The sequence below is a fragment of the Buteo buteo genome, chromosome 13, assembly GCF_964188355.1.
Source record: "Buteo buteo chromosome 13, bButBut1.hap1.1, whole genome shotgun sequence".
In the NCBI taxonomy this organism is placed as follows: Eukaryota; Metazoa; Chordata; class Aves; order Accipitriformes; family Accipitridae; genus Buteo; species Buteo buteo.
Window position 1 is genome coordinate 34819137 of NC_134183.1, and position 67061 is coordinate 34886197.

The window sequence follows — 67061 nt, forward strand, 5'->3', positions numbered from 1 at the left end:
GCGTTTAGCAGCAGGCTTATTTCGTTTGATCCTGCAATTGTTTGCTGTGGAGTGCAGTTAAGATCAGAAATTACGTCATGGCTTGAGGTATCCTTCCTCTTCTCTCCATCCTTTTCTTACACATCAGTGCAATGAAAGCGTTGGTTAAAACCCGCTTATTCCGCCAGAGCCGCCCGCGTTGGTGCCGGCAGGAGTCAGAAACTTGCGTCCACTGGGAGAAGGGGCCAGCAGTGGCGCCAGTTACCCGCCAGAGAGGAACCGTGCTTTAAATAATCTTTCTTTTTTCTTTTCAAGGATTCGGGAAGGGTTCAGGGAGGTTTGACTCACATTGCCAAATGCAGCCCGTAACTGCATTCGGACACGCGGGTGGCTTTCGGTGGTTAAATAAGCAAACCGGCCGTAAATCGCCTTCGCCAGCCGGCCCTCAGGAGACCCGGGGAAGCGGCCCGGGGGCCGCCGGCCCCGCGTCCTTCGAGGGGGGCCCGCCAGGCCCGGGGAGGAGCGCAGGTCACGGCACCGGCTGGCGGCTCGTCGGACCGGGCCCGTTTTTAACCGGCGGGTAATGCGGCCTGCGGACGAGCGAGCTGCGCCGTCCTCCTCGCCGCCGCTTTCCCCTCGCTTCCCGACACCGCGGCGTGCCGGGAGGGACCCTCTCCCTCGGGCGAGGCCCTGCGGGGCGCCGGGAAGTGCAGCCGGCGCGGCACTGCCGGGCCCTGCCCGTCCCTGCCGAGGCTGCGTTCGCCCCGAGCGGCCCCGGCCTCGCCGCCAGCGGGCGCGGAGCCGCGCTGCGCCCTGAGACGGGCGTCTGCCCTGGCTCGATGCGCTCGGAGCTCGGCCCGAGCGAGGGCTCGGGAGCGGCTGGAGGTGCCTGTCAGACACCCGGCGAGGCGGTGGCGAGGAGGGGCGGTGGCGAGGAGGCGCGGCGCGGCCATGTACGGCTTGGGCAGGGCCCTGCGGCGGGCGGCGGCCGCCGGGCAGGCCGGGCGGCCCCCGGCGCACCGGCGAGGGGGCGGCGGTGCCGGGGCGCGGCCCTGGGGCTGGGGGCTGGCGCTGGGGCTGGCGCTGGGGGTCAAGGCGCCGACGGCGGCGGGCTGCGAGGCTGACGGCGGGCAGGAGACGGAGGGGAAGGCGAATCCGCTGCCGCCCCCTCGGGGCTTCGGCGCGGCCGTCGAGAGGAGCAGGGACCTGCTGCGGAGGATTAAGGTGCTGAGCGAGCGGGGCTGGAGGGGGGCCGGGGGCTTTCCCCCCGCGTCTGGCGCTGTGCGAGCCGGCCCTCACCTCCGTGAGGGGGGAGGCGGGCTGGCGCCTCGTTCCCGTGGGCTTCGCCATCGCTGGCGAGGGATTTTCGGTCAAGTGTTGGGGGGTCGGGGGGTGCCGTGCTGTGAGGAGCCGACCTGCGCCCGGAGGAGGAGGAGGAGGAGGTGGAAGAAGATGGCGAACCCCGCCGAGCTGCCGGGTGCTCGTTGGGTTCCCGCTCAGCTACCGCAAACGGGAGGCTTAGGCCAGGCAGAGCTTGGTGTGGGGAGCCGGTGGAAGTACGGTACGGTATGGCGTGTCTGAGAACCCGCTTGGGTTTGGGAGAAGGTGGGGTTTTTTTAATTGTAAAGATCCTTCTTAATGTCTCCTGTCCATTTTTTTTTTTTTTTTTTTTTTTGACAGGATGAAGCAGGAATCCCAGGTATACTAGTTGGAGTTTCTGTAGATGGAAAGGAAGTCTGGTCAGAAGGTTAGTATGTGGGAGTAGTAGTTGTGCGTGCTGTTGGGAAGCTATCAGAACGTTTTAAAGATGAACAATTCTGACACGCTGATCAGGCTGGGATTTCATCCACTTGATGGACAGTGGCCAGAAACAGGTGCCTAGGGAGTATGAAGTGATGCTTTCCTTGGTAAAGTTCAATAATTTCCAGGAATCAATAACTTATTAACTTCCTGAATGTGCTAGTATATCTCAACAGTTATGTTTAAGAACCTTTCTTCCATTAATTTGTCAGATCAGTCTTTGAATATACTTATACTCTAGGCATACAGCTCTACAGTAGTCTGGTAGAATTGCATGTAGGAGGTAAAGAACTGTTCTCCTCACAGGAACTTACTTGATAGTCAAAGTAGTAACGGCTCAAATTTGGTGATCCGTCTCCCGTTTGTGGGCTGAGGTGTAGATTTTTACTGGGAAAGTACTGAGATTTAACAGGTGTCATCCTTCCAGAAATAGCAACTGCTTTTTCTGGTTACACAGTTTAGTTTTAAATGGAGTCTGTAAGTACTGCTCGTATCTTGTAGACATTTGATGTTTATTTAAAAAACCCACCAAACTGTGTGTCTCTTCAGGAACATTTTCATAATGTGTTTTGGGTTTTTTGGACAACTGAAATGGTAGTAGTAAATGGCAACACATTTCACTAATGTGTTATAGAATTTAAAAAAAAAATAAGATTGTTACTAACTTTCTTCTAACAGTCTGTTGTTGCATTAACTTTTATACACATATAAAGCTGATTATAGGTTTTCATTTGTCTTTCATCATGACAGAAGTGAGTCGGACAGCCTCTGGTACCTTTTGTAATGTGGCCTAATAAGAAAATTGCGCTAGAAACTTAATCACAAACTTTCTCAAATCAGATAGCTTTTTCTGGTCTCAAATTACCTAGCAATGAAAGCAGAAGTTTTTATAAGACTTCTGCAGAATCCCTTCCTTGATGTGCAGGAAAGTGCCTGAGGGAACTAGTGCCAGGGTTATGGTTTGTCACCAAGACTGCCAGATCCAGTAGCAAGACAACTACATGCGGGAGCATAAGCCATGGCAGAGCTTTCTGTACCCTGCTGCATATGGATATAGAGAACAACACTGGCTTGAATAAGGCAGCTGGGAGGTGGGTAACATCGCTCTGGCAGACTTCTGGCTCATTTTGTTGCCCTCCTCCCTTCGTCACAGGGAGAAAAAATAGGAACAGATGTAAGATGCGTGTATTCTGTGACAACGGTACTAAACCTGCTTTCTTGCTAGACTGATGGGAGCGATTAGAGATTTGGAAGGTGGTATTTTCACTGAAGGGTACAGCATCTGTGTTCACAAGCACCATGCAAGCACTTGAGTAGCAATTTTACGTAAAAGAAAGGTCCTTGGGCAACTGATGTAATCTGTTTTATATCTTGTATTTTGGCAAGGGTCCGTCCCCGTCCCCCCGAGTAGTTCATTATTTAGACTACAGTTTTATATAGACAGACGTGCATTGCTTGCAGGCCTTGCTTGTACTGAAAACTGCAAATATGTCATTACTGCATTTCATTGCATTTTATGCTGCAACATCACTTGCACAGTTTCTTCAAACCTAGCTCAAACTGAAGACTAGTATGGGAGCTTGATAATGGCTTATTAATTCCAGTTCTTGCTACCAGACTTGTGGGTTGGTTACATAGGAAAACACTGGTATGGAGGCTATTAAGCTGTTTTTTAACTGAAGTCATGCTGAGTGATGTTGAAACATAGTGTGTAACACCACTGTTTTCTGAAGCTTTACCGCTTAGGTAATTGCTATGAGTTTGTGAGTGATTTCCTTTCTCAATTTATGTATTGATAAAATAAGACCCTTTACTGTTTCAACCATTAATTCGGAACAATAGAAGGAGTATTTATGACTGTTGGTCAGTTATTTTACGGTCTAGATTTTGGTCTCTTTATATTTGACCTCAGGAGTGTAAATTTTGGTTTAATCTTCAATCTCATTTATCATTAGATTTGTTTTGTAGTCTTAATCCCAATTAACTTGGGATGCCATTGGCCAATACAATGGGCTTTGATTAACGGTTCCTACTACATTAAAATGTTATTAACTTAATTGAAGCAGGAAGAGGGATAGTCCAGTGCTTCATGTCACTGTTTAGCTAGAGGAAAAACATTTTGTGGAGCCAGTAAATCTAATTCATTGCAAATAATTAATTCAGCATGTTTCTGTGCAAAGTATTTACCACAGTGCTTTTATTTTTCTTAAAGGTTTGGGTTATGCTGATGTAGAGAATCGTGTAGTATGTAAGCCAGAGACCATCATGCGAATTGCTAGTATTAGCAAGTGTCTTACGATGATGGCTGTTGCTAAATTGTGGGAAGAGGGGAAACTGGATTTAGATGCTCCAGTGCAGAAATATGTCCCTGAATTTCCAGAAAAAGTCTACGAGGGTGAAAAGGTATGTAACTGTTTATTGGTAACACTTTTTTGGGGTTTTTGTTCCTGTCATTGCCATATGTGTACAGGTGTCTGTATCTGGACCTATTCCTGTAAAACACCAAAAATTATTTAGACAAGTACTGGTTTTTGCTGCTTGAAAAAGCAATGCTGGAAATTTGGATCTTCAGTTTTATATCAAGTGTGTAGTGTGCACATATATATATATTTTAACTGGGTTTAATACATGATACTTAAAAGGTCTTATATCTTTGTTCCTTGTCTTGTTGAATTTTACTTTTCTGGTGATTTAGTGTGCATCATATCTTTAATGAAGAGAACTCACATTTAAATATTGTCCTTTCTATCTAGGTCGCTATTACTACAAGACTGTTAGTTTCACACTTGAGTGGGATTCGTCACTATGAAAAAGATATTACAAAAGTAAAGGAAGAAAAGGAAAAGGCAAACAGAGCATTGAAACTAACAAAACCCTATCAGGATAAAGAACAAAAAGAAAAAGAAGGCAAAGGAATTGAAAAGACTGATTCTGTCAAACCAAGGAAAGAACATGAAGGTGAGGTAAAAAGCCGAAATTCAAAACCTGGCAGGAGAGACAAGGAATTTGAGCAAGAAGAGTATTATTTGAAGGAAAAATTTGAAAGCGTGATTGAATCACTGAAGATATTTAAAAATGATCCTTTATTCTTTAAACCAGGTGAGTTTCTATTCATTTAGACCAAAATGTGCTGCTCTTGTGAAACTTTGTTTCAAAGTGTTTTATATGTGGTGAAGATAGTTGAGTCCAGTAAAGTGTGATTATGTGGGGTTTTTGTTTTGTTCTGCTTCCCCACCCCCCCACCCCCCGTTTTTTTTCCTTCTTGTGCCCCATTAAAAGCTCAATGGAGAAGTATTTAGGCTGTTCTGCACAAACCATCTGGTCGTGTAATTGTTTTAAAACTGACATAACTTTTGAAGACTGAACTGATAAGGATTTTATCAGTTCAATTTTAGATAACAGTATAGATATCTTTACCACTCTACTGACTTAAAGAATTATTCTTACACAGATACCTTCTAGTGGTGTATCTGCACCATAATCCAGCAGATTCAAAAAGTGGTGTAGCCAAGACTTAAAAGGTAATACAAAGAGTCCCAGATAATGCAGGGGAGAAGAGAAAGTGGGACCTCAGGTAGAAATAAGACTTTTCTCTTAGGAGCTCCAAGTAATGCAGTAAGTGCTATGAAACGTACTAGTTGCTGAATTTATAAACACTAAAGCAGATTATAATTTTGGTAGCAAACTTGTATCTATAAAGTATTTTGTAAGCAGATACCAACTTGCTGTATTCATGCTCTGCGCCTTCTAGATATGAACCAAAAGCAAAAAATTTTAGTAAGGCACTAAATCAGAGCTAAAAAATTTCTACAGAAAGACCATAGAATCACAGAACTGTTGAGGTTATTTATTGTTGGAATTATTTAACTTAATTCTAGAGAGGACTTTGAGGAACTTCAGGTGTAAGTTTTAAATGAGTTAGGTTAACAGGCAAATGATAAGCATTGCTGATAAACAGTAAATAATGTGCATTAAGGGGAGAGGGGTGTAGGAAGGGGGAGAAGTTAACCACTTACTATCTTGGAGAGTTCTAGGAACATTTCAAGTAGAGATCTATCTTGACTGTAGGCAGTTTGGCAGTCGCTTGCTATGTAAATGTTTCATGAAAGGCATTAGCACAAGAACGAGATTTTTAAAAAATGAAAAATTGTTTTGTAAAAAAATTATAGTGTCTTAAATAATATGCATGTTAGTGTCTATATAATCTTTCAGGATGTTCTATAACTAGAACTAGAAACACTGTAATAAAAGTGATGAAGACCTTTGAAAACCTTGAGCGAGTACTACCCTTGTCTATCTCTAGGGTATAGACACACAAACAAACAAGTCACAGTAGGTGAGCGTCTTTTAAGAAGTAATTTTGTGGTTTGCTTCAGCTTTCCAAATCCAGATATCCTTGCTAGAACCGGTATGGTAAATCTGGTGGAAAGGATGTTAAATGTTAGTCTTCACATCATGCCACGAAACCTGGCTGTACATGGCAGATCCCTGAAAATTTTTTAGTGCTGTTCTCAGAGCAGCGGGCACTTAGCAAGCATCTGTGTCTGCTGCAGTACAGAAGTTCCTAGGGGTCAGTATCATAAGCTTGTGATTCACATCATATTAAAATGGGGGTGGAAGGGGAGTCCTTCTAATTAATTATTTATTGCTATATATAGTTTCATTTGCACATGTGATTACTTAAAATTTATCCTTGAGGTTCCTTTTAAGCATCATGTGGCTAACTTCCTCCCCCCCCCTTTTCTCATTGTGTTTCTTCAAGGTAGTCAGTTCTTGTATTCAACGTATGGCTTTACGCTCTTAAGCGCTGTTGTGGAGAGAGTTTCAGGACAAAAATTTACAGACTATATGCTAAAAATGTTTCGTGATTTGGATATGCTGTCAACTGTACTAGATGACAATGAAGCAATGATATATAACAGAGCAAGGTAAACAAGGATGAAACTTTTTTTTCCCTCCACAACAATTGTTGCTCTTTCTGTCTTTATTAAGACAATTGAATTAAGAATGTGTGATTTTTTTATTTTTTTTTTTTTACTTTTAGGGTTTTTTTCCCAGGCTTTTAAATGGAGTGGCTTATTTTATTTCAAAATTAGTAATGTAACTGATTTTATGTCAGTTATGGTATTTGTTCTGTAATTAGCATGTAAAATTACAGAATAGGAAATAAGTATTTCCTGTTATAAGTATATATGGGGGGGAGTGGCAAGCGTGACCTTGAAATTTGCATTTATTTTGGGTGCACATAAGCAGATAAGTGTAAACAGAGTAAAATAAAGGACTAACTAGGAGATTATGCTAGAATATATAGTTATCCTTGGTTTGCTTAATATACTGACTTTTTAAAAAGTTCCGTAGAATTGTAATAGTCTCACAGTAACACAAGGTTTTCATAAATTAAATTGTAGTATCGATTTTAACCAGAATTAAAATTCTGTTTAACGCAGAATATGCTTTACCAATTGATTTATTTTTATTAACTTAAAAAAACCCCAAAACCAAAAAAACCAAAACCACAGACACACACACACAGAAAAAAAAACAGAGAAATTTATGTAACTGGGTGTAATCCATTCCAATATAGTGGATAAAGGTAGAGTTTCTTGTCTTTCTCTCCCATCTTATTTTATGGACCTACCTGTCTGGGCTCTGAAATTGATTTATTGACTTGCCTGTTAAATTTTGGTGCAGGAGAAGAATTGTAACTGAATCACAAAAGCAGGTTATGGAAAAAGTCTCATGAGAATGAGACTCAAACTTTTTACAAGTTTGGCTTCTAAAATGCTCTCCAAAGAATGAAAATAATGTGGAATCCAAGGTTTATAGTACTTATATATAAGTGTATATTTAGAGTGCTGTGTACAAACACAGCAGTTTGTAACATTTTAGGGATAGCTTTACTGCTATATTCTAAAATGCTTTATGCTGGTATTTATTTTGCTTGCAAATTTTCAGTCTCATGCAGCAGTAGATCTGGATGCTAGTGATGTTCACATAAATTATCAAGTTTGTACAGTTAGGTTCTTTTAAATGTATGTGTGTATATTAAGCCTTGTATAAACTGAAATATGGTAGGGATGAAGGAATTGGGACAGATGCTGTTTTGGGGGTCTTTTTATGGGTTACTTATTGTTAAGCAAAACCGAGATGCTAATGTGATGGGTTTGCTTCCACAAATAGCTTGCTTGGTGCCTATATTGACGTGTTGTGGTTTGTTTAATGGTTTGGTTATGCTACATTTCACTGACGTGAAAATGTTTAAAAATTCATGTTCTAGATCTTTTAGAGGTGTAACTCAGACATTTCAGCATCTTTGTAACAGGTTTTATTGTGATCAAAATAAAATGACTATAGGGACACCAAGATAATCGAGTCACTGGTAGAGCTGATGGTAGTCTTGGACCATTCGTCTCTCTTCCTTTGCTTCAACCTCTGATTTTCAGTATTATGGCTTTCAGAAGTTCCCTAAAAGTTTTCCAGTATAAGTGCAGACTAGGTAGGGAATGTATCTCTGTACCATTCAATAGTAGGCTTGCCCTGCCCACTACCACTCCCCCTGTACGCCTTTTTTTTTTTTTTTTTTTTTTTGTGTGTGGTTCCTTTTCATACCTCTCCAAGTAGTACATGGACCTCTTGTGGTCTAAAGGCCAAAGGCTGAAATTCATCAGATTATATAGTTATTCAACATTCCTTCTCATATGTTGTATGAAGTGAATCCAGTCATGATTGGACTGTTTCTTTCAAAAGCTTAATTCAGTTTGCACTCCTGTTGTGTTGTTCCCGATAGTTCATTCTGCAATTCTGGTTGGTAGTTTCTAATTTGTATTTTAGTGACAGGTTTTGCAAGACTCCACGCTTCTTACTTTTAGTAGTTCCAAAATATTCAGTTGTAGTACATGGCAACTGTAATGGGGCAGTGGTGGTGGTGGGGAAATCAATCATAAATGAAAACTACTGTCTCATAGGAGTCACCTAAGACTTCAGTGAAATTTCAGCTCAGTGTCTGATAATCATGGGATAGTTGTAGGATTCCTCTTTCTTAAAACACCTTAAATGTAGTACAGGAATTTAAGAAAAATCCTTTGCTGGCCGATCTATAGATTTCTGTCACATCTCTTATTTGCATATTGTCTTTACTCTTAGTATATCCTAAGGGTAAGTAGAAGGATTAGGACTTTCATTGAAACTAAGCTTCTAACTGAAGAAGTCACCTTAATTTTTGTTTTCCTGTCTGAGTTTATTGATTTTTCTGCAAGAAATATATTTAAGAAAAATATAGCTAAAAAAATTTCTAAAGTTTCATGAGAACAAGCTAATATGTGCTCAGTTTGCTCTTTTAATATAGGACAGCTTAAAATAGTTGTGCATAGTATCTGAGAATGACAAGTTGAATTTTCTTGAATTCTAGGTGTTACGTTTACAACAAAAAGGGACGGCTGGTAAATGCACCGTATGTGGACAACTCTTACAAGTGGGCTGGTGGTGGCTTTCTGTCATCAGTAGGTGACCTTCTGAAATTTGGAAATGCCTTGTTGTACAGTTATCAAGCCGGACAGTTTAAAAACACTAATGGCAAACTTCTTCCTGGGTACCTCAAACCAGACACAGTCGCAATGATGTGGACCCCAGTGCCAAAAACGGAAGTATCATGGGACAGGGATGGTAAATATGCAATGGCTTGGGCTGTCGTAGAGAAAAAACAACAGTATGGCTGTTGCAGACAGCAGAGACACTATGCATCTCATACGGGTGGTGCAGTGGGGGCAAGTAGTGTCCTCCTAATTCTTCCTGAAGAGCTGGACTCTGAAGCTATAGATGCTGGGCTAGTGGCACCACCTAGAGGAGTAGTTGTTAGTATTATCTGTAATATGCAATCGGTTTCACTCAACAGCACTGCCTTAAAGATTGCAAGGGAATTTGATAAAGAAAAATGGGCACAATATGTAGATTAAAAAAAGAGATATGCGTAACTGAACTCACTGTACTGAAACATGAAAAACAAATGGAGAAGGGTGTAAGTGGACTCCGAGATCACTAAAAATATGTGAAGAAAAAGCATCAAAATTTCACTTAATTAACTTCTGCTAGTGGTGCTAAACTTATGTGTAACTGGAATTAACCTCTCAGGGAAGTTCGTAACTTACAGAAAAGGAGAATGTAACAGTCAAATTTGACTTCCTGTAGTACCTGTGTAAATTATCATTACAGTAGCAGGTTTTTTTCTCATCCAGTCAAGCACTTGACCAAGATTAAAAAAACTAGCATTGGTTTCTTGCACTGAGAAGTACAACAACAAATTATCTACCTTAAATGTTAAACTTTTGAAAAATTTCACATCTTGATTTGAGCACACGAAGACATAATTCATTATTCTCACAGTTCCAGTCTGCCAAAACTGTTCAGTATTATTTTTTAAAGAAGAATGGTTTTACTGTTGATTTTTGTATTTTCACATAGCGCTTTTCTTATTTGCTTAAAAAGTAAAAAACCCAACAAAACCCAAATCTTGAAGCTACCTCCAGAATGCAGATTTATACCAGAAGTACGTTTTTGTCAGAGCTGTGGATTGTTAAGAATTAGAAAAGAATGAAGCTAGACTAATGTAAGTAAGAATCATTTTGTTATTTAGATGTCCTCTCTTCCATTTTTATTGGACACTGAGAATGTGTGAAACTAGTTTACTGTGAAATAAGGGTACTATTTCCACAGTTGAATATGCCTGAATAGTGCACCATGGTGAGCTGTCAAACTGTCTCATTGTTTTTGAATGATACACGTTAACTTTGGTAGCCAGAAATGACACTGTATTCTGTAATGTAGATACTCCTTTAGATATAGGAATCAGGAACTCAAGTAAATTAGTAAAATTTAAAGCCCATTCTTGAAGCCAGTAGTAGAAGTCTTACAGACTTTGAGAGGTTTTTTTGAAAACCATCCTTTTTTTCCATTTGGAGACCTGCCTCAAGGAGTTGCTTTTGCACAAGGTTGAACAAGAAATTGTGATAGAGTTCCAAAGAAGCATTTTCTAATCTTCAGTTTTACTATAGCAATACAGTAACATGTGAATATGTTAATTTTATATATTCCGTAATGGCATGGAAGATCTCCATGATCTCCCAAGATTTACCCCCACCCCGCTTCCCCTGCAGTTACATCAGACAGTATTTCCAGGCTGAGACAAAACAAAATATCCTTCAGGAAAGGTTTGAATACTTACATCCCTGCACTGTTTAGCAGCTCTGCTTCTCTGAATTTAAGGAGCAAGATGTCTTAGATAATAGCTAGCAGAAGATAGCCTTACCTGCCTCTTTCCCTAGTTAGTGCTTTTAGTATTAAAACTTCATAGTTATTACCTGTCCTGTGATGAAACATGCTGTCATCTCTGTTCCCAGTATGCCTATGATAACATTTATTACCTAAGACTGACAAACCAGGAAATTTACTATTTTGAGGTGTTGATGTTTTACCTACATTTTTAATTGAAGCTAGTAGGGCTGGTTTAGTGCTCTTCATAATTACAACCATTCTTGTGCCTTGAAACAGTAAAAGCTTACACCTAAACTATTCGCTTGGGTTTTCTGGTCTACTCACCAAAATTTCACTTTTTTATTCATTAATAATGGGTTGTCTTTATCTCAAGAATATCCAATCAGTAGAGACAACAGAGAGAACCTTTCTGAACAAACTTTCATTTGGTCAGGCAATAAATTATCTTCTCTTCCACTGAAGTCTTTGATATTGTTTGACAGTTCCAATACAGAAGTACTGGAGGTGAGTGTCTTCTACAACAGCAACATTTTTTTTTCCCAGTCTTGAGCACCTACTTGTTGGGTAAACATGCAGCAGAAGTTATTGCACAGGGAACAACAGTAAGTAGTTCCAAGTAGTTTTCATGTTGAAGAATACATTAATAGAAACAGACCAAATACAGTGTTTTAAATATAGAAAATCTCAGAAGTAACACTGTTATTTTAGGATTTATAACACATTTTTCTTTTATGAGGCATCTGTTTTGCAAACAGTATTTATTCTTGAAAACCATTTTGCCTACTTGAGACAAAATGAGTTTCACTCACTGACCATTGTGTTTGGATTTAGACAAAGATTCAGAATGTAGAAGGTGTAGGTTTACCATTATGCCTGTCTGCATATGACCAAACACTAATAAATGTAAATATTTGAAGTATGTATGAAAGCAAATAATGGTAAGAAGTGTCTAAGGCATTTCTAACCCCAAGATATTAATGACAGTGTCTCACTCCCCCTACAGACTATGTTCAGCCACCAACTCTTTTATATGCATACCATGTTCTTAATACTGTATCATCTCCTGTAACTTAAGGCTTTTAAAAAAACCTCTGTTGTCACATGTACGGTACTGGAGATGCTATGATGTCTGAATTTTATCTTCCAGTACCTGGAACAAAATGGGTCACTGACTTTCTCTGATTTGGTATTTACTTAATCATGAGTTCTTATCTTTTAGGGTGGAAGAAGAGAAGGCAGAGATATGGGAGACTAGGAATCAATCTGCCCTTAGCACATATATTCAGGTCACAAGTGCATTAATACTGCTACTTTGACCTTTGTTCTGAAACCAGTTATTTCATGGACTGGCATGAAGTGTGGGAAACTGTCTGGTCAAGTAAGAGCAGCTTTCATGATAAACTTGCTCTTAAATTAACCTTTATTGTGAAAACACAGTATGGGACTGACATAAAACTGTACTTTTCTTAAAAGGCATGTATACTAAATTGGTGCATCTATTTCTGTATCAAACACCTACTTTTTGCATCTGGTAATTATAACTGTTCACTGTTTGAATTAACTGAAATAAAACTTATCTCACAAATGCAACAAATTGTAATATCAGGTTTGGGTTTGTTTGGGTTTTTTTATTGACTAGAAATGTACAAGTTTTAAAAGTCATAAAAAGAATACAGGCTAAACAGACATTCCCAACAATAATTAGCTCACCAAGACAACCAATACTCTGAAAGAGATGTTGATACATAACTTGATATATTATTTATTAAAATAAGATACATGTAAGATTTTGTTTGAATGTTTTCTCATGGTTTAAAAAAAAAACCCACTTTTTAACAGCCATTTAGAAAGGGATGGCTTTTAAAAACTAACCGAAAACATGTTTCCTCATTGCAAAAAGGTAATTGTTTCACTTCAGTATTTGATACTGAAAATATGCATGTTTTTGCTGTACTAGTTTTTTTAATGACTGGATACCATTCACAGTTGTTCATGTAGTTTGCTGACTTACTGTTGCTTATATACCATATGCCTTCTCTATACTGAATGTTTTCAGTGTTTTGCAAAAGACTCCTTTTTTTGGTTTTTTTGGTATAGAAATCTTAGTATAGAATACCAAATGCAGCTTTGAGACCAGATTAGAGCAAGGGAAAAACCATGCATTCCAGAAAAACAGCTGAATATAAGCGAGTAACTTTTATATTTTTATTTATCACCACATTACTCAACACCATAAAGGGACTAAAGCAATTGATTTTGAAAGCAAATGAGCCATTTTAAATCTGTCTAGCCTTTGCAACCCTTACAGTTAGGGTAACCACAGTAATAAAGTATACAAAATGCATTCTTACAGCAGTTTCTGTCACCATATGCCTTACGCTGCTGTAGTTGATGATTAACGAGGGGAAAGATACAGCAAGTCCAAGGTTTTTATTATTAAGTGACACTACCCAATTAACAATACACTGCTTAAAAATAAAATTATAAAAATAGAGCTCAGTTGTCTGCAAACTTGCAGGAAAAACTTCCACTTCAGATCATTTATTGAAAAAGAGATTCCAGCTCATTAGTCACCAGTAGCATGTAACTTTTACAAAATCAATCATAATTACATTGCTGTATTAACAGGCATTTTTAAACTGGTAAGGCTTTCAGGAACACAGATCCAAAACCACATGCTGAAGTGTTCAGTGTTGCTTTCTTCTAAATGAACAGCCTGTAAAGAAATCACATGATATGGGCAGTCTTCAAACTGTTAAGACTGCCTTGGAAAATTGCCCACCCAACTTAAGTAGGAAAACTCATGCAATAAATTTAAATTTAATGTACTACAAGGTGAAGACTTAGCGCTTTGAGTCTTCTCTAACTCAACCAGAACAACATGGCTGTGATGTAATTCATCTTAAAATAAGGCTAAGTTGTACTATTTCTTTTCTTCCAGATGCCTTTTAAAATTTCAGTCTACTGTTCCATCCCTTAGTGATACAAACCCCAAACTGAAACAGCTGCTAGGAGTGTTGATACCTTTTCAACTGCTGAACAGCCTTACTTCAGGTATTCTGTCCTCATATAAACTACATCTGTATAGCAGCACATGGTATAAGCACTACTATATGCAATTTGCATAAATATTTACCTTTTATCCTTTAAACAAAACATGAATAAAATCTGGACTTATTCTTTAATATTTTTTTTAAACCCTCAAGTGTTTCCAGTGTTTTTCATATACCCCAGAGACTGGATTGCATTTCAAGATACTGGTGCTATACCAGTTAGCTGTAGATAATTACCAGTGGTTATTTGTTCCCTTATAATTTATACAAAACAAATTTTGATTAAGTAACATGAGCCAGGGAACTGCCTTACGGTACTACTGTTTAAAAACAAACAGGCAAGCCACCAATGACTGGCAGTGGCACAGAATTGCTTTAGCCTGGCAAAAGTACCCTGCTCCTTTAATGGTGCTTTTTAACATTCTAAACTTAGCTCAGAACTAAATAAGCAGTATTTATTACAGATAGGCTAAAGGAGATGACCAATCAAAGCACCTAAAATCCAAGTGTGTTTGATCACAATGTAGCTGTTTAACTGCCTGGCATATCTGTATAGCCATTTAAAAACAAGAATCTGAAGAAAAATTTGCAATTCAGGGCCCATTAACATTTTTACTAGCCAATGGTAAGCAATTTGCAAAATAAGCATTCCAATATAAGTTTTCAAAATCAAAGCTAAAATGTTTGCAGGCTCTAAATACATAAATGCATTTATGTAAGTGGAATATTTAGGCTGCTAAATGTTGCCCCTTACCTTCAGTAAGCCTGGCTTTCCCCCCAGTAGGCTGACACAGGACAGTTGAGCAACCTACACACAGAACTACTGTCTGAGCATGGCTGAATACGGTGGTGATCTTGTAGCATCCTGGAAAACAGCATTATTAAACTTTCCATTGAGTATTTCTAGCATGACTTTTTTTATTGTATGTGTAATTGAGTCAGATGCTCTAAATACACTTGTCCAAAAATGGATCTATATTTCATTACACAGCACACCAAGTAAAACAGAACATTGTTACCGTGGTCTGAAGTACTTGCTTTTACTAACATGCATATGAAAGCAAGTTAGTTAGCTGAAACTGTTATGACTCCCCATATGAAAATCAACACAGCCTGATGGCTGACAGGCCCTGATTTGCCTGTAGTATGTCTCTTGCAAAAAAGTCCAGGAGTTCTAGACTAGCCGCCTCTGCTGAATAGAAGAGCCCATCTAGCTAGGGAAATATTTAACTTGTAATAGTAGAACATTGCTGTTGACAAAGTCTGGCAGCTGTGAATATAAACACTGCTGTTCAAATCTGTGTTTGCTTTCTGTTTAATAATTGGTACACATAAGGCATGTACTTGGCTGCATTCTACAAAGCTAGCATCATATTTAAAGGAGAAGACTTGCACATGATAACTTGACTAATTCCAGATGCAAGCAGAGGCATCAGCCACATTTTGTCTACAACTTTGAAATTCTATGATTTAAGAAAGAACGAAATCACTTTTATGCATGGCTTAGACAAAGGGGTTTTCACTGCTTTCATTTTTTTCTCTGTAGAGTATTTTTAATTAGCCAAGAGGAATTTTTGGAGAGAGAAAAGTTGTAAAGGATTTAATCTAGATGTGGATATAGAAAATAGACCAATAGATAAAAGTGAGCATAGATTCCATTTTCAGCAAGTGTGGACCAGAAAGGTAAGACAGAATATATGTTAGTGAGGAAGGTTCTCAGAAAGCTGTCTGACAAGAGAACTGGTTGGTAGAGAGAACTCCTATTAGGCAGAATAACAGATTTCTGCTTTGTTTAAATCACAAATAGTAACTGCACAAATCTTTGTCTGCAAAAAACTGCCAGCAGCTAAAATTTAACCATAGCAAATGTTGGGTTTGCCCCGTGAATGTGAACTTCCATGTTGATAAGTTTTTAACTGTGGATTTTGCAGGGGAACAAACCCAATCTGTTTCAGTAACTAGGTAGCAACATCCAACACCACTGAATGATGCATAAGCCCTCTGGTATTTTCGGTGCCTCGTGCTTAGTACTTTGTTACTATTGAAGCATTCCTGCTTTGGTCTATATATCCCTCAAATTCAATAACCAATTAATCCAACAATAATGAAGATAACCAATGACCTATGGGCTTATGTTGACACTAACTTTATCTTTGTATATGCATGCATGTACACTGGTTTGAAGAAAGTTTTTTAAAAAAAAGTGGCTTAGCCTTCAACCATGTATTTTTTAAAAGTAACTACATTTTACTTTCAAACAGTTTTAATTAATTTACTTCACTTTTAGATGGAAAACAATATCTCAGAGCTTGTTAGGAATCTAAGCTACTAAGAAAGAATAAGATAAGAAAACCTGAATACACCAACAATTCCCTGCTTCTAGTCAGGATGATCATAATTGTAAGTAAGTCTATTTGTTTTCTTACTGCTATAATCTTCTTATACTGCAGTCGTTTCTAGGAGGTAAGTTACCACACTTGACAGTTTCTGTGCCTCGATATGGATGTACTTGTGCTGATCAAAGAAGCTGTTCAGTGGTAGAGCATACTCCTGTAATTGTGCTAGAAAATCCCATGGTTTAGTTTATAAAAGAGAAGTTTAGTTATACAGATGTTTCTAAGCCAAAGTAATGAAGATGTGTGAAAAGCGGACACAGGCAACACCTTAAATACAACCCCTGTATATGTGAGCTGGATGGCAGCTTACTTCTTAACAGCGACATATGAAAAAGGCAGTTGTGTATGTTTTACTTTCTATGTAAAGTCCCAGTATGTCTGCATATATCCTTGTGACGTTTTTCTCGTTGCTCTTCCAGAGTCAATCAACTTACAAAAGGAGAAAAACAATGTTGTCTTCTATTTTAAACTTGTGCCACGGATGCTTTAACGCATCCATTTCATCTTGCTTCTTATACAAGAATATCTGGGGGTTTTGGTTTTTTCCCTACTTGCCAGAATTTCATAAAGAAAAAAAAACAAAAAAAAAATCTCATGCCAGACCTTCAGAAAAGAAAATAGAAAGCTGACTGTTTAAATTAACTTTTGAAAAAGGTTGAAAACACTTTTATTGTTAAAAAAAAAAAGCAATATACAGACTTTTTTTTTTCCACAGAACAGATAAACCACATTTAGATTTAAAAAAAATTAAAAAAAAATCAGACCTTTTATGAAGATGAACCGCATACAAGATTAGTTTCGTTCCTTCTGCAAGACACACACATTTTAAATACTTACCTGGACACTTTACATCCATGAAGTAGGAGTTTGGGCTCTGCACAAGACGCTTCTTTTTGTGCTTTCTCTTCTCATCCTCCAAGGAGGGATGCACTAGATCTTTAGCCAGCTGGGTAAGAGGGCAAGAGGGAAACGCACTGCATGTTAAACACCCCTCGGGCTACCGGGACAGACCGGGCGCCGGCTTCAGCCTGGTCCCGAGCAGCCCCGCAGCCTCCGCTCCCCCCGCGCCGCCCCCGCAGGCCGCGGTAGCGGGGTGTCTCCTCACACGCCCGCGCTCCGTCCCGAGGAGGTCCTCGGGCCAAGGTGTCACCCGGGAGCGGCCCGACGGGGACAGACCCTCGGCCGCCGGCCCGGTCTCTGCCCCGCGGAAAGGCGCGGCCGGCGCTGGTAAACAACTCACGGGCATGTCTGCCTCCGAGCGGCACCCTGCGGCGGCGGCTCCTGCTGCGACTGCGGCTGCCACCGGCGGCCCGGCCCGGCCCGCCCCTTCCCCGCGCGCTTCCGGCGGGTGCGAAGGCAGCGGCGCGGAGCCGGAGCCGCTCTGGGCTGCCCGGCGGACTCGGGTCTATGGGGCGGGGCGGGGCGGGGCCTTGCAAAAAAACCTGCTCGTGTTTCCCCGTGACAGATGAAGAGATGGCGCCGGGGGCTTTAGGCCGTGAGGGGGATCCAGGAGTCCCGTCTACTTTTACTTTAGATGCTGACTAAATCGGCCCTCCTGCGTCGTTTCATGCTAAACGGCACATTGCATGAAATTGTACCTGTGTGCGTGTTCTTTTGCAGTTTCCCACCCCGGTCAAAATGGGGAAAAATGCAAAAGAATTTCTCTTAGTCATCATTTATGCGTTTAAACCGATTCAGAGAACCTATAAGAAATAAAAATATTGCAGATAGCGGGAATGAAAAAAGAAAAAAATTTTCATGAACCTTTTTAGCAAGAGGTTGAGTCGTTTTTTTCTGTAAGTCAATGAAAATAGTCACAAATATAATCTCTAAAAACTCGGATTTAATTTAATCAAGCCCAGAACATTTAAAAGTGTAATTCACTAGAAGTCCAGTAAGTGGCACAAATAGACCTTATGAAAATTGCTTAGTGTGAAAGGTCTTCCAAAATGTACAACGGGCAGCGTGTTGAGCCACATCCTTTTTGAAAAGAGAACTGAGGCATTAAGCAGAAATTATTTTTAAAGTTTGCCACGAGCACAAGCGAAGACCTAAGTTTTATAGAGGCATATCTATCTTTGACAACAATATTCTCAAAGCTGGGATGGCCTCTCCAGTGCTGACTATGTACACAACTTTCAAAATACTTTCTTCCCACTCCAAAGCCCTACGTTATTCTGCAAGAATAGACCCATGTACTGTAGCACTCCAAGCCATTATATTGGTTTTCCTCTTCTCAGCATCACAACTATTGTGTTGTAACATTGTAATGCTATGTTAGCCATTTTTCCTTATGCACTGGAGTGGTGATGACACACAGATAGAGGTATTTTGGAAGTATGTGTTGTTATATCAGAAGGAATTTAATACGAAAGGCTCTGACTGATACTTTCCTCTGCATGCTGTCCTGTGAAGCTAGGAACATAAACCAGTTATCAGTGCAGTCAGTTCTTGAGTCTTAGCTGTTCCTACTGCCTTTCAGTCTTTTTCAAATGTATGTTATTTACCTGCAAGCAGAAGGGAAAGGGGAGAATCTGTTAAGCCTGTTGATTCAGAATCTGAAGGAGAATTGCTTTTTTCTCTGTTTAAGAAAATACCTTCACAATGTGTAAAGCACCACCGACAAAAAAAACAGAACTTTGTGCCATCCTCCTTCACCTCTTCCTCCTAGCTTTCCCTTCTTAAATGTCTTTCCTGCAAGGAGCCTCTGGTGCTCGAGGAAGACTTTAGAGCCAGAGTTTACATTAAAAATTGGTTTCTGTGGAAAGAGGGGCACACAGGATGATCTGAAAACAGGATGTATTTTGGACACATTCCTCTGGTTCTCTATTTTGGTTTTACTTGGAGATTCATTTCCTTTTCATAACTGCTTGTAGTTCAGTGACCTGCTGAATGAGTCAATTCTAATGCATTACCTTCAATCTTATGATTGAAGCTTTTTTTGAAGTATACTCTTTAGGAAGCAGAAACACAGCACTGATTTTAAGTTGTGAGTAAACGAGGAGAGAAATACAGTCTGTACCACAGTGGCGTGGCTTACAGAGACAGAGAGAGATTCAGGTCTAAGAGAATTACTTCCCCTTTCTAGCCTTCTCCCAGCAAACAAAGACTTTGATGTCATTTTAAAGAAAAGAACAAGAAACATTATCTGTGTGCTAAAATGACAACAGAAAATTTCCAAAAGCTGATCTGAAGATGTTTAAAAACAACATAATGACAGTTGGGTTTTTTTTCGGCATTGCGACTGGCAGTCTCTTGCTGTTTAAAAGCTGAATCTACGTCTCTGATGACATGCATTGTGGTGGTCTCCTGTCAGGCTGGTACAGCAAGGAGGAAGGCAGAGCTACTCTGTTCTGCTCCATTTGTGGCCTTCTGCAGCTGAGTTTGGGTGGGTCCTTAGGATTTGCTATCTGATGTTGTGAGAATACAGGCTTTTGGGGGAGGGAGGGTACTACAAAACCTTGTTTAAACTGACTGTGGTCACTGAGGAAGTGAGTATTGACTGATTTAAAAAAAACCAAATTCACCCTAATAATGCTTATAGTGGTTTGTCTAGAATACTAAGATGTGGATGGGTGTCTCTGTAGTACAATCATCAAGACCATTTGTATTTCCACACACTAACCAGCTCTAAGCTGCACTCAAAATAAGTAGGTTCACTTCAAGTGGTATGTTTGATCTGGAATGCAGTCCGCCTGTGGTTTTGACTGTATTGCAGAATTAAGTATTACAATTATAATTGATTATAAACTAATGGTATAAACCATGGTGTGTAGTCATATGGTTTAAATACGCTTATGCTGAGATAGTTCAGATTAGCACTGGAACTTGAAGAAGGTCCGCTTTTAGCACTACTGTAATAGCAAACCTTGAAATTAATGGAACTTACAGATAAGAGTCTTACAGGGCTTTTCCCTTCTGGAATTGAACTGTACATAAAGTCATTTTTTTCCAATAATGGCTTGATTTAAACTCTTCTATATAAAGTTCTGCATCATAGACATATGGAAAATTCATACATTTAGATCACTAGAGTAAAGGAGAGTACTGTTCTTTGTAAAGACCAAAAAAAATTAAACCTATGTATTGATCTTCTTAAAACTAGGACTTAAAAGCAGGACGTACTGACGTATCGAATGCAGTAAGACAAAGTGTAGAATGAGCATAGAAGTATCTACCTGCAGTGAAAGACTTATTTACTGGAACTGGGGAGTAAGTGACATTTTTTTAAAGGGGTGTCACATGATGGTCATCAAACAGTAATAAATTGCAGAGGCATCTGCCAAAACCAGAGTGGTTAAAGATACACATCAAAAATATTATCATATTAGCTAGCAGAGTCCAAAAGCTAAGGGGCAAAGCTCATCTTAGTGATTTTCGGTTAGGTGGCATTCGGGGCAAGTCTGCCTCATAAGATTATCTTTTGTAGGACTTGGACCTGTGGATTCCAATTAGTGCCAAAATAACAGGATCCTGGTTCTACCAACATGTTTTAAACTCTACTGGTTTTTTGAAATGTTGTACTCAAACAATTAAGATGTAGAATTTCCTACAATTTTGTATGCATTGAACAGAAGAGCTTAATTAAAGACAGATTTTTACACAGTTTTCTTTTTGCTTAACCAGTCTCACCCTTGAACTGAAGGGAAAAAAGGATTTTTGAAAGCTAGAAGTAATGATGATGTCTATCATTTGAGAAAGTAAAAATGAGAATGGGAATGAAATAGCAATGTAATCTGTTTTTTTCTTAAAAATGTAGGTGCTGGTAAATGAGTCACAAGTATTTGCTTTTTTTTTTAATGTGTATGTAAAGATTGTTGAATTTATTGCATATGAATAGAGGGAGTAATTGCGTTTTGCTATGCGTATTAGTGCCTTTCTTAAACTGAGTGCTTTAACAGATGTACTTTACATACACCTTAGTGACTAATGGAATTCTGCCGTATCTTGGTTGGGACTCAACAGCTGTTTATTGGATGAGCTTCAACTGTGGTATTCAGACAAAACTGTTAGGGCAGTCATTTAGTGGTTGTAAAAGGTTTTAAAGTTCTGCTTTTTTGAAATGTACAAATCAGCATCACGCTGTTATGGTGCGATCTGCTTTTATATAGTGACAAAAGGTAACCCATAGTATCAAACATTTTCTATTTCCTATATGTTCAGTGTTCCCCTCAGTGGTTCTCCCATGTCAGAAAAAAATGAAATGTTTAATTGATCTATTTGACTGTAATGCAATATAAACCAAATGTTGCCTTTTCCAATTTAGTGCAATAACAAAGACTGGGCTTCAAAGTATTTTCATGGAACAGGTATCGTAGTGGCTTGGTTATTGAGCCTTAACAGCTTTAATAGTGCTCCTTAAAGTTTTACTAACATATTGCAAGGTATGCAATTGTACAATTACACTTTTTCCATGTTCTAGAGAATTAAAAAATGTAACTCTTAATTTTTATATCTTGTTTTTAAAGTTCATGGTTAAGTAAACATCTGTCCCATGAATCTGGCAAACTGGCACTTTTCCAAATCAGAACAGAACGCAATATTGCAAAGCACTAGTGTAATTAAAGAGACAAGTAATTTGTATTATTTTTCTATAAAACTACTCTTGAGTAACAGATGGCGATCACAAACATATTGCTCCAGAGACATATGGAAGCCTATTTGTTCCATAAAACTGAAGAGTGAATATTAACCCCCAAATTACTCTCCTCAATGCTGAAATACGATTGTGTAGTAATCTTGTGTAGTATGGCCGTAATTACAGTACATAGCAACTCATGTCTCTGAAAATACAGGTGCAGGGAAATGTTTCAGAGATTAGTTTTTCATTTGCAGTTTCCTATAATCTGATTATTCATGCTAGTCTGAAATAATTAACCAATTTGGCTTGACTGCTTCAGTGCCAGGTTGCCATTATCATTTATAAACTTAAATCTTGTAATAAGTATCATAACAACCCCTCTTAACATCTAAACCGCCCAAGTGCTAATTATACAGTACAAAAATGAACCAAGCAGCCGTGTTTCCAAATTCCACCCTGAACTGGGCAGAGGTCTCCAAGTGTGTAAAAAAAAAAAAAAAAAAAAAAAAGGAGAGAACTGGCAATTCCCCCCACCCTTGTTTTGCTGCCTTGACTCTGCTCTGTCAGATGATATCCTGGCCTCCCAGAGGTCTCAATGAAACAAACAATGACACTTTTTACTTGAATCACAACACAGCATCTATGATATAAAATCAGAGTTTAATACAATTCGCTGGAAGTTAGATTAGCATTCATGACAGGCTCTTACTGAATTCACCTTGTACAGAGATTTACAGCAGATCTGTCATTGGATTTTTGATGGTTTGTTGTCATGAACATATATTGGCCAGGAACACCACCAAACTGAGACCCTTAACAAGGAAGATTTGGAATAACTACGAGCAGAATAGCTTTTGCTTTTTCAAGGTTTATAATGGCTGAAGGTAATTGTTTGGAGTGATTCCTCAGAGTAGTTTGCACAAATACAGCAGTAGCCAGGCATTAGACCAGTTTAGCCCTATTTCACCCCATCCAATTGTAGGTTAATGTCATGGAGTGATTTTTTTGTGTGCTTGGAGTATGGAGGCTCACCATATATGACGGAGCTTTAATATTCAAAACTAATTTTGTTTGATTCTGTATAGAACTCAGCATATATATTTGCCAAATTAACACCCCAAAAAAGTGAGAAAGGACCTTTTATTGTTGTAGGCTGCGTTATAACTAGCAGATCTGGCTGCAGATGGGAGACACTTACGAGCAGGTAGCTCTGGACTGCCGTTAGGCGGTTGAATCACATTGGCACCCCTCAATCCCATTTAGAGAGTGCTTGAAACACTTGCAGCTAAGGAGGAATCACAGGGGCCATCAGGGCCTCCTAACGCTGCACCTCACTCCTGCCTTACCCCAGGCAGCCGTTGAGCACGATGCCCTGCTGGGTGACTAGCAGGAGCGGTGCCCTGGCCAGTGGGTGCCAAAGGGCCATTCCTGCACGGAGGTGAGGGGAAGCCTGGAGGGACCTGAAAAGGAAGCTGGTGGCTCAGGATGACAATCCCTTAATGGACAATTTGGGGAAAACGGCTCTTTGTTTTCCTAAGAGGGAAGTGAGAACTGCTGTAGTGATTTATAGTGTTAGATTTCTGTTTATAGCTTGTCTGAAGGCTACTGTTTTTAAATTAAATTAAAGCAATAGCTCTTCACTGTCATTTTAAAGTGTTTCAGTAATGCTATTTATTTTTATAGTGCCTTGTGGCATCCTGTGGGGGACCCAGTATAATGAATCCATAATGAGGCAGCCTCACACCAAGAGATAATTATCAGTGGAAAACGATGGGGAAAAGTGTTTATCGAAGTACTCTAGAATAGCCACATGCTGTTCTAGGATACCCACGTTTTTAGTGCTGCTTGAGACTGCGTGAAAATAGTTCTTCTGTTGTGCGAACAACAGTTTCTTCTTTATTTGACGCTCCCAAAGCCACATGTAAACATTTGAGGCCACACGCACACATTTCACCTGTGCTTATTGGTGACAGGCAGCATGATGCTGTTATTTATTGTGTTGCTTGAGCAGATAAAATACACGACTCCCGTTACAAATCTAGCTAGTTTCCAAGAATCTAGGCCAGTCCCTTGTAGAATGAGGCCATCCGATTTCTCCGCGACAGCAGTTCTCCAAGCGTCGTTAAATTCCAGACGCACGCGTGTCTATGTGGAGAACTCACGCACCCGCTGCCGTTTGAGCACCACGAATGCAAAGTCTCGGACCTCACGGCTTGAGCGCCGACATCCATGGTGTCAGCACGCGTGGGTTTTTAAAACTCAACCTCAAGGATTACACCGACGTTTCGCGTGGAAACGCGCAGAGAAGCGTCTGGCGGAGTGCCTGCAGGGAAAGGGAAGGCGGACGCGGGGCTGGCCGCTCTCGCCCGTGGGGGCCGGAGCGGCGGCGGCGGCGGCGGCTGCCAGAGCCTTCCCGATAAAGGCTCCGAGCTGGAAGAGACTGCGGCCCTGCCGCCGGCAGGAGCGGAGCGAACACAGGGGCCGCTGCGGGACTACATCTCCCGTCGGCCCCGGGGCGCTTCCGTCGCGCCGTGAGGCAGGCGGTGCTGCGTCCCCTCCGTGGGCGCCGGGCTGGGGCGGTGCTTTGCTCCCTCCCGCCCGCGGCCGCCCCCCCCGCCTCTTGCTGCTGCTGCGGCGGCGAGCCCGAGGCCGAGGGAAGATGGCGAAGACCTACGACTATCTCTTCAAGCTGCTGCTGATCGGAGACTCGGGCGTGGGCAAGACCTGCCTGCTCTTCCGCTTCAGCGAGGACGCCTTCAACACCACCTTCATCTCCACTATCGGTGAGGGGACGCGGACGCGGCCGGCCGCCGCCCTCCCGGGGCGGGGGGCGAGAGGTATCCTGGCCGGGGCCCTGCCGCCGGGAGCGGAGCCGCCGGGCGGGAGGGAGGGACGCCGCCCGTCTCGCCGCCCGGGGTTGGGGCCGCGCTGGGCGGCCTGTGCGTGGCCGCTGCGCGGGAGTGGGCGGGAGCCCCGCAGTCGTTACGGGCCCCGCGCGGGAGGAGGCGCCGCCGCTGCCGTGCCCCGGCCGCCGCGGGGGGGGGAGCCGGAGCGGGAGCCCAGCCCGCCCGGGGGGGTGGGTCGTCGGGGGCCCCGTGGCGGAGGGCGGCTGGGTGCCGCGGCCCCTGCCAGGGAGCCGCAGGGTGCGAGGCCGTCGTCCAGAGGCCCCGGCGCCTCCCTGTGCCCCGGCGGCAGCAACAGTTGGCTCGGCCTCGGCCCTCGGGCCGCTCGGCTGTTTTGTTTCTGCTGGTCGCGGAAAGGATGTTTCCGTGGGGCTGCGTCAGTACCGAGTCCTGAGCAAAATCCAGAACGGCGGCGCTGGCCGAGTTACAGGACCATCTTTCTGTCGTTTGTTTTTTTGTTTTTTTTTTTTTTTCCGTTATGGTTCGGTTCATGTTTAGATGTAAATTTTCGGAAAATGGAAGGGGGCTTGGGCTGCTGAAGCTAACCGTGGCTCTTGCTGGGCTGCGTAGTGACAGTGACCAAACCGCTCTCGGCAGGTAGTTTTAACTCTCTTCTCAACTCCTCAGAACGCGTGTGCGTGTTGGTGTACATATAGCTCACGCTTTTGAGATTTGGAGTTCTGTTCAAGCTCCTTCATCGACTGGAGTTAGAAGCCCCCTTAATGACTAGATAGAGGAACCTGCTTGACAACAGTTGGGTTTGGTTATAGATTTGGGGGTGAAAAGGGGTTTCTAAAGCTCAAGGAATATCTTTTAATGATAATGAGATGTGATATATCAAAACAGACTGCTGTGATGTACGTTTCTGTAAGATTTGTCGATCTTAAAATAACTTTCTGCTGAACTAAACGTAAGCAGAATTTTCACGTTCTTCACTGAGGTATTGCTGAACTGAAATCTCAGTCTGATGAGACTTGAGATTTATGGTTAGCTACTCGTAGTTGAGGTCACTTTTAAAATACAATGAAGCGCACTTCGGGATGAAGGGGTAAACTGCAGTGGAGGTTGCTAGTATTTAGGAGGGCAAAACTAATGCAGGCCTTGAAAAATAAGACTAAGAGAATGAATAGACTCTTTATTGGAAATAAATTGATTTAAAGATGAGGTGGAGTAATGTGCGGCTTGTTCTATGTTACCCAAGTGCAGTATCCTCTTCAGACGTTTTATTGTGCTGAACTTGGTGCACAGGGAAGAAACAAATTTTTATTTAGGCAGATGCGATTGACTAAATGAGGTATGGCTGGCATTTCTAACGCTTTAAGAACAGATTTTGTGCATTTCAAGAAATATTTCTGCAGAATTAAAATGGCACATTTCTTTTCTCTCTGCAACCATTTTCAAAATGCTGTATCAGTAACACCAGCTGATCAAGGCCCAAGCAGCATTTTACCTAAAAAGGTATTTTGCTGTATCTCTGGTAGAATAAAAGGCTTAATAAACAATAATAAATGTTGTATAGTTAAAAAAAAAGTCTACATTCGTATTGTGTTAAATAGAAAATATTTCTTTATACTTTTAAAGAGATAGCTAACATAAATGGGTGCGTCTGTCTGCCAACCATTTTCTTGATGTTTCTTGAGCTGCTTAGCCCCTTGATATTTCTTTTTCTCACTGATTTACTTTGAAGTCTTGAGGATTGTGAATGTGATGCTGTTTTTTCTTACCTTATTCAGTAAATATAGTATTTGCTTTCACAAGGGTCTTATTTTCAGCACTATTCAGCTTGAAGAAACTTACTAATAATTGAGGCATACTTCTGATTCCATGGGTATTATTTGTGATTTCGCAGTTATGTTTTCCTTCTTGTAATTTGTTTCTTCCAGTCCTTTTTATTTTTTAGCAAAGGACCTACAAACAGGAAAGTTGACAATGCAGGAAACAGTGAAACTGTTCATAAAGTGCTGACATCTGCTTAAATAAAAATACTTGGGGTTCTTTCAGTCTTCCTCATGTATTGCTTGTATTACTTTCAGGTCAATCGCGTAGATCTAATCTATTTGTTCTTGAAGAGGCGCGTGCTCTGGCTCGCTCTCTGTGAGTGCATGGTGGCTGCTCAGTACTAGTCGATTTTACAATCATAACTAATACATCTGATGAGCTAAGGGGCATTCCACTTTTAACATTCTGATTAATTTTTTTTTCCTTGACTGGTAAAGCATAGCCAACCTGTGCTGCAGAGGGACATGCAGGGATGCAGTGCTTTTCCCAAACAGGCCCCCCTGCCAGTTGAAGTTCTAAGGTCTCCAGGTTAGCATTCCTAATTGAGTACACTGAGTCTTCCTGAAGTATCAGCTGCCAGGCTGTTTTGTTTATATGTTCTCCAAAAAGTGGATTCTGCAATATGATGGTACTTGCTGTTACAATGTGTGTTCAATTCACAATGATTTTAATTAGCACCCACAATATTATGTGCCCTTAGTGTGCCCTAGTTCTCTTCTGGTCTGTCTCTCTCCAGACAAGATCACAGTTGGTTTAACTGTAGAAGTCTGAGAAGGCATATGCTTGACGTCTTGACATCAAATTTTATAGTTTAATCTTATGTATGCAAATGCTATTTGTGAATGAGGTGAGTCATTTAGAGGTTTTTCTTAACTATATGGGGTTAAACTTTTAACTGTTTCAACTTTTTTTTCTTAGATTCTACGTCCAGAAATTAAAGCAAACTTTGTTCCTGTGATGAAAGGACCCACATCATGCCTAACCACAAAATACCTTTCTTACAATTTCCCACTCCTCTGGTTGTTTAGTAGTTTAACCAGGGTTAAACCACAACACTTCAGTTACCAGAGCAATGGAAACACTTTCCAAAAGGAAAAAAAGAAAGTAGGAGGGGGATATGGAAATACTGCTTTATTAGAGAATATTTGTTTTACTTAGCCTCAATGTTCGCATTATAGAAATGAGTCAATAATGATTTGTAGTTACTTTGTCATTTTGCATGATATACTTGTGTTGTACTTTGCAGATTCTCTGCTCTTCTGCTGTCATGCAAAACATGCCTGTAAGGCTACCTCCTTGTAGGTTGCTTGGAGGGTTGCAAAGGGTCCTTCAACTTTTCTCCTCAAGACTTTGGTCGTGCTATAATGATGGCTGTACTGATTCAGACAGTAAGGTCTTCCAGCGTGGTGTCCTCTGGCGGACGGTTGCATCAGAAGTAGGGTAATAGTGCAGTGCCTGTGTATTTATAATTTATCAGACCTTTTTATTCTTTCTTGGGCGATTCTTGGCGCAAGAGTCTTTCTGTCTTTGTCTTGACTACCTGGCACAACTAGTATGTTCAGCAAACTTTGCTACCCATTATAAGAAGTGAACCATCTATCTTTCTCTCAGATGATCCTTTCGGTTATTCTGAGTGATGTGGTTTCAATGTGTAAAAACACAGACGGGCCTTCAGCAGCTTTAGGCAAAGCAGGTTCTTGGCCTTTAGCAACTTCGAATTTTTCATATAGGGCTCTGGAAAATTTCTAAAAGGGTTGACAAGTCATAATACTGCTGTGAGGATCAGCTTTTCACTGTCAAAATGGGATAAAACTTTTTTTACAGCGGGAATGTGTTATATAAGGTTGTTTAGTTTGTTTCCTGAGTGGAAACTTCTGCTTTTGCACAGTTCTACAGGCAAAGTAAAATGCAGTTGAGTCAGCTCATTTTCACACTTCAACAGCTCCTAAAGCAAAACTTGGAGTATCTCATGTGCATTTTGCTAGTAGTTTCAGTGTGGTGTACAAGAATAAGAAGCATTAATTTAGCAGTCTCTAAGTATCTTAACTTGCTGTTCAAGTAGTGCTGTCTGGTAAAACTGGATTGGGTTTATCATTCCAAATAATAAGGTTTATTCTTTGCATTCCTTTCAACTTTTTGTTTAAACTGGTTTCTATGAGAGTAAACTCATATCTTTTAGCATTTCTGACTTAGTACAAAGGCTTGCTGTCTCTGAAACAAAATTTGTCTTACTTATTTTTTTTAATCCAAGACGATACTAGCATTTGGCAGGAAGTTGCCCACATGAGATAGTACTGTATCTGAGAGTTGAAACAATCTGTTGACTTTACAGAAGTAACTTTTCCTTAGTCTACATCTTGCAAAATAGGACACTACTCTGGCAATCAAGCACGTGTATGCTGACCTTTGAACACTTTGATGAAAATCCTTTGACAAGCAAAATTATCAACTTCCTTTTTGCAGTGAGATTTCCATGTCTATAATGTGTAATGGAAATTGTTTTAGTGTAGTCATGTCAAATTATGCCTCACTGAATATCTCTACTCTTCTTCCCCACGGTTACTTGTATGATAGACAAAAGATTGGTTGTTGGTTTGTTGGGTTTTTTCCCCCTCCCATTAAGCTTCAGCATTCCCTATCCTCATTCAATCAGTTTCTTTTGGGCTTCTCCAGATGGTAGGCGCTGTAGAAGAAAACACACATCAGTGATAGATGAGCAAAGGGAGGGAAGAGTCAGGAAGGTGTTGTCGGTAGTACCTTATTAGTGGTCATCATAATAAATGAATTGTAAGACTGAAGTGACTGAGTCTAGTATAAGTGTCTTGGATGGCACCATTATTCATGTCTACAGAATGGGAGTGCATGTTAAAGGTTCATAGGATCTGGGACTTGGGTATCTCTTCAGTACAGTGCGAGAAGGAAGTCAAGGGTTTTCATTGGAATAGGGACAGACAGCATTATGGAGGTAAACATGAAACTGGAGGAATTACTCCGCTTTCAAGGTGTGTGATGTGTGGTCAGCAAGATATTATCCTGATGTTGATCAGAAGGTGTTGTAGTTGGAGGCGTCGTAGGTTAAAAGCATTAAGGTTTGTGTCTCCTGTGAGCTTAAATTTGATACTAACACCTAGCTGGTAACAAAAGACATCTTGGACTTTGATTTTCATCTGCTGATGAGATTGTGTTACCCTCACAATGTAAGTGAAATTGTTTGGCTTTTATTAAAAAAAGCTGTTGCAGCTTTCTTGCTGCATGTTGCTCTGAAACAATGTGACAGATGTCTAACTGTTTTATGCCTATTCCTAATTGGCAGGTGGAATTCTATCTTGGTTATGTGTTATCTGGTTATGTGAGTGACAGGAGGGCAGCTTAGAGCTGCTTTTGTGACTTGGTTTGAATGCAAAGTTAAGAACACAGACTAACGTTGAATGAAGGTAGGAACAAATGTATTGATTGATTGATACAGGCTTTGAGAGAGGTATTGAAGATGTACAGCTTTTGTTTGGGAATTTTTTATTTACTTTTTTTGGAAGGCTTTCCTAGTCCTCCTGAAATAGGGCATCCTTTTAGTAGCAATACATCTTGAACTGACTTATTTCAGAGTTTACCTGAAATTTGTAATAGGTGATGAAGAATACATGCAATATTTATAGTGATGCTTGATTTCACGTTTTGTGATAGAAATAAGGCGTCTGTTTGTAATTCAGAGGGTATTATATTGCTTTTTGTCTTTAACCGGATGTTATGGTAGCTTAAGTGCCTAGTCCATCAAGCTGGCTGTAGATATATAAAATAGATCTGATTCTTTTCTAATGTGAATAAACTATGAATAATACTAACTTCAATGGAGTTGCACTGTGTTAGACTCTTGTACAAGCAGAGTTGATCCAGAGGCACATAGTTGCTGGATTTGCAACTCAAAACCTGAGTCAGTCTCCTGGGACAGAGTTAATTTTCTTTCTAGTAGCTGGTATACTGTTATGTCCTGGATTCAGTATGAGAAGGATGTTGATAACACACTGATGTTTTCAGTTGTTGCTAAGTAATGTTTAGTCTAAAGTCAAGGATTTTTCGGCTTCTCATGCCCAGCCAACGAGAAGGCTGGAGGGGCACAAGCAGTTGGGAGGGGACACAGCCAGGGCAGCTGACCCAAAGTGGCCAAAGGGATATTCCATACCATGTGACATCATGTCCAGTATATAAACTGGGGGGAGTTGGCCTGGGTGGGAGGCAGATCGCTGCTCAGGAACTAACTGGCATCGGTAGGCGAGTGGTGAGCAATTGCATTGTGTGTCACTTGTTTTGTATATTTCAATTCTTCTATTATTATTATTTTCTTCCTTTCTATCCTATTAAACTGTCTTTATAGCAACACTGAGTTTTACTTTTTTTTCCCATTATTTTCTCCCCCATCCCACTGTGAGGGAGGTGAGCAAGTGGCTGCATGGTGCTCAGTTGCTGGCTGGGGTTAAAGCATGACAGTCAGCAACTTCCTGTCCCAACAGGGGTTGCAGTGGGATGTAATTTAGTGCCTCTTAAAGGGTTTTTGACCAATAATTGCATGTAGTATCAGTTTAATCTTGTGGTTTGCAGTAAGCTTTCCTCTTCAATGTAAGCTATGACACTTCTGATTAGATTGTATGTAGTTTTAAATGCAAGTAAAGTACTGCATGTTTCAGAAGACTTCTCTTCTGCTAGGGAGAGCAAACAGTTGACCAAGTTTAAGATGATCTGTACCTGTTTTGCTGTTGCTGTGCAGGCTCTACTGCTTTGGGTACCAAAGAAAAAACCTGATGCTGAATGTCAGTGGCATTTTCTTATATGTATGGCAACATCTAAGAACATGTAAAGCAGACTGGTCACTAATAGGAGTCTGGCACCAAATCTGGAACTTGGGAAGAAAAGGTTGAGTTTAAGAAATTGGGCAAAGCTAAAGTGGCTGCCAGCCAGGGAATACATACACTGCTCCCTGCCCGCTCTCCCCCTCCCCCAAATCCTCCTTTCTTTCATCTGCCAGAGAGAAATAGATTTCCTTTACTGAAAAAAAAAAAAAAATAATCTTGTCTGTGTGGTGTGACTTTTGATGGGATTAAAGATGAAGTAAGGTATCTGTGTCAACCCAAGCATGGAAGCAAGGCGGAAGATACAGTAAGTCAGAGTAGCTGCTGGCTGGGAGAACTTCTCTGGCTTAGCAGAAGTGACTAGAGAGCAGTACTTTGAATATGCAACACAGGAAAAGGACATGGAAGAGGCCATTCAAAGAACCTTGCATAATGTAGGAAAAGAAAACTGTTATGTGCCATAAAGACAAGTATGGCTTTCATTAATAAGTTATGTGGTTTTGCCTGTTAATGTAGGTAGTAAAAGCCTTTCAAAAAAGCCCTATTTCTTCATTCGCATAAGAAGTGAAATAAAGCAGCCCTTCCTCCCTCATGTCCTTCACTTGCAAAAAAAAAAAACAAACCACATACTTACTGCCATGTAAAAACATGGGTTTAAAAAAAGCCTCCGATAAAAATGATGTTCCCAAAGTCTGAGAGTGCCATCTTTAAAAATAACTTCAGTAACTTTAAACCTTCTGCTTTGACTTTTGGCCTGATTTTGCTGCCTCACTAGGTACTTCACACATGTGCTTCTAAAACATGACCATATTTCAGCCTCTAACTGAAATTCCTAGATTAGATGATTTATCTTAACAAAGATAATTCTTACTGGGTGAGACATTTTGATCTTCATTGATAACCAAGATCCTTTTGGCCAGAGTATCAGTTACAAAGCTAAGAACTGTATTACTACCATTGTTGACATGTGCTTTTTTTTTGGTGTTTTTATCTGTGTTTATGTTGCTGGCAGTACCCATATTCTATGTACTTTTCCTTCCAGTTTTAGCAGGTCTGTGCCCTCTGAAGTCTCATCTCTTTAATGAGTGGTGTCTTCCTGCATTCTTATAAAACTTTCAAAAACTTCATCACTGCTCATCTTTTTTAATCACTTCTATCTTGATAGTGGTCATGTGTAATTTATACCTGCTCTGTCTAACATTATCCAATTCAGCTTTTTTTTCCTCTACCTCTGACCCTATCTTGATATACCTGAATCTCTGGAGGTGCTTGGCAGCCCAAGTAGTTGGGCTATAGCAGTATTTAACTGTACATACTAACTTCTCATCAAGCCTTCCATACCTGTCTTAAGTCTGCAGCTGATGGGATATGTATGCAGTACCTATCATAGGTACTGCTGGAATAGAAGATACAAAGTGCATTTTTTTTGTACCATGCAAGGTTTTTTTTTTTATTTCTAAGTGATCAATGACTTACCAATTCTTCCTTTGCTTTGTGAATTCTGGGACACTGTATGCTTGCTTTTCATGTAGTAGCTCTTCTGTTGTAAACAGACAATGGAATGGTGTGGCCCCCAAAAGTCTTTATTTCTTCAGTCTGAATAACCAGTTCAGAATAGACATGCAGATCAAGTGGGAGCCCGAAAACTTTAAGAGACCTTTTTGAAAAAGAAGTGGCATCTCCATTTCACACTGGACAGTCATATAGGTTCATCTGGACCAAAATTACTGAACAAAACCAAACCTAACCTTGTTGGCCTGTTCTCATCATCATAACTGAAGTAAATGAATAGTGAACAATGAACTGTAAATCATGGTGGCAAGGTAGCATTGGTTACATAGGATTTTTTTAATAAGGCATTTTTTCGACCTTTTGGATGCTTAAGGTGCTAACTTTTTTGGATGAAGCAAGCTTTCCCCCTTCTTATCCATTAAAACGTGGCAAAGTTGTTTTTTCTTGTGCAGTAGAAAGCCATGTGCTGCACATCCCAGAGACCTGAGGGAAAGAAGAGCTTCAAAGTAAAGGACAGATGCACAAATCTCCCATTGCTGCATTACAGGTTAAGTGAGTATGGGGCTGGGTCCTTGAGAAACTGTTGCAGCCGTTTCTGTTCCGTATCTAGTCACAGCTGGAGTGTGAAATACAGAGCAATTCCTGTACTAGCATAGAGCTGCAGCTGGTCAGGTGATGTCCTGGTGTAGGGTCCACACTGGAGCTGCTTTCAAGCTATTTGTGGGCCACCTTTTGCTCTGTATTCACTAGGGCTTTAATTTAATGATTGGCTCAACAGAGTCTGTGGTCTGCTACTCAAAGGAGGAGGGCTGTGACTGTGTGTACCTGTTCTCTAAGTTACGCCATCAGTTGTCATTACAGATGATGGTAAACTGAATTATGGAACTCACCCAGATGAAAACTAACCTGATCAAAAGAGAAAAGGATTTGGTCATGACTCTTCAGTGGCAGCACCTATCCTAGTTTCAGCTAGCTGTGAAACTGTAGCCTCAACTCAAGTATGTTGGCTGATTTTAATGTTTGCTGCTCTCCAGTTGCACATTGGCATGAAAGGAGTAAGTTCTCAAAGCAGCTAAGTTAGTGCCTTCCTCTTGGAGGCAGTCAGTCTATAAATAATCCTTAAAATAAACAAAATTTGTTGTCTATCAGTAGTGCAATTTTAATCTATTTCAAAATTATTTTAGATGAAACTGAGTTACCACCAAGTGTAGCTTATTTTACATTCAAAATAGAACAAGAGTTAGACATAGGTTAATTTCTGTGCACTTTCATAGCGCTGTAGTACCTAGGTTGTAAACTCTAAAAGACATTCTGCAGGGACCCGTCCCTTTTAAAGTTGGGCTGTTGTGACAATTGGTAATTTTACTCATGTCAAGCAGTAATAAGTTTCTACTATTGTGTTATTCTATAGTCTTTAAATTTGGATTGAGTATTTTGGGTGTTTAAAATCATGCAATTCAAAGGCTGCTCAAAGCAATCTGTAAATTCTGGATTCAAAATGCTGAAAAGAGAATTTCACTTTGCAGGATCTTCTAGTGTTCACACTGAAGCACTGCAATGCATGGTTGTGGTGGCAGAACTCATACGAGCACTGTTACAAACAAGTGAAGATCACTGGATTTGAATCTTATATGATAATCAGATTACAGTGCAGGTTACTGAGCTGTCAAACCTGGATGTTTAAAGTGTTGGTTGGTTTAATTCTGATGATTGTGAATTGTATTCTGAATCCCTTGTTCTCTTTTAAGTAGAAAGTAGTTTATCTTAAGAAAGGAAGCTTGGAGTGGTAGCTGTTCTGTAGCTGAGGAGACACATGCTGAAGGAAGTGGCAGTTTGCTTAGCATTATGAGCGTTGATCTGATCTTGTTAGTAAGTTTCAAGGTTTTATGAGCAGGAAACTGCCTTATGTTATATATACACATGGCACCTGCATTCTTTATTGCCTTACCTACTTTAGCCTTTTGTATATATTTATTTTGCCAGTGTAGTGTGTTTAATGTTAAGAACATTACTGTATTCATATCTTTCAAGGTGCAAGACACTGCTCTATGTATCATTGTATAGGACACTGGTATTAGAATCTCTGTATGTGTGAATAGTAAGATGAAGAAAGGCCAGTTAACCTGAAGGAGCCTGTTCAGCCCACTCTGAATTTAGTAGTGTTTTATGGATTCTTGTGGGCTGTCCAGAAGGAATAGAATACAGCTTTGTCCCTTTAAGCTGTGAAAGGATGAATAAAACTGGTTGCATTTGTGTATAATTCTCAAATAAATTTATCTTACAGCTTTTAAATGTTGACCTTCACCCTGGTGTGTTGCTTCATGTTAATCTGTATTTTTGAATGGTCGCAATAAAAGACTACTGCGTCTTTAATTTACACAGTGATATAAGACATTGCTGAGATAATCTGAAAATGCCTTGCAGATGTTACTAGGGACTAAAGCCAAACATTCAAGTTCAAAATGATTAGACTTCGTTCTTTTGCATGAGGCTGTATGACACACTGGTGTGTTGCAAGTGTTCCCCACCCTGCCTTTTACACTGATCTTGTTTCCTACTTGGTCATTTCATATGTTTACTGAAATCCTTCAAGAAAGATCTCACATAAAAGCACATTTCTGAGGCTTCATTTATCTGCCTTTATAGATTGAGACAGTATACTGATGTAGCGCAGGAAAATATTCCTTTTTAAAAAAATTGAAAAAAAAATAGTTGTATATTTAATCCAAACCCTGCAATTCCTACTGCTGAGAACAACAAAAATAGTAATCCCTGGGTAAGCTATGGGAACAAACTGATGTCCTTCAGCTGTTGGATGCATATGGAAAAAAACAGGTTTCTGGAAGAGTGTTGTCCTGTAGGTATGTCCATACTTGGAATCTGCATGGAAGATGTTGAAACTCTAGCTCTGTTCACGTGTCCACAAAAAGCTCGTGTGTGTGATCAGTGCTGATAGCTGCACATCTGTCATCTTGTGATGGGCAAGGTGTGTAAATGAGCGCTTCAGTGTCCTTCAGTACCAATCACAACTCTTCGAAGTACAATGAAAAGCATGTGCGCTGGCAGCAGTTGATTCTGAAACACTTACTGCTGCAGTATGTTGGAGATAACAGGTTTGTGACGGCTCTCAAATTCAAACCCATCCTTTGGAGAATCAGCAGAACAATACCAGCTGTTACAGCTATGCTGTAAAAATACTACTGCTTACTAGTTCTGATGTTCATCTATGCAACTTAGTGGTTTGCTGTTCACAAGAAGCAAAGCCTATAGGGAGAAGTATTTTCCAAGTAATTCTCTCCCAGAATTCAAGAAACCAAAGGTCAAGTATATTGATTTTCAGTCATGTGCCTCTTCTCACTTCCTTTCTTTGAAGGTAGGTTACAAATGTGCTTGCTCATTTCTAAGTTGCTTTTAATTCAGCCTTAACTCGCAGTGACTGCAGGAAAATGTTTCCCTTTCCTTTTGTATATCTTGAAGACTCTTGTGTCTTGCAGTAAAGAAGTTGTAAATTTTTCTCCCTCTCAGCTCTGCCCATTGAAAAAAATCAAAACCCCACATATAAACACAGTAGGCAAGGAAGAACCAATGCTGGGAAGTTGGGAGCAAGCCCAGCTTAAAAGTTGATGCATAAATTCCAGTTGTTCTGATGCTGTATTGTTCAAAAGGGTAACGAGACTTTATCTTGACTCCTTTCGCCATCTTGGAATGAATTCCTTTTTATTGTGATCTATGTCCAATGGTGGTAAGTGCCACAAAGTTTCTGTTTATCAGGGAATCCCACTGGAAAAATCTTTTATTTTAATTTAATTTTACTTCTTCCATTCTTACTTCAAAAGAGTAAGGTAAGATTTAGATAACTTCCTTAAGAGCATGGGTTTTTTATTATGTGCAGGTCATGCAAAAGAGATCTCTTAATTTTTAGTTTGATAAACAAGATCTGATGCTGTGGTGCTTCTTTTATATTCTTTGATAGATGGGTCTAAAATGAGACTCTTTCTAGCAAGCAAATCGGGTGTTAATTTTTTCACAGCTTCTTTGCCAATTTTTGGTGTTTAATCACTTTTTTAAATTCACTTGGCTTGTATATTTAAAAAAATCAAAACACCCACAAACAAAAGACAACTAAACCATTTAAAATGCCAGTACATCGAGTACTAATTTTTTTTTTTTAAATAAAGTATTGCTTTGCCAGAGATGGAGGAATACTCTACTGTGGTAGATATACAGGCTAGTATACACCATCAGAGATTAACCTTTATTTGCATCTTGAAAGGGCCTGATTTCCTGGCGGATTTCTTGCTACATCTGCACCAGAAAAATATTATTAAATACACAGACTCCATGAACTTAGTGAAATGGGAACTGTATTGAATCAACTTGAGTTAAAAATCAACAGAAATTGTTACATGATCATACAGATTTCTTATATGTAAGGTCCAGCTGCTGCAAACTAATGTTGAGCCACATGAAAAATTAACTTAAAATACTGTGGTTAACTATGTAATACAGGTAAATGTTAAGAATTCTAATACTTGCTTGCCACTGGCTACTAAGTGATTTTTTTTTTAATTTTTTTTTTTACATTCATTTATGTGTGTTTCTTTTCTGTCTGTCTTTCACTACTTGTATTCTTCCAGAACATGACCTTTCCAGTACCTTCTTGCTAAGCAGACTGAGGACCAGAGAAACCTTTTACCTTCAGGAAGTATTTGCTGGTACTATTGTTAACAGTTTACTTATTCCAGCCAGAATACTTTGGTTTGGTTTCTTTGTGCTGTAGCATTTTCTGCAACAGAAATTTTGTTTAAAAGAAGAAAGACGACAACCTATCAGTCCAACCAGCGGTACTGTGTAGGGAAAAGTTGTAGTGGAGACCTAGCTGAAACTGATTCTGTAGCACGGAAAAACTTGAGATACTGACTCTGATGACTATAGGGTTAAAATCACGGATAAGGGGAGAACAAAAGAGTAACAGTGATGCCTTGAGAGTAAGCTACTGTTCTAAAAACTAAAGTAGCAAAATGAACTGTTTCAGCATCTCTGCTCAGTTTGTCCTTACATTCTTGTAGGAATTGCATCAGACTAGTTTGGTTAAGGTTCATAGTAGAAAACCATTGGTACTAAAGCTGGAAAAGGAACCTCTCAATATGTACTGCTGGGCAGTCCTGTACATTTAGTATTGTAATGCAGCTCTTTGGAACATTTCCCAATGCCTCTTTAAAATGATTGCATTACAGCTTAATTATGGGTAAAATCTGCCTAGGTTGGCTGGATAAGGAGGAACATGTAACTAGGGAGCAGAGTGGTAGAAGAAGTAGTGGTAGAAGATGAATGTGACTTTTTTACCTAAACCAAAAGAGGCCTAGGTGAGGCCAGTCTCCCTTCCCTGGTCTCCTATTTGGGTACGTGGCGTTGGACAGTGGTATACCCTAGCTGGTGAATTTTATTAGGTTTGTGTAGTGATACAAGGTAAGTAACGGCCACATGCAGCTCTCATGGTTTTTTTGTGTCAGTCTTTGTGTGGCACTAATGACACTGACTTTTTCTTAGTGTGCAGATTTCTCTGCTCAATGTATTCTTTGTCAGTTTTATTGGAAGCTATGAGAGAAAATATCCTCAGTAAAGTGAGTAGAGAGGATGCATCCCTGGCCTGTAGTTAGCAAGGATCTGAAAAGGATTTTGAAGAACAATAAGCCCTCAGCTACTTTTACCCCATGGTGCAAGGGAAATGCAAGCAATTACAGTCCTAACAATGCACAGTTCAGGTCTCAGCTTTGACTTCATCCTTGCAGGCTGAAAGTTTGCGATTTCTGCAACAGATGCTCTTCTAATATGTACTGACTTGCTAGATGGACACCAGTGCGTCAGACTTATGTGGCAACTCTGCTTTAACAGTTAAAAATAATTATCCTGTTAGACTTTGCATTCTAAGAATTAATCTGGGTCTGTGTTTTCTAAAAGCTTCTAAAACTTAACTTCAGATGGACATCCAAATGTTTCTGGGCTTTTCCTCCCTACTGGAGAGAACAGCATTGCACATTGCATTTTAAAACTGTGAAAGCTGTGTGATCCTTCGCAGTCAAACTTTCTGATTCACGAATGACTCTTCTTTGTTAGACCCCAGTATCTTCAAACTTTTGTATCCCAGTGTGTGACTGTGTAAAATAAGAATTAATTGATAAAGGAAACTTTCCGTCAGTAATTACTTTTGAAATGCTGTAGTCATTGGAGTGTTTTACATGCCATAATTTAATTTTAACTGTAACCAAAATGTTGCTTGTACTTAGCCATGCAAGTGCACTTGGCAGGAAGTGGTAACACATGTCACCACGCTTTGCTCTACAAATGTTTGCAGCTCACCACTTCCTGTTACTGAAGTGAAAGAACAAAAGAAACAGCAGTTTCTAGTTCATTTTAGCCTCTAAAAAGTTGCAGCTGCATTGGTTGAACTTATTAGTATCATAACAGAAATATTCATGGACTTCCTCTTTATATTCTTTTAGCTTTGAAGTTCATCTTTATTTGAGAATTTAGGTGAAGTTCCTGCTAGAAATCTTATGTTCTGAGAAGATCTTTTTGTGCAGATCCTGAGTTTTAGAAGTGATCAAAGGAATGGTGGTATAAATCATCTTCGTGCTGCGAAGGAAATGACTCACCACAATAAACCAGTCTGTGCAAGGCATGGATTGGTGCACACAGATATCTAACTGCAGTGTAAGCTTGCTTTCTCAGAAAACCGTCCCTACAGGAGTCTTTCACTGTTTATGCTGATGTGTCTTAGCTTCAGTAGTTGACAGCATATACAGAATTATCTTTAAAACACAGTAGTCTCTCAACCTAGTTTTCCCAGTTGTTGTTATACTTAATTCTAAGACTTCAGGCCTAGACACAAAGCAGCTTTTAAAACAGATTTAATTTGATATTGTCCATGATACAATACCCTTTCCAGAAAAATCTGTATTTGTGCTTTATAACCTTTGAGGCCAAAAGAAAATCTATTGAGAGCAAAGGTACTTTGTTTTCCGGCCATGAAAACAATTACCTGTGATTTCAGCAGGTGTTGCACCTACTTAAGAGAAAAACCTTTACAACAGGGGAGACACAGAATCCTATCAAATGTAAAATTGAAACACTTGCCAAGCTTCTGTTACATGTAATGAGGATTTTTTTTTTTTTAAGTACGCATCATTCTTATGTCATTTTTAGAAGAATGAATTAATGAAAGTGTCTTTTTTGCCTGTAAATTTACTAGTGAATCGTGGGAAATGGCAATTGTAGCAGTAGTCATAGCATTTTAAATTAATGCAATTAATTTCATATGCTGTTAAAAGTGCTGATGTGATATTTCTGCTCATAATTTGTATTCTAACTAATGGGCTAAACTACATATCCATAGCACATCAAGATCAGCTGGCTGAGACTTGGTATTTTCAGTATATTAAAATATTAATATTGCATGTGAGAAGAATGAAAGTCAAATAGTTAATGAATGTCTGTATTTCATATTCAAATACTATTGTAGTATATTTTTAAAAATCCCATAGCTTCCTCCTTAAGTGATGGATGAATTCTTAAAGCTCGAAACAGCATTTTCCCAATTAAGATACTCTTGATAAGTGTCACTTAAATTACATCTGAACAAAGAAGAAATTAAATAAATAAAATAACTTACCTGCCCAAAAAAATGGGCCATTAGTTTCAAAACAGATTAATTGGGGGGTATATGGAAGTGGCTGTCCTGGGATTCAAAAATCTGGCAGTCACATACTGGGACTTGAACAGTCTCAATTTGAACTATGTTATAGCATAGGTTTAGAGATGCGAAAGTTAAAATAGTCCAGGGTAAAGGCTAGTCTGTTTTGACATATTGGCTTTAATTCATAGATCCATTTTATCCCTCTAAACCTTAAAAGACATTATTAAGCCCTTCTGAATTAATTCTTCCCCCCGACACCCCCCCAGCTTAAAATCTGTCTTCAAAATCAGTCTCAGAACTGATGGTTACCATGTGGAAGTGTAAGCAGGGGAAAGGAGAGAGGTGTTTCTTGATACCTTTTGGAGCTTCCTAGAATATCGAAGTTACTCCTAAACTGGTGTTCTTAAAGTCCCATGTGTCATCTATTTCAGGCACCTTCAGTAACTATCTGTATAGCTTTTATCTCCTGTGACGCTTTACCATTTACTGTGATGTCTGATTAGACTGCATTAAACATCAGTTTTCAGAAGTAGATGCCAGTTTTGAAAAGGAGCTAAGGGGTGATAGTATGTATTTTTTCCTCGGAGCCAGCAGAGGTTCTGGGGAATTGACTTGAACTGCTACATTCATACTAGTGACCTTATCAGTGTAAAATGGAAGAATTTTGAGATTAAATGTTTCTCTCATAATCTTAATTAACTCCAGTAGTGAGCCTCAGTTTTTGGTCTATTTTTATTGTGCAGAATAATTTATCCTTGATATGTTGGATGCAGCCAAAAACTTTGTGCATCCTCAGCACTTCCTAGTGTTTGGAAGAAATGGCAACATCAGAATAATTCTTTTGCCTAAGTTTGCTCTTACCAAATTGTCAAAAGGAAACTGAACGCTTCCTTTTCATTTATTGCAAAACTTAGACTCTCTCTTTCTCTGGCAGGAATTGACTTTAAGATCAGAACAATAGAATTGGATGGAAAGAAAATCAAGCTACAAATATGGTAAGTATTCCAAAGTAATTTAAATTTTCAGTGAGTATCGAATTAGTCTTTGAACAGGAATACTTCATAGCTTTTGAGCCTGGGTGTACCAGAAGTTTCACACCTTTTATACATTGACTGTCCGTAAGGTTTATGCTTTCTTCTAGCTTGCTCTTGGAGTGGTTCTGCTTCAGTAGCACAGGAAATAGCCTGTTCATATGCAAACGTTGCAGCAACTTCCCATTTTATCAAAAGCTGTCCTCTTAAATGCCCTTTTAGCTATTCAGTGTGGAAGAGAAGTATTAACTCCATAGCTGTAAACTAAAATATGCAACCTAATAAAATGTAATCTCCTCTGATACTTTGATACCTAGTTGTACTCACAGAGGCACAGGTGAGTGATAACGCTCCTGTTCCTTTGCATGGTGGGTTAGTAGAGACTGAGTCTCCTGATAGCAGCAGATGAGTATTTTTGGTGTAGCATTGTTACATATGCTAAACTCTTTAAATGCTACTGGTGAATGTAGGGAGGGGTCTTGCTGATTTCTCAGGTTCTTGAAAAGATAGTTGTGATACTTGCATGTGAGCCAGAATTCTCGTGGCTAAGGAAGTGAAGTGCCAGAAGTGGTTGGTAAAAATTTTCTGTCTGTAATGTAAGTCAAAAAGCTGGTTTTTGTCAGGCCTTTGGAGTTCAGCTCCCACTAGATGTGACTAGTAGCCAAACACTTTGGTCCTCTTGTTCACTCACAGACAGATACTGCTTTGAAGTCATCTAGAATAAAGTATCAGCACACTAAGGTATAGTGGCTGATTTTAATAGCTAACTGTACGTGAGAATGCACTATCGTAAAATATTTTACTGCTGCATGTGTTAATTTTTGTTTAATGCAGGACTCAGATGCATCAGAGCTGCCTTTTTTAGTTATTCTAGGGAAGGCTGTGTAGTGCTGAGTTTTATTGCTTGCATGAAAATTTAAATGCTTTTGTGCCATATTTATGATGCTGCTATAACCACTGATGTAAGCAGGGTAGCTTGGGAGTGAGGAAGATTTTGAGGGCTGAAGAACTTGTGCAAACAGCTTCTAAATGGTATTTTTTGTTAATGAGTGAGTATCAATACATTGTTACTCTATTTAAAAAGACATATCTAAGTACAGAACAGTGTACAGATCACCTCTAACAAATACTTGTTTTCACTGAATTTTAGGGATACAGCAGGCCAGGAGAGATTCCGCACAATCACAACAGCTTACTACAGAGGAGCCATGGTAAGTGCTCTCACTTTAAAAAAATTAGGCACAACTAATGTAACTGGTTTGCTCTTCTTAAGGTTACATCATGTAAGTCTTTGACTGGAGTATTAGATAATTGTGGCTTGAGACGTGGGGAATAAAATTTGTGATTTGGTTGGGGTTTTCTTGTTTTGTGTTTTTCTGTACTTTGTCTGGTCCTGGTTTTGTGATGAAACTTCAAGCCTTATTGTCTTTTTTTTAATATAATTAATTTCTGCAGATTATAATAAGAAGCTAAGTTGCCAAGCTTTAATCAGACAAATTTTTTTAATGCAATCAACCCCTTTAAACATTTGAAATGTTTGAAAAATAGATAATGAATTATTTTAATATTAAAAGTGTATTTCACTGAATTGCTTTTCCTTCAGCCAGTAGAGATTGTAAAATCTGGGCTAGAAGTACAATCACCTACAAAAACTACTATTACTTTTTCCTCCATTAAGAATGACTTGAAGTCAAATAACTGACTTAGAGCCTGCACTCTTTGTGGTACAGCTGCTTGTAATGGTTCTTAATGCTATGATTTGAGATACTTTATGTTGGGATGCTGTTAATTTCAACTTGCTGATTACTAGCTATACTGCTACTACATGTTTTTATTGCTTTGTAAGAACAGATCTGTCCCATTCATAGGCTGGCTGTGGGTCTGTTACGGAATAGAGATGAGGAGAAATAGTAATGGTTGTGGCTCTGTGTTAGAGCTTTCTAGTACTTAAAAAGGTTTTGGCAGCGACATGGTCTTCTCCCCACCTCCCAGTCCATGGCCAAGGACTTTTCTTTGTCCTACGAGGAATGATTGGAAAGGCAATAAGGAATGGAGGTGAACCTGGCAATCTGTCCTTAATGCAGCTGTTGTGTTGTTTCCCATACTTTGCTAATTGTTGAGAGCCCATGCTAGTATATGTACATAACTGTCTGAAAGAGCTAAAGCTTCTGGGAGAGCACCTAGTGTCAGCTTTGCTGTAAGTATCTACTGGCCCCAGCAGATTGGATCTCACAGGTTTGTCATCTTTGACTGCTTAAAGCTACTGCTTCTCAACTTGACTTTAACAATAGAGTCCTGATTGCTGTTGTAGTAGAATTTCTAAACTTCTCCTGACTATAGGCTAATAATTTAAAATTTCACATAGGTGGTGCGTTTGACCTCTAACAGTGGGAAAAGATGTTAAATAGTAATATTTTGGGTAAATTCTCAGCAATGGCATAATACTTTGAGAAAGGATTATAGGTGCATAAGTCATATGTTGAATTTCTTGGAAGTATACTCAACAGCATACATCAAAAGTCAACCAATAGTGCTAGCTCATCTAACGAGATTTTCTTAACTTTATTTAGGGAATTATGCTGGTGTATGACATCACAAATGAAAAGTCTTTTGACAACATAAAAAACTGGATAAGAAACATAGAGGAGGTAGGTGCTTTGGCAAGTACTTCTTACTCGTTCCATCTTATGATTTCCCTGGGACAAATAATAATCAAGTAATTATTCACTTCATTATAGTAGCCAACATATATGGCCAAGTTAGACTGTGCAGTGAATGCAACAGTGATTATCAGTGGGGACAATATTATCTCGTTCATCTAGGGATAGAAGGTAGAAAACTTAGTTTAAGAAGTAAGCATAAAGTATTTCAAAACTGCTCTTACTATATGACTGTTATTGTTCTTTTTTGCTTTTGGGTGTGTCTAAGGAGTGGGAAGGAGCAAGATCTTAGGGTGTCTACCTTTCACTGAGATGATGACAGATCTCTCTAACTTCAGTTGTTACTATGTTGTGTGTTTTGTCTGATTAGAGATTTTTGACCTTTTCATTTGGTCTTGGGTAAGCTTCCTTCCTGCTAACTTACTGTAAATCGTTTAATGGGACATGCTGTCAAGTAGGGATAGGTCATTATGAAGTTAGAGGAGAAACCCTAATTTTAGCCAAGCTGTAGTTAGGTAACAGAATGTTACTGGGTTTTTTTCCTTAAACATAAAATCCATGGGCTTCTTGTTGAAGTTCTCTTGCTGAAGTGATTATTACATAAAAATTCTTTTATTAATAATCTATTTAAAAAAAATGCAAGTGTATTGCATAATGATACTTCAGCCAAATACCCTAGATATCCATGCACCACTTGGAAGTAAAGTATGTACCGTTACATTTCCAGAATAACCAAATGCATGTGCACAGCCTGGTACAGAGCTCATGGTACTGTATTTGATCTGTAGTAATACAGAGGCAAATTTAATCTAGGAGTCTTTATCCAACCTCTTTTAATATTTAAATATTAAATTGCCCGTTTCAAAAGTTAGTTTCTTTCTCAGTAATGCCTTCACATTAGATAACTTTTTAAAAATAAAATGTTCATTTGTGGATGAGTTTGACACGTAAATTTCTTTTAAATATGCACTTTTTGCTTCTGAGAGATTACTTTTTCTTCTTTCAGCATGCCTCTTCAGATGTAGAAAGAATGATCCTGGGTAACAAATGTGATATGAATGAAAAAAGACAAGTCTCAAAAGAAAAAGGCGAGAAGGTAAGCTTTGGTGACTTACCTTGTTCAGAAGCCTACTTTTCTTAGGATTTTGGCTGCTGGATATTTGGTATGTTTTAGGCATATGAGAGATAATGGGCCTCAAACCTCTTGTTTCAGAAACTTTTATTTATTATAGGATGCTAGGTTGGATTTTTTTGTTTAAATGGCACTTGACTGTCTTCAAGCTTGACTGAACTTGATGGTACTATTGTCTTGAGGGGAAGATCCTGTAAAGAATGTTGACCTTTGCTATAGTGTGAAGTATTCTAAATTTCAATATAAAGCTATGTTTATAATTTGATCATGTTGTACTCAATTCACCATGGTGGTTACTTGCTCTTGTCATAAGTACTGTTATTAAAGCTTAAGTAATTAGTTGTTCTGCAGAACAAACAAGCAAGTAAGAATGCTATACAATCTATCATGTACACAGCTACAGTAGTGTAGTTGCTAGTAACACAACTTATGGGATGGTTGTATGTAGTTATCTGGTCCATAAATCCATATCAATGAAGATTCTATCTTAATGTTCTTTTATGTCCTAAATAAGTCTTTTTATGAGCAATTAATCTCTCTGTTGGTTTTGAATTTACATGAGGGTATGGCTTGTTCTAATATTTTGTCTAATTGTCCAGTAACTTTAATGTTTTTGCAAGAGAAAAGCAGAAATGAAGCTTGTTTGGTTTTGTTTTTAAAGCTTGCTGCAGCATACAGCATCTATTTATTATGAATCTAGGTGAAACATTCCTTTTACAAAGGAACTTCAAAAAAACTGAAAAACTTTAACCTCTCTTCCAGTTAGCAATTGATTATGGAATCAAGTTTTTGGAGACAAGTGCAAAATCCAGCATAAATGTGGAAGAGGTAAGAGATGCATGTTATGCTTAAGTGTGTTTCTTGAACTACTACTGTGGAGGCATGTTTCATGTTCTGACCTGATCTGGGATCTGAAATACCAGCTGTGCTACTGGGTCACCAATCTTGTTATATTTAGAGAGCTACTGTAAAATCCAGCATTTCTTGTTTTCTGGTTATGTCTGGAATTGTTTTTTTTTTAAATGGGTATTAACAGAGTGGTTTACTATTATTGTAGCAAACAGTTGCTTTAGACTTCTGTGCCTCACTACTTAAATTGCAAGTGCTTTTGGAAAGGGAATAGGTGTAATTTTAGAACAATGCTTTGTGCAGGAAATTAGATTCAAGATTATTTACTTTCAGAATAACATGCTACTGTGTCAAGGAGCCTTCAGGTGACTAATAAATATGTGCTATGCAGATGAGACCGAAGATTTGTATGTTAACCTACAACATCAGCATAGACTGTCATAAGCTGATCTTACAGGAGGAGAAGGGCTTATAATACTCTATCTATAGACTTGCAGTCTTTTCCTGCAAATAAATTTTGTGCTAAAAACACAAGATCCCTATTTATCAGAGCATAAGGAAATAGAATCGGAAGGAAGAGTGGCTCAACTCCAGTCTATCTTACCATGAATCACTCTTGTCATCTTAGGGAGGGTAAAGGGAGGATCTTAACTCTATGAAGTGTGGACAAGAAAATAATATGATATCAAAAGGCAGTTACATTAAGATTCATTCATTCAGATAAGGCATACTTGTTCTTAAATGTTGTTCCTGTACCTAATCATCTAAAAGCCTTTCCATATATATGGATGGGATACCTTTTAAAAGTCTTCCAAACATGTACTTAATTTAGATCATGCAGCTAACAAATTAACTAGATACTAAAGAGGCTGCTAGTTTAAAATAACATGACTGATGCCGAGCCAGCCAAATGTTTTTTTTCTGATTGCAGGATGATTGTTATACAATATAGTTAGAATGGACTTATTTGCATTGTGCTGCATCTGGAATAGTGCTTGACGTGATTTTTGCAGTATCATTATGATTCTTACAGCAGACAATGGAAGTGTGAACATTAGCAGCTAATACCAATGCTGGATAGCAATAGTCTAATAAAAAGTACTTTTCTTCTTCTTTAGTTCCTGCAGATGGTTGACTTGCTCTTTTATCACATGCTCTGCAATTTCATTTTAACTCCTGTTGGTCATTAAATGTACAACATGAGTTTGTGCTTATTCCACATGACTTGGCTATCTGAATATTTTTTTAAATTGTCACATGAGTAGTGAAGAAAGCATTAAAAAATGCAGCTGGTATAGGCATTCAGCAAGTAACGACTTAGTCGTCTTTCCACCAAATGCTTAACTTGTGAGAAATGACACAATTGTGATATTCTTGTGATCAGAAGTGAATTAATTTATTTGTTGTGATTTTATTTGCATTAAATGAGTGTCTGTGGATATATTCCAAACACAATGAGAGGGGAAGTGTTTACAGGTTTTTTTTTACTTTGTGGAACTGTCTTTGGATTGTTGATATCTCCAGATAGCCTAAAAGTCTTACTTTTCCCTGCTTCTGGAGAATTGCAAAATTCTGCTACAGAAGTTTCTTTGCTCCTTCATACATTGAAGTCTGAGATGCTGAGATTTGCCAGAGTGATTATTTTAATTTTTTTTTAATAGGGATGTTGGAAGCATAAATAACTTTATAGATAGTCCAGGAGCAAAACTTTTGGAGGACAGAAAGCAAGCTAACCTTAATGTGACTTCTCAGGCATGCCATCCTCAAACCTCTCTGAGAGTTTCTAGTTGCGATGCACAGTACAATTTAGCAAAAAAAAAAAAAAAAATATTAGTGTGTGTTAGTGTATGCAGCCTTCTCTTCAGCAGATTTTTTTTTTTTTTGCCCGAGAGGTATGTGATGGGAAAGTCTGTTCATTTGCTTCAAACATTGGAGGGATGGAGACTAGAAAGAAATAGTTTTTTCTTATAAAGCATGCTTAGTGCAGTTTTAAGTTAACAGCTAGTGTACATAGAATGCCTTGCAACTTGAAGTGCTAGCAATGGCCTACAAAATACTGTGGTGTTAATGTGTCTGGTTACTCCAAATCTATCTTGTCTTTAATGTGTCTTGTGACTAACTCTCTTTCTTTTTCTTTTTTTTTTTTTAATTTTTTTTTAATTTCTGTTCCTCACCAGGCATTTTTCACACTTGCACGGGACATTATGACAAAGCTCAACAGAAAAATGGTTTGTATTTCCAATTGGCATACAAACTAGATACATTGAAATGACTGCTATAATAATTGGCTGAGTAGTAGCCTTATCAAAAAACTCCTGGGGATTACAGTGAATGCTAGATCAAATTTGAGCAAACAGTGCTTTATCACACTTTATTACACATCAGTGTGTAATTGTTAATTATTTTGTATGAACATTAACATTGGGCAGTCTGAAACTGATGTGTTCTTTTGAAATGTAACTGTGTGATCCTTGTTTTATTAAACATTAAATTATGTAGTCACTCTTTCAGCTAACACTTCAGATCTGGATTGTTGGATAAATGTGGGGGTTTTTTTAAATAGGCAGTTTATTGAGTGATTAACAGTCTGAGTAATTGAGGAGCTCAAGTTGCAATAAACCTCTGCTCTTGTTATTGCTTTGTAAGATGGGGAAGTAGGGAGGGAAACTAGGAAAACTATGCTTATTTTTTCTGCATTTTATGATGTTGATACTCTTTTCTTTCAGAATGACAACAGTTCGTCAGGGGCAGGTGGGCCAGTAAAAATAACAGAAAATCGATCTAAGAAGAGCAGCTTCTTTCGATGCACGCTACTTTGATGAACTTCTAATGATAGACTGCAGCACACTTAGAACCTTTTCTGCTTCTTTGAAAGCACAGGGTCACAAAGCCTCAGAAATAATACCACCAAGCTGCTGCTGAGAGCTCCATTGAACGTAGACTGCGATACACAAAATACCAAGTGGATTTTGCTCGCTAAGCCTATTGACCTGTCAGGCTCTTCTTTCTCAGATATGGAAGCTATGAAGTGGAGACACAAATGCAAGAGTTAACTTGTTTTCCTTTTTTACTTTCTGTTTTATTGCCTGTTGCAAAAGCTGCTATGTTTCTTTTAACTTTGCACATCCATATTGGCCTCTTACTGCCTGTTACAGCACAATCTTACATTTGTATTTGCACAGTTTGACTTGTAAGTAAGATTCTTAACAGATTTGTGCAGGTTTTTCTTTTTAAACAAATTTATTTTCAAGCAGAAGAGCCAGGGGAAAAATTAAGTCTCACTTCCATTATTTTCTATGCTGTATACTTGTGGCCATGACTGCAGTATGGATGTTGACACACTAGTGATGAGAATTACTGTAACAATTGGCATTTAACAATTTGTGTGGGTTTTTTCTCTTAGATGCACAAATCTGTTCATGCAGAAGCTGTGGCTTCTATTCTGAATGTAGTGTGTTGCTTTTCTTTCTTTACCAGACTTCACAAAGTTGTGTTCTGCATTGCCAGTCACTGTCTGATTCACAGATGCACCTTTCAGTTATTTGAATAAACACAATGTCTTTCCACACTTAACTTCCCTTTGTTAGCTCAAACTGTCTGCACCTTTTTTTGTTTCTGACACTCTGGAGTTGAAATCGTCACAAATTGGCCTCATCACTATCACTTAAGTGGCTTGTGGAAGCTGAATGCATGACTTTTGAGTAACCTCTTTGTGGATTCATTTGTTCAGAAATGACTGCTTCTAAAGGTGACTTCCATTTCTACTGTAATTCTAAGGATAGTTCGTTAATGTCTGTAAGCATTGACCCTGACAACAGTGGTGTCCAAAAACTAGCTTCCTGTGCAGTTGCTGAAATTTATCAAGTTCTGGCACTAAGGAAGTGGTCACATTAGGGCTGTAATGTACTATTAGTTATGGAGTTAATGCTGAATGTGTGAAGCCCTCTCTGGTCTGCTCAAGCAGTTAAGTTATTTTTTCATCAAAAACTGGTACAGTGACCTAGACTGTTAGAAGCAGAGTTGAAACATAGTTGCCTTTTTTTACTCAACTGAGCATTGTATAACCTAGTCTTTGTTCTACTACTTTTTTAATGTCTTCTGAAAAATTTCCTCAATGAACAATTAAAACAGGTGCTTTAGTTCTGTTGATGTGCCAAACTTGGACCATTGTAAGCTTTAACTACAAGTTTGTGTCCAGAATGTTTGTTCTTAGGGGATAGGTGCATTCTGTCATTGTCAAAGTTAATGTCTGATGTGCTTGCTTTTGCCTCACTACATTGTCTAGAGTTGTAAACAGTGAGTTGGTTGTTACCACAGATAACTGCTTCATTTTGTGGTGTCAGGTACTGAATTTGTCATCTCTGGGTCTGTTGTAAATATTTTGAAAGTGAACGGGGGGCCAATAGCATTAGATTTAAAGACTTTTTTGATTTTAAAAGGTTTAACATTAGTAGCTGGTTCCATAAAGTTTTAAGTGGTTATCAACCTGTCCCCACATGTAGTTTAGTAGAAATAGTTATTGTAACTAGATGGTGAATCTCATAAACTGCTGTTGCTGCACTAAAACAGAAAAATCTTCATGGCAACAAGGTTTAGTGAAAATACAAAGCAACCCTAACTGCTCTGTTGTCTACCCTTGATGTTTTTCTCAGACAGGCTGAAGCAGTTATGTTTTCTGTATGGTTTAAAAAAGTGCTTCTATACAGAAAGTGTTGTGACACCAATTATGAATGTTGTTTATTTTTAGTAATTTACCTCTGACTTATTTGGTGTCGTAATACTTTGATTTTTATCTCAGGGGTTGTCTGGAAACCAAAACTGACATGTTCTGTGTTTGGCACCATTTACAGAATGCTTTGTATTGTTTTTCCTGTTTTTGCTGTGTGGTTAAATGTTCATTCAATATTAGTCTCCATGAACTTCCCTTTGAAAGAGCCTGTAAGTAGTAGGGTCTATGAAGTGCTTCTTGAAGCAGCAGCAAATTGGGGTATCTGCTCTGTATGGGGGGGGGGAGAAAAAAAACTTGCTATTTTCTTACATTTAGCTGTGCTAAACTGTACATAAATGTGAGGTAAGACCATAGGAAATTCACTTTATGCATGATAAAATAATGCAGTAATATTTCACTTTGCTTAATGTTCATGTAAAGTTCATCTTTTTCTATTTGTAGAAGAATTTAATGCAATTTTGTTGTCCCCTGCTGAAACTGAAGAATTCTAATTTCATGTGGTCTTATGGATAAGGTAAAATGCAGATTTCGCTCTCTTTCTTTGTTGTTTTGCCTCCACCCCTCTTCTCCAGCAGTATTAAATGGCTAGTGGCTGCACTTTATCGGTGTGCTAACTTTTGGTCAGTATAGACCTTTTTCTGTGTACAGTCTGCCTTGTCAGACATTGAAAAATGTGCTGTATCTTAGCGTGCAAATCAGCTGTATGTTTTACTGCAAAGTTTTTTTTTAGCTATATTTTCCTTTAGACAAGCAGGTGATGATAAATGGTATGTTCTGCCTATGCATCAGATGCTGGGTACTACAGGCTTTTCTAATATCACTATGATTGTTTTGTGCAGTCTCTGTTGCTACTTTGCTCAAGACTATATAATCTAAATTGTGAAGGACTCTTAACTATACCTCAGTCAACTAGTTAGTATTCTAATGTCCATTAGAATGAAAGTCATATAATTATTCATTAAGCAGCAAATGTATTTCTGTTTTATTTCAGAAATTGCCATTAACCTTTCAGGAAAAGCAGACATTTTTTGGTGGATTTCGATACAACAAAAATACTGCTTATGCTATGGAGTTTTATGAAATCTTTCCCTCAACCCCATGTCTGTGCACTATATCTTGACCAATATTTTTCTAAATGGTTTAAAAAAAAAACCCAACTGGTCTCAGTGCTTTGCAATTTTAGCTTTCAGTCTGTTCTCAGCAAAACATGCACAAGAAGTTTTTGTTGACTGTATATAGAATATTTGATTTACTTACTGTCTGGAAGTTCTATTATTGCTAAAGCTTAAACCACTCATGAAACTTAATGCAGCTCACTTCTCTATTTGGGGGACAGTCTCAAAAATGCTAATTGACTTTTCAGACCTGTAGTTCTTTTTACAGAAAGTGTTTCCTATTGTAAGTACCTTTCCCATACTAGTCTGCTGAAGTCAAGTGAATTAAGTGGATCATTTTCACAAGTGAGTAAAGGAGTCTTGAATATATGTATCACATTAAGATATTATGAATGGATAATGATTTGAAAGTACATGAATAATATGTAAAATGCATAAATGTGTTATTTGTGAAAATGCGTCTGGTTATCTATTAATGTAACTGAAATTTTGCAATGTTAAACTTCTTAAGGATTGGTCTGTAGGTGATAATAGGTCTTTTTTCTCCTCCATTCACTGAACTGCTTATGCCATTCTCATTCTTATAAATAAAACTTGTATTTCTTTCCTCCACAAAAGCAGGATTTCAATTGATTTTTCTTGTTTCTGGTGAATTTAAGTATTTTAGTGCATTCCTATGGCCTTACAAACATTTTTGCAAATAAAACTTCAGTTATTTTAATGCTATATAGCTACCAAATTCAGAATAAGAAGTATAGTCCTTGAGAAAATGCTTAATTTTGAAATAGGATTGTTCTACTGTGTGTGTTTAAGCACATTTTATCTCTGGTATAAAGGTGTAATGTGAAAAGCTACTGCAGAGAAAAGTGAACTTGTCATGTGGTTAACTTGTAAACCTAATCATTAATTGTGTATTGATGTGTATAGACAAAAAACCAAACCCAACCCCTAAAAAAACCCTTCACACTCAATGGTTTTATTATTCCGTGTGACCTTTTTTACAACAATGTGTGTCTCAAATAAAAGTTACATAATGAAAAGTATTGGAGTATTTTGTATGAAATATTCCATGTAGTTTTTATACAGTTGGCATTTCCACTCTATTTTCAGTACATCTCTTGTGGAAGGGTGCCCAGCTGAGTTGCACCTGTAAAGCTTTGCTGAACTTCAGTGGCAAACCACAAGGGTTTTTGTATGCCTTTGCTTGTTCCTAAACTTGACTGTTCTTTAGATTTCTCCTGCAATTCCTCTATTCCTGTAGTTATTGCTTAAATTTAAGTATATTATTTCAATCACCTTCAGCTTCATAAGGAACCATTTTCCAGACATTTAGTGTCATGAAATACTCTTCCAAAGTAACTTCTGAGCAATGCCAGTAAAGATAACATGAGACACAATCTCCAATTTGATTTAGAATTATCTACTCACTGAAGCTGTTAATATTTCTTTGTTGTTGTTGTTGCTGTTTTAAATCAGCGTTATGTGAAAGGTAAGGCTCTTAAGTAACCTGAGGCACAAATATCACTAATTAATATAGCAAATACTGTTTGTCCAGCTTCCTTCAACACTGAATGTTGAGGGATTTGACAGAAATATTTATTGGCTATTATATTATATTAGCAATAGTTCTTGACTTTCAAATTATTGTGGTTTGGCAGTAACTCACAACTGGTATGAAAATTAGGAAACCTAAGGAAAGAATGGTTTTGTCTACCCAAGACAAAAGCAGATTAATAGTTAAGACACCCAAGTGGGCACCCTAAGGAATAAATGGGAAATACATGGATGACAGGTAGCTTCTAAAATCCGTGCTTTTTACATGTTCATCTAATAAACTGTATTTAGCTGAAAGAATGCATTGTTTCTCTACCTTAAGCAACGGAAAGCTAGAGTTACATTCTTGTTACACCTTATTATTTGTTGGTTTTGTTTTGTTGTGTGGTTTTGTTTTTTCAGACTGCTTCTGCCAGACAAGTTTGCTGCTTTAGGTCCAGCTGTTTAAACATTATTTTGCAGATGCCCTTGATCTGAACTGGTTCTAGATGCTCAGCAGTCCTGAAAGCACTTCTGCAAGTCCTTCAGTTCTCACAGGAGTTAGTGGCATGCATCTGCATCCCAATAACATTTTAAATACATTTGCATTCTCCATTTGTTAAAAGGAAATACCAGGCATACACAGCTTAAAAATGGTGATTTATTACAGTTCCTGGATCTTTTTTTGGTTGCAGACTAGCAAGGAAGGGATGCCATCCAGAGGGCCCTTTACAGGCTTGAGGGGTGGGCCTGTGCGAACCTCCTGAAGTTCAACAAGGCCAACCGCAAGGTCCTGCACATGGGTCAGGGCAACCCCAAGCACAAATACAGGCTGGGCAACGACTGGATTGAGAGCAGCCTGGGCGACGACTGGATTGAGAGCAGCCTGGAAGAGAAGGACTTGGGGGTATTAGTGGATGAAAACCTGAATATGAGCCAGCACTGTGCACTTGCAGCCCAGAAAGCCAGCCGCATTCTGGGCTGCGTCAAAAGTGTGGCTAGCAGGTTGAGGGAGTTGATTCTGCCCCTCTGCTCTCCTGAAACCCCACCTGCAGTACTGCATTCAGCTCTGGGGCCCCCAACATAAGAAGGACATGGACTGTTGGAGCAAGTCCAGAGGAGGGCTGGAGCACCTCTCCTGTGAAGAGAGGCTGAGGGAGCTAGGGTTGTTCAGCCTGGAGAAGAGAAGGCTCCAGGGAGACCTTACAGCAGCCTTCCAGTACCTAAAGAGGGCCTACAAGAAAACCAGAGAGGGACTTTTTACAAGGGCTTGTAGTGATAGGACAAGGGGTAATGGCTTTAAAGAGGGTAGACTTAGAGTGGATATAAGGAAGGAGCTCTTCACTGTGATGGTGGTGAGGCACTGGAACAGGTTGCCCAGAGAGGTTGTGGCTGCCCTATCCCTGGAAGTGTTCGAGGCCAGGTTGGATGGGGCTTGAGCAGCCTGGTCTAGTGGAAGGTGTCCCTGCCCACGGCAGGGGCGTTGGAACTAGATGATCTTTAAGGTCCTTTCTAACCCAAACCATTCTATGATTCTATGAATTACTTTTACAAATGGTGCACAGTTGTAGACCAGAGGTAAGTTGTTAGTACACGTGTAGGATGTGTCCAGCTTTTATAATCTGGTAAATTGCCTTTTTCCTAAATGATTCTTTTTCCAACTTGGTTGACTAGCGTCTCTTTAGAATTCTTGAACTATACCAAAGTCATCAATATAATGTAAGATTTTAAAATAATTTTTCTTCAGAAAGGTTCTAATCTTCAGGAGATACATAAATGAAGCTTTTAGGTTGCGTAGTGTTACTCATGCTGTCTAGAGGTTTAAAGAAAGGGCATGGAATGGAATGCAAAACATGCTGAAGAGAATTTTTAGTACTCTAGGATGTTTTGTAGTTGTTTCAGAAATCTTTTACTGTCTTCAGCAGAGCACATCAGCACTAAGCTTCTGGTGTGAACAAATGTTACAAATTCTTCTGAGCACATACTCAGTACATATTCTTCCTTCAATTTGTGAAATAAAGTTAAGTTTTGAGCAGGATCCAAGCATTTTCCTCACCTGAGGAATTAACATGTTTAACGAATTGTGGAAAGTGTGTGTAACTTGAACTCTACTCTTGTATGCATTGTACTGACTTCAAAGTGAACAAAAATTCTGTAAACAATCACTAAGTGTTGAGAATCTTGCCCTATTAAATACCTTCCTTGAGTAGATGATTGAGATTATTTACTGCAGTTGTGACTTTTTCTGCTTATGCCACCACTCCAAAGGAGTGTCCATGATACACAGCTACACCTGGTATCCCAAGGCCTTCTCTTAGGCAGTGGTGTCTCAGATTGATGGATTTGTTTCAAAATGGTTTTTGATTTCTCAGGGAAACGTCACCATTGTGGTCACTAACCTTTCTCACTTGGTTTAATACCCTTGCGGAACAGCATAAAGAGATGATGCTATTGTGAACATACTTGTCTTTGGATTTCGGGACTATTTCACCCACATACGTAATTTTATTGGACTGCTGGCAGTGTGCTCATCAGTAAAGTGCAGACTTTACTTACCCAATTAACTACACGTGAAGTGCAACTTATTGTGTCAATACTACTTTTTTTTTAAGGAAAAGTTAAATGTTTACTTTAACAGCTGTTTGCAAATCCTTAGTGTTACTTTACTTTTTTTTTTTCTTCCAGGCAAGATAGCAACTAACTAGCTCTGGTATGTATTCTAGATGAAGGAATGAATTTTTCCAAGAAGCCTGAGTAAGTTCTGTCCATGAGATTAATGTCTAATGCTGCCAAACACTGCTTCTGAACATCCTCACCTGAAATGCAATGACTTCGTAAAACACGCATTTATGCTCTGAACCAATAAACTACAGGGAAAAGGCTATCACCTGTGTCTTAAATACCGTTTGTAAGTAATCTTCCAGAACAGCACTGTGCTTGAACCTCGGCCATGGCTCCGCAACTCCCCCGTGCCAAGTGTGGGGATGGGCAATCCTTTAAAAATAGTATTCAACTAATTAACTGTTAAAGAATTAGCATACGCTGCTCCATCACTCTGCAGGTATTTTATCTGTTTCAAGGGAGAGGAGAGGAAAAAAACAGCGACGCGGAAGGTAGAACCGAAGCCGTTCTAAAACCGGAGTCGGTACGGCGCGACCCCACTTCCCGCCCAGTGCCGCCTGAGGGGAGCGGCGCGGCCCGCCCAGCCTTAGGCCCTCCACGTCTTCCTCACAGCCCGCGGGCGGCCGAGGCCGCGGCGGCAGGTTCGTCCCGGCGGGCAGCCGCACGCCCGGCGGTAGGGAAACCTCCTGGGCTGTGGGGATACCGGCACGGCCGGCGGGAAGCGGCGGCCCCGCCTTCAGGGGCAGCGAGCGGAGAGAGGGGCTTCCCGCGAAGCCGGGTGGTGGCAGGGCAGTCGGCGGGGCCGGGTGTCGGGCACCGACTGCCTCACGGCGCTGCCGGGGGAGCGGACGGCGCTGGGCTCCCTCCCCGGGGCGGGCCGAGCTGCCAGCTGCGGCCCCTCGTCTCAGCGGCTGCCGGGGTTGGGGAGGCCTTCCTGGGGTGCGGGCTCATCGCTGTCGGGCCGGCGCTCTGCAGCCGTGTGCCGCCTCCCCCGTCGCAGGCGGCCGGCCCGCCCTGCCGGCCGGGCGACCGGTGAGGAGGCCATCGGGCCCAGAGCTGAGCGGGCCTGAGCTCCGCTGCCCTCAACGCGGGCCCCCGCACCCCCAAGGGCAGCCGGCGCCGTGCCGCGGTCTCGGTCTCGCCCGACCGGGCCTTCCCAGCGGGCAGTGTTCTTTTCTGAGATGGCGACAGCAGCTGACCCCTGCCCTCATCTCTCCTCAGGCGTTTCTGTGGGGCCGCCACCTCGGGGTACCCCACGGCCTCCGGGGGGGGCTCCGGCCACTTCTGCCCCAGAAAACCAGCCCTCGCGTGGTCCTGGAGCACAGCCCCGCAGGCCCGGGTGGCGGCAGGGGACCTTCGCCCAGGCTTCCGACGAGAACCCTCGGCAGCTGCGCCCCTTGGCCATAAATGTCCCCTGTCCTGTGTCCCATGCCCTCGGTCACCCTTCTGGGGTACAAAGTGCTGGGGATGGCAGGTACGGGCGGTGCCGTGTGGACACCACGCTGCTGTGCTGTAGTGGTTGGGGGTGAAAAAAACAGGGATCTCTACATGGTGGTGACCGAGGTTTGGTTTGGTTACTCCTGGGGCATTCGTGAGGAAGCTCCCAATGCCACATTACAGTAAGCGGACATGGGTGGGTGGGCACCCTGGGTGCAGGGGTGCACAGCCTCTGTCCTGCCGCAGCTGCCCTGGAGAGCTGGTGTGCCCTGCAGAGGTCACCAGGGGGTCCCGCCTGGGGAAGGCCTGGCCACGAGCCCCCAGTGCGTGCAGCCCCGTACTCGCCAGCTTGGGCCCCTTCCAGCTCCGATGTTTAGGCAGGCCATCCGTTTCCATATGCATTTTTAAATTCTTTTCAAGGCAGCATTGTTTCATTTTTGGTGCCTCGCGGGTATTCCCAAGAACCGTAGCCATGGTAGGAAACAGACTTTACCGAAAGTGTTTTTAAGAGGTGGGCCTGCTTTTCTGTATTTTCTCACACAGTGTAATGAAGCTAGTCCTTCCTCTTTCGGTAGTAATGTAGTTTGCATAAATGGGTAGAGTTACTTAACTGTTTTTTAACCACCCTGTCTACATCAGAGATGAAATTGCTAGTTTAATTTTTATTAAAATTAAAAAATAGTTTCTTGTCATGGGAAATGCACTCTTCTTTAGAATGTATTTCTTTGTGGTATTTACTCTGCAACTCTCTAACCAATTTATTTGCCTCATGGAGATTCTTATTAGAAATTTCAAATGCTAGTGGAAAATGCAATATGAATAACAGTTCTTTGGTTTCCCCCCCCCCCCTCTTTGATTGAAGGGCTTTCATCTGGCTGGTCTCCCTGCTGCTTTCTTCCCTTGTGTGATTTGTTGCTGTGCAAATTGGTGGTAGGCATTAAGCATCAGTATGGAAAAATGTGTTCATCTTTGGAGTGGTGTTTTCTGCCCCAGGAACTATTCCGATTTACCTACAACAGACTTCTGAAGTCATATGATGTTTCCCATTCACTGGAGATTCCTTAAGTGTGGCATCACACTGGACAAATAGCTAACAGTATTCAGTATCAGCAGTTCTCTTCTGGCAACATACTTTCTCAAGAGTTAGGTTTAATAATATAAAATAAAATGATTGCAGCCTTAAAGCAAATAATAAAACTTAGGAACTTTAATTTTTACATTTTATTCTATAATGCAAATTGGAGGTCAAACACAGCTAATAGGGTTAACCCTGTCAATTAACCCTGTCAATTAACCCTTAAACTTTCTTCCATAGGAAGGGCTACCTCTTGGAAAGAAAGAGGATTTAAAACAAAGTAGTTTATATTTCATTTATCACAGCTCTTCATTAAAACTTAGTATTAGAGCAAACACCTTTCAACCATATATTTAGAAGTTTTCATGAGTTACTGTTATTACTGCCTGCCAGTTTTCTTCAACTTAGGACACCGTAGCTCTTTCTGTAAAGATCAAAGTGATTAAACGATAATAAACTTTCCAAACTGCCTTTTGCTTAAGGATGTAGAATGAAATATTAGATTTGACCTTTAAAAGTGTTTTTTCCCTGTATCTAAATTCTGTCTAAATGAGAGCACAAAATTAGTAGAGTAAGGTAAGTTTTCTGAGAAGTGGGTTGCAGTGTCATATGGTAGCCTTTGATATCATGATAAGTTGTCTTGTGACTGCTATATAAAATGTCAGATGAGTGACTATGGTTGAGTGCAAAAGCAACAGCTTGTTTCACTGACCTGGAATTGCATGCATAGCATTCTGTGATACTTGCCCTGTAATTACCATTTTATGCCAGAAAAGTAATCTTTAATAACTCAAACAGTAAATGTCCTTTATGGGTAGCCTCTTATAATTCAGGTAATATGTGCAAAATGATAAGGAGGTGGTTTTCTTTCAAGAGATTGATTTCTGATGTTAAACCAAGAGAAAAAGATATTATTTTTATCTTCAGTTTCCAAATAACAAGTGAAAGCTTTGATGTGTATTCCAAAAATCTTTCCAAAATCCTCTTGCTTTGGGGAAAAGGTGACCAACACTGATTTTGATTAGTGTATATTTCTCCATACTAATGAATTATATACTTGATGCCACTGGAGTTTTGTCAGCTTTTTGACAGATACATGTGCATGTCTTGTGTGGAGACATGATTGCGTCTGTAGCATGCAAAGTATGAAGTCAGTCAGAGTGCCCTAAGCATTTCCTGTGCGACCAAGATGAAGACTGTGTTATGATAACTATACCAATTATTAGATTACATTAATAAAGATTCAGTTATAGAGGTGCCTGAGATGGTCAACACCTCTGTATGTTGACCATCTTTGCACGTTTACCGTAGTTAGAGTATTTTAAGTGATACCATCTATTTATAAAATTGGTCTGTGCCTCTGATTTTCAGTTGGTCACCAAAGACACACCCCCACCACCCCCCCCGTACCCTGGTAATATACTACCATGCTCACTAGTTTCACTAATTCAAGATCTAAAGGTTCATGCTCCTTCGATTTTTAAAGGAGGTGTCAGATGCTTAAGTGCCTCTTGAAAGAAGCCATGGCAACTCTGTTGTTCTTGATCTAGAGCAGTGGTTTCCAACAAGTAAGCTCAGCCTCCCCTTCAGAGGTTCACCTACATCAAAAGCAAGGTTTAGAGGACAAGCAAGTTTTCCTCTGACATTTTCTGCTACTTTTATTTCGAGACGTGCAGGGTCCTAAATCAGGCTTTAAGTAGTAGAAATTACCTTTTTTCCTTTTAATTTTAGGGACCAGTTTAACATATCTCCTTTTAATTATGTAACTAATTCAGTGGGTGAACATTAGCTTATCACGTTTAGCGCAACCAACTTAAAGACAAAACACAGTAACAGCTAGTCCTAAAAAAGCATATTTGTTTGTGTATTCTCTTTGAATTATTTGCATGCCTTTTTGTTCAGGGTATTCATACAAAATTTTAGAATCAGAAGATACTCTAACATGTCTTTTCCTTATTTTACTGCTTTTTATGACCAGAAGCATTTGCTGTTTTAGTCCCATGACTGTATCTGTAGTTGAGCTTGGAAAAGTCATCATTTCAAATGGGAGTCTGTGGACTTCCACTATGTTTGTCTCCATGATGGTTAAAACAAGTGGCAATTAATTTTTATAAATAATACCCCCACCTATTTGCAAATAAAGTTTTAAAAAAATCACATTTTGAAAATCATACAGGTTTTTGTAAAAGTTAACGTGAGCTCTGCAGGTGTTCTCAAAAGACTGATTACAAGACCCCCATTTTTACTGTGTCACCTGAAAACCATTCTTGCAGGCATAAATTTCAGCTTGAAGTGAAATCAGTTTTGAAAGAGGAAGGGCAGTCTTTTCAAATACATGTTTCTGTGCTCTGCCAAAGCTAAAATAGGTATCTGTGTGGAGAATTGGTTCATAGAAATAGAGAAATAATGTAATCTGGGCCAGCTGCATATGTTGAAGTTAGTGCATAAAATTGTTTGACCCAGTGCTTGTTCTAACCAGAAAGTATTTTATCCATGTGTTCTTGGAATATGGTCCTTACCTGCAGTAGCTTGTAGTAGCTTGCTCTTCTGTGATTTCCCTGATGAGTTTTTTTTACTTGTTCTTGCTGAAGATTGTAGCAGTATGAAGCAATGCCAACTCTCCTGTCTGTTGCTTTTCTTAATGGCTTTCAACCCTGTTGCAATAAACAGTTGTTAACGTTATTTATCTTGTTTTTATTAGGAATAGGTAGTATTCTTTGCCCTGCCATAGAGCTATGGATAAGCGAGAAGACAGCAGAGCCTCAGATCACGGTAATGTTTTTCACAAAGTATTTTCAGTCTCTCAGTGTGTAAAAAAAGATAATCCTCTGATGCTATAATTTCAACCTGTCCCACTTTTTAGGGTGGGAAACTCTAAAAGTTTATAGAGTGGTGGGTTTTGGTGGGGTTTTTTTGAGTTGCTAGAGACTTAACTTTTCTAGCAAAGCAAGAAACTCTTCATGTTTATTAAATACACACAGAAAGCAAAGAACAGAAGAGGAAACATTGGTAGAAAATGTCTGAAGAGTATAGAATCTCCACTGCGCAACCTCCTTCACTCTCACTTTTTGTACAGCAATTCCTAAAAGAAAAGCCCTCCTTGATAGTCCTCCAGAAGGCATGTGACTTCTTGCTGAGAAAAAAGTGACTAAGTTTTTTTTCAATATATTCCTTTAAGAAAAGCACAGAGGAAAAAATAGAAGAAGTAGCAAACGTTCTGCTTTTGTCTGTATTTTTCTAGTGGATGAATTTCTAGAAGATGTTATAAAATATATGCAGTCTGTACAGAAGCAGTTAAAGTTTAGTTCTGGCAAAATAGCTTAGAAATGTTCTATGCTGGCAGCTTGCAGGCAATCTGCTGGAAATGTGAATCAGTGAACATATACACATAGGATCACGGTGCCTGTGCAAATTATGATGTGTTGTTACTAATTGAAGAGGAGGAGCTGCTGCCTTAGTTGATTTTGTCAGTGAAGAGTTAGATACATCCAAACTTATTTGATTTTTATTCATAACATTTGATGACTATGTGTGTTATCATTAATTGATAGAAAACTCCTGAATAAGCTGTTGTGGCCATTGCTTAAAAAGCATTTGGCTTTCCTGGGAAGATATTTGGGTCAGTAGTATGTGACTATTAAACTTATATTGTATGTGCCTTCAAAAACATTTTCATATACTGAAGACTACAGGTACCTAGTTTAGTAGAAAAATAATCCTTGAGTAGTAACACTTGACTTTCAATTCCTTGTTCCATAGTAAGTGTTCCAGCATACATGTTTATTTTTACATTTCCTTTTGCTATTGTTTCCAAACTTGAATGTATGGTGTGGTGAGGAAGTAAAAGAAGTGACAACTTTCCTGACTTGATTTTCTAATTGGTAAGTCACTAGATGGTGCCATTTCACTTCTCTGGAATCAGAAACTGTCTTACATATTATTTTTAGTAATAGTTGTTAATTATGTTTTTAAAAGAAAACAAAATAATTGGACTTTTGAGTTCTTTTTTGGAACTATGTTTTTTTTCTGAGACTATGCAATATATATGTTTTGCTCAAATAAAACTAATTCATTAATGAAAATGTGCAAAATTTCCAAGTTCTGTTCTTTTAAATTGTCATAAACTTGTAGTTTTACATTCATTTACATATATTTTACTGACTTTGATAATAAGACCTGATTTGATAAAAATGCACATTTTAAATGTAGATTTGTTTGAGGGTCTTTTTTCCTTCCTGAGGTCTAGGTAAGTATCTGCAGCTAATGTGAATTATAATACAGTTCACTGCAGTTGAGGTATAGCCATTTTCATCCACGGACAATTGCTCTATATTTCTCTATGACTGTACTAAAAACTGAAAAGGAGAGAGTTAACAGTGGCTCATTTATATATCTTACTGTAGTTCTGCAATACCACAGAAACAACTATGTGCAGTTTCATGTAACAGGCTAAAAGTTGTCTGGGGAACTTTTGTTTCATAATTTCACATTAAAAAGCTACATGGTAATTTAGTGTATTGTCACAACTCATGTGCTGATTAAGAGTTAGGTACAAGTGATGGGTATTATTTCCACGTTTAACCACATGCTTTTCTATTTAGCTGGTCAAAAATAGGAAGGCTTGCAAAACCATTTTTTCAAAATGGCTTTGACACTTTTTTTGTAATAGCTCAAATTGTGAGAATGGCAGGGTAGAACTTAACATTCACAGGAATGCTTTTTATTAATAAAATTACTTATTTTGAATGATCCTAGTATCAGGAGTTGATTTGCTAGCCAGAAGTCTTTTCTCGGTGAGGAATGATGTTCTAAAACCGTAGTTGCTATATTGTGGTAGAAAGTCTTTTTATGAGTGGACAAGGTACAATGAGTTAGGTTAGTTACAGAACAACTTTATAAATTTCAGAAAAAGTAGTGAATACATAAATTGTCTAAAGCTATGCAGTAAGTGGGTTACGATTCTAGATTAGAATGTGGGCAGAGCCTCTGGGACGGTCAAGAAAGGCTTTTAATATAATCAAATCGTCTAAAACTGGTACTACCAAAACATTTAACTGGTTGTGTGAGCTGCTTGGTTCCCTGAGGCTTTCAAGCCACCATTTCTTTCTTACTTCTTACTTATTCTGTGAAGAGCCAAGCATGTAATAAACGTTCATGTTAAAGAAATGGAGACTTCAGCGTATCCTGGTGCTGGATACTTAGTCGTGTCACCCTGCACTGCTCTTGGCAGTTGGATACAGCCACTCCAAGTGTTGTACAGCCATGTAAGGCCATCCAGCAGTCACCGGTGGTTTTTCATCAACTCTGAAAAATGAACATGGGGGGAAATTTTGTATGTGTCTTACAAAGTCTTCTGTTTGCTTTTGTGGAGCTTAATTAAAGTACAGGGAATTTGAAATCTATCTGTAAACATTTATGTGTTGAATAGGCAGCCAAAACTGAAACAAGGTGTCAGATTTTACTTTTCTGTAATGTTCCTGATTATCTGGCATTTTTGAAATATAGAACATATAAATATTGCCTTCTTTTAAAGAGGCCTGTGGGGTAGGTTAAGCTCCAGTTTACATTTTCTAGTGATGAAGAAAAATGTTTGTGTTTTTTTAGGTAGAAGGACAAACAAGGAAAATAAAATAAAGTGAAAGTTAATAAGATTTGACTATTCCTTGCAAGGCAGTAATAGAAACCTTGCAGTGTCTTTTTAAATTTTTATGTCCCAAGCTGTATTTGTGGTTTAAAAAAACCCACACCACAATTAATTCATAAACCGATTTTTCAAAATATACTCTATGCGTAAAAATAACTATTTACAGTTTTCTTGCAGAATTTCAGAAAATTTGATTACTTGGAAATAATAACTTGAAAATAATAAAAAAGCAATGACTGGTAGTGGTGCTGGTTGTTCTGAGCCACCTGATGGCATTGGGTTTCATGAGTTCACCAATCAGTTTCATTTCCTTAAGGTCTTGACAGTAGGAGAAGTAGAAAGTGGGGCAGATTATCAGGCCACTATAAAATGAGCAGAGGTACACACTGATGATTTATTTGTAGTGTGAAAGTTGAGGGCAATATTCCACCCAGCATTTTTCCAATTCTGAGTATCCAGCTACTCAGCCATGGGACACAATTGATTTTCCCATTGTCTTTGTAGTTTGCTGTGTTCCTTCACTTTGGGGTTACTGGGTCTGCTGATCCTGAGTGCTAAAATGGTTGAAACTCTGGGGCAGACAGCTGCAGCTAACACACTGCATATTACAGGACTCTGGGTTTTTTTAAAAGCTCTGGTTTATTTAAAATGACACCTTTTCATTTTACTTCCCTAGCAGTTTGACACCAACTATCTCTTCTCATGTGAAGAACTCTGGATTTACTTACTTCCTGCTACTTTATTTTTATTTTTGCAGACTTTTCTGCATCCTCACTATGAAGGTAGCATACTGCCATTCTTTATTACCCTGATCCTCATGGGGACTTAGACTTTCTTCACTGCAGGTGGCTCCCTTCAAAATCTGAAACGCTGCTTGTTATGCAGGGACAGTGACTTCCTTTTAGCTCATCAGCATCCCAGATAGTGCCTAATATCCTCTATAATCTCTCTACACATTTAGAGCAACTGATGCCTTCTTGAATTTAGGGGGAGGAAAAAACCTGTATTTGTTTACTACATAACTTGGCTTTTGTCCGGCAGCTGTTTGAAATGCACAATTCAAACCTCCTCATGGATACCACACATCTGAGAACTTACTAGTTCACTTGCAGCTTTCTGCAGTAGTAAGACAAATGATTCAATGTTAGATACGTATGTTTAACTATGGGTAAGAGATTTAAAGCTGATGACTAGGTCTTAAACTTAGATGAGAATTAATATATTGATCTTGCTATAGAATTAATGAAAATAACATTTTCCTTCAACACAGTAAGCTTTGCAATAGCAAAACAACTCCATTTTCTTCCTCAATTTTAGCTGAAGTCAAGAAGCCTTTTTTTTTTTAAATCTTCTATATTTAATACACTTTCTCAGAAGTTAAAATTTGCTTTTGTTGGTCATTAGGTTTTAGGTGTATATATTAAAAGTAATCCTTTAGGGTTTGTTTGCATACAATAGATATGACAAATGCAGAACTTTTTGTGACTTGGTGCTTCTCAGTGCTTCCTGAGTAAATTTTGAAATACGCTTAGTCATGCAAGATGTATTGTACCCCTACACTGTTCACAGTGGACAAAATGTAAAAGTAAGATATTTATCATGATCCCACTGTATACACCTTCTAGCAGAATAGTCTTGTGACTATTAATTGTGACTTAATTGTCATATACTTTTTTTTAACCACAAATACAGCTTGGTCAACCAGTTCGGACAAAGTTGTACCAACCTGACTTCAAACTTTGTTATATAAACTATGATAGGATGTCCTGAAGTAAGTTCTCCTTTCTGAAGAAAAAAAGAAAACCTGGTAGCTGCTATTTTGATAACCTCTTCCTGAGAGGAGAAATTCTTGACTAAACCAGGAAGTAGGGCAGTCAGTAAAGCACCGCTGTGAGGATATTCATATTTGCTTACAAGAAGTGAATACTCCTGAGTTTGGACTTGAGAATAATCTGCTTGAGAATAGTCATGCTGTAGGTGCACTGTAACACAAAGGAATGGGTTTCCTTATATCACAAGGAAATGGAAGGAGAGCTCTATAACCCTTGTGGCATCTAACTCTTTCACTTCTTTTCTGGCTTAAATTATTTAGGCTTCATTTCTGCTATTGGAGCCTCAAAAATGGGTAATTCAATTTAAAAAGGAGTGAATTGTGATTTTTGTAACTTGATTTAATTTATTATGGTAGTGTGTTAACTGCATCTGTCTTTCTGATCATGCTTGATTTTTCCAGACATCTGACATGTTGCGCATGTAAGAATGAGAAAAGAAATGTCCTGGCAAGTATTAAAAAAATGTGATACTTCAATAGGTTTATTAAATGATAGTGGCTAAGGAGCCCAGAAAACATATGGAGTTAGATTCTTTCAGCTCAGGGACCACTGGCAGTGCAAACTGGTAATATAGTATTAAGGAAGAACAAAAATT

The 67061-nt window shown here is 39.3% G+C and overlaps 3 protein-coding genes and 1 long non-coding RNA gene across 10 annotated transcripts; 3 read left to right on the plus strand and 1 right to left on the minus strand.

Annotated features, from left to right (window-relative positions):
- Positions 1 to 930: 930 nt before the first annotated feature.
- LACTB (lactamase beta) lies at positions 931 to 10196 on the plus strand. Its single transcript, XM_075045507.1, has 6 exons — positions 931 to 1203; positions 1660 to 1726; positions 3992 to 4182; positions 4533 to 4878; positions 6542 to 6707; positions 9188 to 10196. Exons 1-6 carry the CDS (start codon positions 931 to 933, stop codon positions 9729 to 9731), a joined length of 1587 nt encoding a protein of 528 aa, XP_074901608.1. The 3' UTR covers positions 9732 to 10196.
- Positions 10197 to 13461: 3265 nt separating this feature from the next.
- On the minus strand, positions 13462 to 17874 carry RPS27L (ribosomal protein S27 like). Its single transcript, XM_075045508.1, has 4 exons — positions 17736 to 17874; positions 17333 to 17441; positions 14854 to 14964; positions 13462 to 13762 (listed from the first exon to the last, which is right to left on the minus strand). The coding sequence occupies exons 1-4, from the start codon at positions 17739 to 17741 to the stop codon at positions 13734 to 13736; spliced, it is 255 nt and encodes an 84-aa protein (XP_074901609.1). The 5' UTR covers positions 17742 to 17874; the 3' UTR covers positions 13462 to 13733.
- LOC142039168 (uncharacterized) lies at positions 13758 to 17049 on the plus strand. Its single transcript, XR_012652830.1, has 3 exons — positions 13758 to 14100; positions 16387 to 16499; positions 16915 to 17049. It is a non-coding gene; the product is annotated as an uncharacterized LOC142039168 (long non-coding RNA).
- Positions 17875 to 24033: 6159 nt separating the features above from the next.
- On the plus strand, positions 24034 to 53363 carry RAB8B (RAB8B, member RAS oncogene family). 7 transcript variants are annotated; one of them, XM_075045511.1, is made up of 11 exons: positions 24034 to 24913; positions 41742 to 41802; positions 42989 to 43049; positions 44409 to 44486; positions 45505 to 45594; positions 46393 to 46458; positions 48657 to 48707; positions 49206 to 49230; positions 49360 to 49527; positions 51650 to 51722; positions 52200 to 53363. In XM_075045511.1, the coding sequence occupies exons 1-10, from the start codon at positions 24055 to 24057 to the stop codon at positions 51697 to 51699; spliced, it is 1509 nt and encodes a 502-aa protein (XP_074901612.1). In that variant the 5' UTR covers positions 24034 to 24054; the 3' UTR covers positions 51700 to 51722; positions 52200 to 53363. The 7 variants fall into 7 exon arrangements, with proteins under 7 accessions (XP_074901612.1, XP_074901611.1, XP_074901615.1 ...); XM_075045510.1 differs by having other exon boundaries at positions 51650 to 53363; XM_075045514.1 differs by lacking the exon at positions 49360 to 49527.
- The last annotated feature ends 13698 nt before the right edge of the window (positions 53364 to 67061 follow it).

Excerpts from the sequence above, each read along its gene's own strand:
- LACTB (XM_075045507.1), top strand. The coding sequence starts at position 931 with ATGTACGGCTTGGGCAGGGCCCTGCGGCGGGCGGCGGCCGCCGGGCAG. Across the intron at positions 1,204-1,659 it reads ACCTGCTGCGGAGGATTAAG|GATGAAGCAGGAATCCCAGG; the intron begins GTGCTGAGCGAG and ends TTTTTTTGACAG. Across the intron at positions 6,708-9,187 it reads ATGATATATAACAGAGCAAG|GTGTTACGTTTACAACAAAA; the intron begins GTAAACAAGGAT and ends CTTGAATTCTAG.
- RPS27L (XM_075045508.1), bottom strand. Across the intron at positions 14,965-17,332 it reads CATGGATGTAAAGTGTCCAG|GATGCTACAAGATCACCACC; the intron begins GTAAGTATTTAA and ends GCTGTTTTCCAG. Across the intron at positions 13,763-14,853 it reads GAAAGCCAGGCTTACTGAAG|GCTGTTCATTTAGAAGAAAG; the intron begins GTAAGGGGCAAC and ends ATTTCTTTACAG.
- RAB8B (XM_075045510.1), top strand. The coding sequence starts at position 24,055 with ATGATGCTGTTATTTATTGTGTTGCTTGAGCAGATAAAATACACGACT. Across the intron at positions 49,231-49,359 it reads CAACAGTTCGTCAGGGGCAG|GGTCACAAAGCCTCAGAAAT; the intron begins GTGGGCCAGTAA and ends TTGAAAGCACAG. Across the intron at positions 49,528-51,649 it reads GTGGAGACACAAATGCAAGA|AAGAATTTAATGCAATTTTG; the intron begins GTTAACTTGTTT and ends TTCTATTTGTAG.